The 71,857-nt window shown below is 42.2% G+C and overlaps 3 protein-coding genes across 3 annotated transcripts; all 3 read right to left on the bottom strand.

Moving 5' to 3' along the window:
- Window positions 1–26,442: 26,442 nt before the first annotated feature.
- RRAGC (Ras related GTP binding C) lies at window positions 26,443–40,694 on the bottom strand. The gene is made up of 7 exons (XM_052810395.1): window positions 40,350–40,694; window positions 34,637–34,840; window positions 33,707–33,906; window positions 32,716–32,830; window positions 31,036–31,178; window positions 29,496–29,644; window positions 26,443–28,501 (listed from the first exon to the last, which is right to left on the bottom strand). The coding sequence occupies exons 1-7, from the start codon at window positions 40,614–40,616 to the stop codon at window positions 28,350–28,352; spliced, it is 1,230 nt and encodes a 409-aa protein (XP_052666355.1). The 5' UTR covers window positions 40,617–40,694; the 3' UTR covers window positions 26,443–28,349.
- A 1,989-nt stretch (window positions 40,695–42,683) lies between these two features.
- MYCBP (MYC binding protein) lies at window positions 42,684–48,213 on the bottom strand. The gene is made up of 5 exons (XM_052810396.1): window positions 48,073–48,213; window positions 47,800–47,872; window positions 45,996–46,044; window positions 45,117–45,246; window positions 42,684–42,776 (listed from the first exon to the last, which is right to left on the bottom strand). The coding sequence occupies exons 1-5, from the start codon at window positions 48,085–48,087 to the stop codon at window positions 42,732–42,734; spliced, it is 312 nt and encodes a 103-aa protein (XP_052666356.1). The 5' UTR covers window positions 48,088–48,213; the 3' UTR covers window positions 42,684–42,731.
- A 3,354-nt stretch (window positions 48,214–51,567) lies between these two features.
- GJA9 (gap junction protein alpha 9) lies at window positions 51,568–53,210 on the bottom strand. Its single transcript, XM_052810394.1, has one exon. It carries the CDS (start codon window positions 53,208–53,210, stop codon window positions 51,660–51,662), a length of 1,551 nt encoding a protein of 516 aa, XP_052666354.1. The 3' UTR covers window positions 51,568–51,659.
- Between the last annotated feature and the right edge of the window lie 18,647 nt (window positions 53,211–71,857).

The raw sequence follows: 71,857 nt of genomic DNA, 5'->3' as shown, positions 1-71,857 counted from the left end.
GTCACAACACTGTGCTGCCCCAGCCCCACTAGTAGTTAAACAACATAAGAGGTTGGTAAAGGTAGAGGAATGAAGAGCTTAGGGCATGTGAGAAGAACTGGTTATCACCAAGTTTATGTACTGAGGTTACGGTACATAAACACATAAGAAGTGAGAACTATTTACTCACATACTGACTTGCTAGGAGCGTATTTTAACCTTAGTTACTCTTGGGTGTGAGTCCTTTCCTACAGGATTCAAATTAAAAACAAACAAAAAAGAACATACATACACACACACTGCCGAGTCAGGCTTCTTAAAATTAAGGATTCTGTAAAACAGCATGGTAGCCCCTGGGTTCTTGCATACAAATGATAAAAACCTGCTGATTTAAAAGCTTATACAAATCTTCTTTTAGACTTATTATAAGCACACCATAAAAAACGCAACTGAAAGCAGCAAAGAACAAGACAAAAGCAATAAATGATGATCTCTAGGTTTTCATAAAAATGTCTTTTTTTTTTTTTAAACATTCACAGACAGATGGGGTTTCTTTCATTTTTTCCATTCTCTGGCAAACTGATTGGCCTGCTTTTCTTTGGCATATCATTAGGAAATGTGGCATGTTTACTGATTGAGGTATTAGGAGACTAATACAAATAAAGAAAACAGAAATAAAGCTGAGTCTTTTTTTCCATTTGCTGTCGAGAATACTTGGCTTGCTAGAACGCTGCCATTAGGCTTAAATTCAATACTGAAAATGAAGTAAGTTATTTTACAGTCCCAGTTAGAGTCCATTCGTTCTTTGACATTCTGCTTATGAGCTTCCTAAGAACAGAATTTTTTATAAAAGAAATCTAAGTCAGAATTTTTTATTTTTTAGCAACACAAATTGTAGAATTACCACCTGATGGTAACACACAAAAAAATTACATAAACAAAGGATGGTTCTTACTAGAGAACTGACTTCCTCTTTTACAGCCCTGTATCAGTTCACAGTTCTAATCTATGCATTTCTTGAGAGGTGTTGGTACCATTCTTCACCACCATTTTTCAGGCTGACAAAGTCTATACTTGGAAGAAAACAAGCATTTCATGTCTCAGAAAAAGTAGAGCAGTTGCTGTGTTCTCTAGGAGTTCAGGAAACACTGTCGCTCCACAGAGCAAAAAATCTCCTAGGATATTGAAAGGAATGGATAGAATAGTGCTGACTGCAGCGTAATCGCTTTCCTTAGAGGCAAGATAGAGCTAATATACAAAATACATAAAGATTCTACAGATTTGTGATTGCTCTAATTAATAAAATCTAATCTAATAATTACAAATTATAACTTACTCTACAAGATACCTTGGGTTAGATTTAGAAGACACTATAAATCTCCTTGTTGTGCCTATTGACAATTGTATTGTATCACAACTGTCAAATTCCTGAATTCTTCATGCAGATTTGTTTTAAATGTCTTAAGTGACAGGATTTCACCTATTTACTTAACATATCATGCTATCTATAGTCATAGTCATGTACAGCTGTGGGTTAAAAAGTTTTTGCCATTCTCCAGCTCAGTCCACCTTCTAACTATATCTCTTCTTCTGGCAGAAAGCCAGAGAATACTAGACCCTCCTGCAACAAGACAGGAAGGCAACAATACCCTTTCTCATAATCAAATTTTTCTAAGGTTTACAGGCCCCCAAATCTGAAGACCAAGCTGCAGTTTCAAACAAACTGAGGAAAGTTTATATCCTCATATAAGCAGGTACCTTTTCCAGACTGTTGTTACACTTCAGAGTTTGAAATTCGGCCTGTTCCTGTGTTCTGGTGCTACTAACAAAAAGGTAACAATTCAGATTGCCCTCTATTTTTCCTTACTTGAGGCTGGTCTAGAGCAAATGTTTGACACCAAGAGACTGTTGTTATTTGGGAAGTCTGAAATTGAGACATTTTAGTTTATATAGACACCTTATTTGATAATTTTGTTATATTTTTTGTTTTGTTTCTTCTATCTAAATATCAGTTGGAATCTTCCCTTATAATGCAGTATCATCACGCCCATATGTATTTCAGATGCAAATGCCTGCTAAGCAAAGAAAGTCCAACAATGACAATGTTTAGTCCTAGGCAATAAAATGAAACAGGTCATTTAATCTTAAAATGAAAATTTAAGCCAAACATCTAGACTAAGGAAGGAAAAAATGATCAAGTCAATTATAAACAAACCCAACTTGTTAACTATTTACCTGTTGAAGATGTGCCTGCTTAACATTCTGAAGACTTCATGTTACTGCATTACTCTAAAAACAAAAGCATTTGACTCTATCAGACATACCCAACAGGTTTAGATTTAGGTTGGAGCAGAGAAACAGCAAAGCAGCAAATCTCTTTGGGCTACAGACATAGTGCAAGAGTAAACACTTACGTGTCCTATAATTCTATATATTCCCAGCAAGCACCAAGATGAACATTTTGGACAATTTTACTCCAAATGATAGCTAACTTACAAAATGGAAAGTATTGCTTCCCTATTGCAACAGGTTAGAAAATGAAAAACCTAAATGATACTATTTTCAAAGATGGTGATAAATCTCACACAGTTGTTAAAGTTAGTAAGAGAAAAAGATGAACAAAATTTTTGAAAATAAATAAAAAATCAGATAAGAGGTAAACCAGAAGATTTTATAAAAAAAAATTATAGAAGTTAGGCAAGTTATTTAGTTTGGCCTTTAATTCACTTGTATTTTAACTACAAAAGTGGCTTTGTTAGCCTTCTGTTGCTACAAACATAGCCCAAATAAGTATCATTGTATAACAGATCACTTCCATAACTATGCACAAATGTCAAAGTTCGATTCTATCAAACCCTTTAATTTAAGCACATGGAACAATTCAAAAGTCATTTTCACTTGGCTTCTTTGAAAAATATACTTCGAAACCGTGTCAAGCGAAGCTGCAACTTGACTGACTAACATTTGAACCCTCAAAAGCCTAACCTTACTTTTGAAGTGACAGAGTGCATGTCAAACATGAATTTCCTAAGCTTTAGCTTTAAAGAACCACTCAGTAAAAAGGTCAGTCCAGACTACAGTTCATTTTGTGAAGAAAAATCAGAACCGGAGAAACCAGTGATAGAAAACACTTTTTAGAGGGAAGTTGCAACCAATAAAATCAGGTATAAGCAAAATGCCTTTTCTTGTTATAACTGGCATTTGACAATACAGTAACCATATTCAAACACATTAGTATCTCCGCATGTATTTTGTTAGAAACTATTCTAAAATACAATTTGAAGATGCTTACATCTAGAGCAATCTAATACTCACCAATGGGGAGCACAGTGATCTTGGAACCCTTTACCTTGAATTTTGCTGCATGGGGGCTCTTCTATATGGAACTGCTCCACCGAACCTTGTATGTATTTTTAGCATACGATGTACTTCCGTCCTGGCCTGACAGGAGCAGCAGCAGAGATTTTAGCACCACAATATAGCAAGAGAAGGGTAACAGAAAGATGGAAGCTAACCAGGCCTCTCTACAGACAAGCTTTCTATTATGACTGAATCCATTTAGATTTCTTCAGCTATCACAACACACAACCTGTGCATGAAGATTAGCTGATTGCTTAAAAACATCACACATTTATTAAATGAAAAAAAAAAGCAAACTCAAAATTTAAGCATTGTATCTACCACTACCGACCATAGTAAGGGTTATTATGAAAAGAAGCAAACAGGAAGCCTCTTCCAGTATTTTGTGTTTTCTACATTTGATAGCTTTCTAGCTAACCAGGCAAACCAAAATGTATAGCTACAGAAAATTGTGAAGAGGGATTCAAAACGAGAAAGGAAACTGGAACAAAATTCAACATAGATGTCCTCTACTTAGTATATAATATTTGATTAACATGACAAGACCACACCTTAGAGCTTCACAAACCAGTGCAAAAATAACATCCTCAGCATAAGAGAAACATACACCATAAAGAACTATTGGAGCATCTGTGGGAATTTGTTGAGCAGGAACTCTATTCTTTTGTGGTCTCATATGCTAGAAGGAAGAAAGTAGGCAATTATGAATGGATCACAGAATTTATTTTTATATGCGTAGTAGGGTAAGACCAACTTCCTGCTAAATGGAAACAGTTTGGTATCTAATGTTCAACTGCAATTTTATATAGGTTTTGGCTAAACATATTCTGGATATACTAATGTAACTTAAAGGAAAACAAAACAAAAAAACCCTAAAAAGAATTATTATACTCTTAAATCTTCCCAAATATTGAAGGCTGCTAGTATTATGCTAAGAAATGAGACCCACAAAAGTTTAATGCTGTTTGCATGTATTTCAACAGAACAAATAATCTATAATTAAAGTGATGAAATACATGTTAAGCATGCTACAATACATTTTCTTACATGTTTCTACCTTACAGAATTCAGAATAAATTTGGTTTGACTTTATTGTTTAAGTATGTTTTTACATTACAAATCATAGTTATCAGTCTGCTGCGCACGTTAGTAAAATCTAGGAACTACAGATTATGATCTCTGTCAAAAACAACCTATATTTCTACTATAATACTGCAAATCTGAAGGGATAATACCACATGACTTAAGTTTAATTACAAAGTCTTTCCGAATATTTTTTCTGCATTTGGAAATACTAAAAATGTAACATTTTTTTACGTGAACATTCAAAATATCAATATACAGAGAAAGTAATGCAAGATCTCTTCTTTCCCAACAGACAGAAAGACAGATTAATTAGATACAGCTATGTCAGTATGCTGGTGTACAGTATTTCATTCAGCCAAAGATAGGTGAAGTCATCTCACTGTATATGGATCTCTACACTACGACTGGAAAAAAAACCTGCAGTTAAGAAAACGGCTGGCTAGTAATATATTTAAAACCCCACCTGACATGATAAATGAAAGAGAATAAATGTATACAGCTAGTGAAACTTCCAGGGAACAGGGGGAGACTTCAACACTTTTGCTGACAGTGACTTTACTGTCAGTGGCCTGTCTCTCTCGGAGGCAGCTGTCAATCACAGACCATCTTTTTCTCCCAGAGGAGTTCATTGTGCCTGCAGACAGTTGTGGAATAACTGCTCCTAGGCGTCAGAGCGGCAGATGGAGTGTATCTGTCAATCATTGTCACTAATTATTAACTTCTGTCACTCAGAGCAAGGCAACATATCTCCGCCTGATCCTCTGTGATTTGATCTGCTACGCCACCTCAGAGACAGACAGTTCAACCTTTCATTATGTGTCACATACACAGCGCTCTGCTGGGTCAGCCCTCGTGACTCAGTGTTCCAGCAGAATTCTATTTTAGCCACTGAGCATTACAGGGAGAAGCTGGCACGAAGGACACGCTCTGCGTTCAAATGCAGCGGTCACTCATTTTCTGTAAACATTTTGAAGCTAGAGAAGCATGGAAATACCATTCTCCTAAGTTTTAAACAAGGGGGGGGGCGGCGGGGGAGAATCTAAATAAGCCAAGTAACTCAAATTTTCACACGATAAGATACCTCTTGTAATTTACTAAGATGTTAATTATCTTATCTCAAAAGACTTACTCTGAAAAGAGGCAACTTCTAATGGCAATTATTTACAACAGTTAGTAAGGTTAAGGGGCACAGACCAGATAAGAAGGATCACCCCTTCCTTTTCCATTGGCCAGAAAAATGACTAGAAATTACCATCGGTGATTTCTGATTGATCTTATGTTTGCCTGCATTTTCTATCTTGGAATTATCGGTACTTCTATTAAAATTCCATGCAAAAACATTGGCCATGCTCACTAAAGGAAAAGGATCAATAACTGAAACATATTGCTGCAGGAAAAGCATATTCTCTCTCTCTTTTATTTTCAAGTATACACTTGATATCCCTCTAGAAATTCCACTTAGCCAAACCCAATGCAGTATCCCAAGGTTGATCATTTATTATACACAGTTTATGATATAAAAGAAATCATAATGCCTTCAGCACTTAAAATTCTATAAATCCAAGAGACTCCAGACACTTTTTATAAAACCAGAAAATGTCACAATTTTTCTTCAAGCATCTGTGCTTTGCGAAAAGTCTTATGCACAGACCTATTTAAACAAAAACACCCTTCTGCAGGCTTAAGTCCCCTCTCCCCTTCGTTTTTAGTATTGGCAAATTCATTAACAATGATGAAGTTTGTTCAGGCATAAAAAGCCGTGTGGATTTTTAACAAACTACTACCGCTATATTCTAATATATTGTATTCTACCATATTCTAATACAAGAAAATGCAAAAATGTAGATATCAAAAAGGGATTCAAGCCACAGGTACAGATTAGGGAACAAGATCTTGGGAGAAGAAAGCTTCCGAGAAGGACTTAGGGAAGCACTCCAGTTTAAGCTTCCACTGTGGTGGTATGGAAAAATGGATTAAAGCAGTAACTGGGTCCATGTAAGATTAGAGAAGACAAGGGGAAATTATTCCATTATTGCAGTATGCATCAATTAATCAAAGCAAGTGTAACGCAAGTTCTTCTGGTGTTCCTATTTAAAAGGGATAACAAAGACTTATGGAAAGAACCTCATCATTACGAGTGACCTGCAGAACTCAGTATTTTTTGTTTAAGAAAAGACTCTGAGAACTAACTTCATCATCATGTATAAGGATCATCACGGAAAGAAAATTATGAATATTCTGCAGGCTTTAGAATACTGGTCTGAAAAGAAAGAAAACAGAGCTAAACACATACAAATTAGACATTGGGGGAAAAAACCTTAACACCCCACATCACTTCTTAATAGTGGAGGTGATCCAGTTTAAATAGCGGATTGTCCACACTCTCTTGGTATTTTTGAACATTTTCCTCTCCAGACAACCCAATTTAGCTGAGTACAGTGCATTTTTAGAAAAGTTAATGGGTTCAGGAAGGCATTAATGGTTGAAATACAGTATTAGCCTGCCCCATTTCCATTGTTCTCCATCTTTAAGTTTCCTAAAAAGTTACTAAATTTCAAGTTTTTAAAATTTAAGCAGTTAAGAATTGCTAAGACATTGTATTCATGTTACATTCTATTAACTCCGTTATCCAATACCACTTAGCCCGACTACAACATCTCAAGAGCAAGCTACGCCACTTACTTTATTTCCTTTGCTTCAATTAAAAAAACAAACCAATAAAGTTCAAATCATAAAGACTCATGCTAGACTTGAAAATTCTTATGAGTGCACTCATAAGTCTAAACAGCAGACTCTTCATTCATTATCTTCCCCTTTGAATGCTAGATGACTTTTCCATACCAAAGCATACAGATCCCAACCAGCCCCAGGTTCAGTACTTCCCTCCCCCCAACAAAACAACAACTGGCAAGCAACAAAAAATGAGATTTATTTAGGTATTTGTTTTTTAAAAGCTCCTGACAATTTTGATAGGTCTATTCAAGATCCTTACCCACTTCTCTCTTTGAATACTTCCGACTCAAACACAAATCAAATTTCAAATTGATAAACAAAAGAAATAAAAGGAAGACATAGCCAAAAAGAGGAAGCATCATTGGAAATTGCATAGCAAACTGATACTCCAAATCTTGGAAAATTTTCATTTATTTCCTCACACATGCTTATTTAAAAGAAGATACATTTCAGTGCCTCTAATTATAAGGACTTTTGTTAATGTACAGTTGTCATTGGAAAACAGGAACAAAAAAAAGACCACGAGATTATTTCTATTTCCTCTGGTTTAGACCCTGACCATCTGCCATCATTACAGCTCAAAGTACATTTAATTTTCTTTCATAACCTTTGACAACAAGAATCACTAACAGTATTTTAGTTGAAGAAACTTTTATAAAATATTACAATCAAATCAATTGCATTAACACATTTGAACCTCTAAGTTCACCACAGTGGAAAACACAATACTTCTTTATTATATCAGCTGTCTGGTCATATATAAATCATCTATAACTAAAACCAAAAGTATTGAGAGTACTATTTATCCAGAGTTAGCAAAAGGAATTATCTGACAGCTGAAAATGAAAAACCACTAATAAGCATTACAGTGTATTGAAAAGTTTAAACAATGTGATTAAGGAAACTTTTGCAATCATAAGGAGTGTATATGATTCTATTTTCCCTTGCTAACAAAATTCCTCTGGGATTTCTTATTCTGTTATACAATAACTAAACTGGAATATTATGTTAAACAAGTCTCACATTCTACCTGTATTCAGCATATATTTAAAATTAAGAGATAATGTTCTTTTCAGTGTATTGCACTTCACTAAAGCATTCGTATTTTCACTCCAATTATTTGCCCAAAGCAATAAACAAAACAGAAGGAAAGTCAAAAACCCTAACTAATGCCTTGGCCATTTAGAGGCTTAAAGAGATGCACTGTTTTTAAGAGATGAAACAAGGAATTCTTTAGAAAGACTGAGTAGAAAACTCTGTGAAGGAGTACAGTGAAGAGATGGCAGAAAATAGTGCATTTACTGTATCTCCTGCTGTAAGAAGCCAGTAACAAAGAAAAGCATGCAGTGTAATCCTTCAGGAAACAAACAACATTGAAAAGGAAAACTGCAGCACAGATAATAATTACGTTGCCTATACTGTTCACTTAGTGATTACAGAATTAAAACCAAAACAAACAAACAAACAAAATCAATCAAGATGTGTCTGGGAATAACGCGCAGATAAGAGCGAGCAGAATTTGTCACTTATTTGCTGTGGTCAGCAGTGATTAGACCCTACCAAGTAACCAAAATATTATCAAGATACAAAAATTAGACCAGATGATTGTCACTGCAATGCAAGGTCTGACAGCAGCCCCACATATTTACCTAGAAAACACCACACTTGATAAATATCGTATTCCCAAGTCATACAGAATTACAGTTTCTTTATATTTGCATTAAGCCTAGGTTTTAAACTGTATTTATGTTCCTTGTTTAATTTTATTTAGGGCACTATTTGCAAGTATTCAGTGATGAACAAAACGTTCCAATAACTGCTTTTGCCTGGTACTGCCAACACGCCTTTTGCACCGTACCAACCAGCAGCTTCACTACATCTGAAGAAGAGACAATTACTTAATGTACTTAAAGCCAAAATCCTTGAATTTGAAGTTTTCCATAAATTTCTTCAGTATGTGTACAGCAATCTGCAAATCGTTGGCAAGTATGCTGGCCATACAGCTTGCAATTTACTATTTATCAGTCAATAAGCCCAGACATGCAAATACTTTCTAGCCAAGTATAATGCCCTGGTAAGCTACCATTCCAAAGCATGATGAAATTTTCAAACAAAACAAAGTATACACAGACAGAAACAGTACTTTCCAATCTCCAAACCATTAAAATTATTACCCAATACTACTTTAAATACTTAAGGTTCAGACTTGTATGCATCTGAATTGGCATATGCAGTCCATTTGCTTCCATAGAGTTATAATGCAATGACGCAAATATATAAAAATGCATCCAAATCTAGGTCTTCATTTTGCTCAGATTTTAAACTGCATTTAGACCCAGCCACAAGGAGGTCAAATTCATAGTTCTGTATTAACTGCTGTTGATGTCAAGTAGGTTGTCACAGGAATGTATGAGGGTGTAAGTTTATCCTACATTTCAAATTCATTTCAGCTAGACAAGGCAAACTAAAGTCTCAGACACTCCCCCCTTTACACGATTTCTGGTTTAATCACATCTCAACCTACAGTGCTTTTCTTCAAACCATTCCTGGATTCAATGCATTTCAAGTATAATCAATGGAGGAAATGAGATGACAAAAGCATGTGTTGTGACCACTTGGTTTAGAAAACAATTTTCTGAATCTTGACAGTTCATGTTTCCAAGCAAGACAATTAAAAATCTCAAGAAGCCATAACTGTTGTTCCTAACATCATTGTGAGCACAACTAAGTTTTACTGGTTTGGTCACGTACATAGGCATAGAGAACCACACGTTCTCCACTTAGATGTTCAAAAAAAAGGAACTATAAAACTCAAAAGAACCATTTGGCAATAAATTTACAAGTGGGACCTATGAGCTTAATTCCCAGATGCTCTACTTAGTTGCCAGTCAGCTCTGAAGGGTACCTGAATTCCCTGTGTATCTAAGCTTCCACAGGGCAAATTCCTAAGGCACTTGAATTCTGGCCTATCAATACTGCGTATAAGTGGACCTTCTCCTTGCTGTATTCTGTATGAAAAAAGACTAACCTGCCTTGGTTGTTTAATGAAGTCAGGCATCTGAATCCTTAACAAAGTGGAATCTTAAGCCCATTGTTTTCTTCGGCACTTTCTATTTGCTGGTTAAAGCAATTCGGTAAGCAGGCTATTGCGGATCCCAGTTTAGGGCACTGGGTATTCTTTCTATATGGTACAACGAAAATTGAGATGCTTAAGATTAGACTCCCCATGTCAAAATAAAGAAATGTGAGGTGACTGTTTCCAGCATCATCACTGGAAAAAGGACAGCATATTATGTTGTGCTTTAAGAAGTAAGCGATGGGAACTATGATGCTGAAAGAACAGCCTACTGTGTAACCTAGCTTTTTTGGCATTCTCAGGCTTTGGTCTTCCCTTCCCTGTAGGCCTCCCATGCTTCTGTTTAACATCAAATTTTGCTCTCCTTACGAACAGTTATAAATACAGGTATATAGCTAAGAACCCAAAACACGGTTAAGAACATAAAGAAACTTGAATGCTATTCAAACTTCAACAGGCTTTTAGATATTCTGATAAAAGAATCTGCAATGTTATGAGGTGACCAAGGATGAATAACTTTATCATTACAAAAGAGGAGTTGTGTGGCAGTCACATTACGCAAAGACATTGAACCAATCAGGAATAGAAAATGAGCACAAGGTAGAAAAGTTTTAGAATTAGGCCAATATTATAATTCCCGTGCTGTCACTATAATGATGGAGAGCAGCACCAGAAGAATATTCATTCTAGTAATGCCTTTCCTAGACTAATAGGAAAAAAAGTATTCTAATGTTGAAAATTAACATCCTGCCCTACTGCAGTCAGAGAAATATTTTGCAAAACAAAATGTCAGAGTTGCAGCAGTTCCAGAGGGACATTTTCTTATTCCCCAGAGAACTGAGGCTGGTAATAATGATAATAATTTTTATTATCGTAACAACAACAACATTTCATACCAAATAAGCTGGGATGCTTTGTGCCCTCACAGAAACGCACGAAACCCCATAGTCTTAATGTTTGATTCTGAATATGTCTGTCAGGAAACAAGCGCAAGCCTTCAGCAGCCGCGGCTGCCTGATTAGTCTCACAGTCACTCCAAGGAGCTATCAGCTTCTCAGCGTGAAGTTCTCCTGCATCACTGCTCCAAGCCTTTAGGCAAAGGATTCTAATAATGAGTCACAGTGCCGTGACTGAGGCCACACTTCTGCTCTGGTGAGCTGCTTGCTGAGAGGGACTGCATGCTCCCTCATTATCATTTTACAGCTTTTTTTCTTTTTTTATTTGTTCTTTTGTATTCCTTTTCCTTCCTCCAAACGCTTGGTGCATTTCAGTGAGAGTACTTAGTGCTACCACCAGGACAGAAGCCATATGCTCATGTTTAATAACCTTCTGGTGTGAGGTAGTCATAAAACTTAAGATAAGGCAGAGTATTATGCAGAAGAGTAAGATAAGATACAGTCTTCTATCACATCCTAATAAATAGATGTAGACATCCTCTTTGCAACCAACAGAGGTTACAAAGGTAAAATATTTTACATATTTCTCTTTTATTAATGCTATTATGCAGAATTAAAAATAAACAAACAAAAAAGGTGACTCACTTATTTAGCTCCACCCTAGCAGCTAGGATAAAAAAAAGATTTTTTTTATCCCCCTACCTGTATTCTTATGCACCATTGGGAAGGCCAATTCCTTTAGAATTTGATGAATGTTACTTAAGCCAAAATGTAGTTACATCAGTTACATCTTACACACACACAAAGCGGTACTAATTTGCCACTTACTAATTGTCTGGCAACATCCAATTCAACAAACATACTGGACGAACTTGCCACCGGACTTAAAATTTTTCATGCTATTATGCCACTCCAATAAAATGCCCCACCGTTTTGGGACATACGTAGATTACATGCAGTGCCACGTGGTGTTGCTACAACTCTTTCTTGTTCATTCTTCGTGCAGCTACAAACTTTTTGTTATTTCAATGTTCTTTACATAAGGTCTAGATCTACTTGAGTGCTAGCAAACTTTATCATTACTTCTCTAGAGAGGAAGCATGATAGTAAAAAAAATGAAAGATTTCAAATATGCACATACAGTTCTGCTCAACTGAATCCCCAAAAGACACAGGGAAATGTAGAAGTGACTCCAGAGCATATATAAAACAGACAGCATGACTACTCTGTCATGTCAGGAACGCTGAAGTTGCCTTACAGATACTCTATCTATACGTTTAAAACTAAATGGAGAGAGGAGCTACAAACAACCCTCTACAGAGCTATGTACTTATATAAACACACAACTTATTATTACATTATGAGATACTAAAAAAGAAATCCAGTGAGAGTAAAAGATGGGAACTTCAATAAAATTGCGGTAACCATTTCCTATTCTATCAAGAGTTACATGGAGTAGCTTTTGTACAGGATTAGAATAACCTGAAAACCAAACTGACCAACTGACCGTATGCTCCGATCCACTGCAGAGTCAAACATCCATGCAAAGTACACCACTAATCTGAAAAAAGGCCAGTGAAGCTCTCCAAGTTCACCTCCAGCTTTTACCTTACGACAAAAATTTCTGAAAACAAATTTTTTTCGGAACTATACGTGTGGAACCTTCACATACACGGTCTGTCTTTGATCATTCTTCTCTCTTTTTTGCGTTTGCATTTTTTGATGTCCTGGCAATTAGGCAAGAATAAGGCAAAAAACACTCAACTCCCTTACAATAATGGCAAAGGCTGCAAGTCTTTTCCTTGATTTGCTAGCTAAGCAGAAAAAAAAAAAAAATTAAAAGAAGGGCACACATTAGGATTTGCATATTTTCTCTTACACAGACCCTATCAGCACTGTTACTGGAAAGAATAAAAAAAAAAAAAACATGAGAGGAGAGTGTTAAAATAAAAAAAGCTTAAGTTAGCGATGATCTCAAATGAGCAGTATTTTTGTGTAATCAAAGAACAGCAGCACTACAGAAACACTGAATATGACAGCACAACCTCACATCTCCCCTAATTTTACATGATTGGAAACCTCAGGTGTTTCAATCGTGCATCTTTCCTTGGGACATAGATACCTTCAAATCAATCAAGCTTACTTAAGCTGACTTTTAACTACATAGTTCGGACGGATCTTAGCATGTTCCAAATACATTAATATTTTCTCCACTTTTAACATACACTGTGACTCCACTCTGCTGTCACAATATTAGCAGCATCCCAGTGAACTAGTTTAAAGATAGCGCAGGTGTACCTACGTAAGCTGCAGTCACAGAAGCCATTAAACTGTAAATATGCTTGTACCCATGACATTTCCCTTTTTTCTTCACTTGGATATCAAGCATACTTTCAAACTAGCAGCACACGGCAGCGGGCTAAAGGGAGTAAGCTTCACAGAGAGAATACGTAAGAAAGCAAAATCAAATATGTGTGGGGAAAAAGCCTTGAAACAATGAGGCTGTGAAAAAGTCAGTCAATGCCGAGTGCGCCTGTGCTACACTGACAGTGCTACAACATTGGTATTTTCAGTATGACTTTTCTCACGTTATCTATATAGCATTAAAAGGAAGAAATATGGGAAAAATGTTAGCTGAAAAAGACGTGATGAGCTTGGTAAGTCTTCCACCCCACATCTGTGAGAACATGTAGGTCTGCAAGGAGCACAGCTGGACCATGAAATTCAGAGCTTCATTTAAATTCACACTCTCTTTATGGTATTTTCAATTAAGTTTGAGAAAAGGATATGCTCTTATGTGGCATTTTGACATTTCAAACAAGTATTATTTGAAAAAGGCACTATCAGAAAAATAGAAAGAATGCAACACAGAAGAAAAAAAGATTATCCAACTTTTGACTGAAGGACTCTGCTGCAGACATTGAAGTGAAAACATCACCTTTCTGTTGTCTTGAAAACAGGTTTTCCAAAGATGAGAACTTCCCCAACCACTCTTCCATTCATTTACTTTTGACAGATTTCAGGGATCCTCATCTCTCTTCAAACATGACTGCTTTCACTGTCACTACTCCTGGTGATGCATCATTCTCATATAAACATAGCTACACAATAAACAAAGCTTAATCTTTCTCCTGCTCCTTGAGTTTTCAGATTTTTTTTTTCTTGTTAATAAATAGTTCAGGTGATGATGCATTTCTGAAAGTCAAAACAAATGCAGGTTTTGAAGCTTTTTAAGAATGTTACCAAGCCATCTACTTGGTTGGAAATATATTTAAATTAGGTAGCATTGAAAATTCTATAAAAACAAGTAACTTAATAAAGTCAAATGTAAACACTCATGATGGGTTTTTCTTAACCTCAAAAGACTCTTACTTGGCTTTTGATTTTTTTTTAAGTGAACTGACCATTTATCCTCATCCTGAGAAGCTGTGTGACTTAATTGCAGTGGATTTCCTCTAAATTTAACTTTATGTCCCTAAGAGAATTATGTGGTACAATTCTGTGTATAATTACAGTTAACTTATTCACTAAAGGATCCTTGTATTCTTTAAGACTGATGTGCTGTGAGACATTACAGGCTAAACTAAGTTGACAGACTCTATTAAAGCGCAGTACTGCCATGGAAATTGTGATCTTAACACAAGTGCATGTGACGGATACCAATTACTTTGCTCTTTTTCATAAAAAGTCTGCATGACATAGGAGTTATTATGAATGACTGATAAGATCACTGAATGCTTTACATCATGATTTTCAAACGTGATTCATCCTTCATCACAGAGTAAGCACAACTGCTTATCTATCACATTACGACCTGTTTTATGCAGGAGAGGCAGATTAAGCCAGTCACCTCCTAACCAAAGTTACTATGAGATTGTGCTAATTGTCACTTATGGAAACTGGCATCTTTCTTCATGACAGTAGAAGTATGCTTAATAATCTTAACATCTCCCGTTCAGAAGCATTAATTTATTAGATGAGAGTCTTTTCCAGAAAGCAATTATTTTAATCAATGCTAAATCATATAAGTTATCATCCCTTAATAATTGTCTTTAAAAGCAATTAACTAGACAGTTGTTTCTAAACACCCTAAGATCAGTGCTGCACTGAAAAGGAGGGTAGTACTTGTTCAGTGTGCCACTTATTGAGAAAACTCCATTTTCAGTAGTTCAGAAGCAAGAAAAAATATATATGTAAACGCATTTAGAAACAAAGGAAACACTGTAAAAATTAAATGCCTTCATCACAATTCAGAAAACTGTAGAAGAGATTCTTCTGCTTCTCTGTACTTAAAACACAGCAAATACCAAGGTCATGTTCTAGGTTGATTTACTTACGAGTAAAGATAAATGCCAACTGAATAGCAAACATTGGACTCGCTCCTTCCTGAGTTAAGCAGCTGTTTAACTGTTGGCTGTTATCTAACAAAATAAATGAAGGACTTCAAGAAACAAAAATTTTAGTTTTATTACCAATGAAAAACTGAAAACCTCAGGAAGTTTTCACTCCACGCTGCTGATGGGTGATTCCTGAAGATTTGGCTTCATTAAGCTCTTTGGCAATTATTATCTGATTCACAAGAAGTTGTAAAGCCCAAAACATAGTTAAGTCTCTGACTTGTAAGGAATAACTTGGGTGTTCAGAAAAATGTATTGGAGTAAGTTAAGAATGCATAAGCTTGGTCATCCTACACACCCCACAGTTAGATTTGGGAGTCACTATTTAGAATCTCGGCCATAAGGTACATCTGTAATGGCAAGAGGGCCCCAGCACATACTTCAAAACGCATATGTGAAAAACCAAACAAATCGCAATTCTACCAAGTTACATAAATTTACAATTATCCAATAAATCAAAGGTTTGAGCAATGAGTGTGGCATGGCACTCAACTATACGTATTGTCCTCCTATAAACGCATATAAACCAAATGCTGACTTGAGTCATGAACATTCATTAATATCCATAAAGCACTTCTTATGTTTTAGAAATGATTAAACTAGCCAAAATGGACGTATGACATACAATCAGTGTTCATTTGAGGATTTTCAGGGGTTTCCTCTGGTGGGTTGTTTTTGGGGGTTCAGTTTAGGGCTTTTTGGTTTTTTTAAATGCTTACAAAATAAACAGATTTTTACATTGCTGGCTTTCCTTCACATATTACGAAACACTTATTAATCTTAAAAATGAATTCACAATAGTCCATTTAAAGATAATCCTCTACACAAGCTTCTTCTGAAGACTAAGTTCATCTAAATACAAATTTGCAAGATGAAGCCAGAAATATTTTGAAAAAAAAAGAAAGAAAAAAAACCCAGAAAAACAACCCCACTCAGAAAACCTTCTTGTATGTCCTGTGCTCCAACGCATTAGAAATACTGCAAAAACATTCCCTCAGTATCTTTACTGTGCTCCCCACACACTTGTGGCTATAGTCAAAAGACTTAAAGAAGTTTTTAAGAAAAACGAATTAACCAAATTTCCTATAGTATTAAGTAGATGGAAAAATAATACTGCAGCTGTGCCTGTTAGAACCACAAGAGAATTTTTCTTCCCACGATAAATTAGCAGGTTTTTGATATAATGAAAAATGTATTAGGAAATATTTTCAATTCTCTGAAACAAGTTAGTACTTACTCTCCTCCTGCCCAGTAGCAGAAAACGTAACAGCTCACAGTTGTTCACAGCAGGTTTTCAGTGGCACAGTCACATATCAACATTTTGCTCATAAACACTTAAGTACATTGCAAATATGCAAACATGTAAAAACTGTGACTATTTAAATAAACTTTCTCCCTTACAGCTCTACTAGACTCTCTGCGTGTAACAGATTCTTTAAAAGAGAACAAGACAGCCATCTAGAGGGCAAGAAGAATAAAATATCTTTAGATCACAAGGGAACACTGAATGACCAATTCACTCACTATAAGCCAGAAAAAAACCCGGCCAAATTGATGTGAATCTAAGTAAAAAGGATCCACATTACTGTTACCCACCAGGGAGTTTATTTTTACTTGGTATTTCAACATAACTCACTTAATCAATAACCCTGAACTGCAACAGTGACAGTTTTCTCCTTTTAGGATGATAACATATACAGAAAGTATGTATTTTTATAAAAGCAAAATGTTTTTCACTGTATGGCACAGAAGTCTAAAAAATTAAAAGCACTGATCCATAATTAGGGGTAAGAATGTCAGTTCTGTCTAGCTTCTTAACTACATTACTGTACTCATCATTTCCTTCTCCCATACTGACTGGCTCTGGTGTACAGAAACACACAGCACAAAAAGGCAGCTAAACTAGCAGCGAGCCTCCTCACTACAGCATCATAAACCAGCATTTATGGCCATAACGCCCATAGCAGTTCATAACTGATAAGCTGTAAACCTTCACAGTAAGGCATAGAAGTGGGAGCTCCAAATGGAGCATCTTTAGAAGTAGCTATTTCTTAGTACATCAGAGAATTGGTTATATTTTGGGATTACAGCCCAGTAGGAAAGGATTCTGGCTAATTCTTACTGTTTACTCAGATCAATTCCTGGCAATGGGAAAGCTTAATGCAGTTCTATTAGTGTAGGTGTTTCAGAACAGATGTTACAGATGAAGAAAAATGTGCAGAAGAACTGAAGTATCATTTGAAGAAAGTACAGAGAAAAATCTAGTTGCTAGAGTTTTGATTCAGATTGGGCAGAAGGAAGATTGTGGGACGAAACAAATAATTAATCAGCAATGCTTTTTTCTCTCTCTGGACCGATCGATTTCCTTTTGGTAGTCTCATTTTCTACCCTACCAGAGATCTAACTGTTCTTAACGTAGCAAGTCCACTGTGACCACTGCAGGCCGTCTCTTAAAACCTACTGTGGCTACCTGGCATATTTTTCATCGTATAGGGACAAATGCATACAAAATTCTCTCACATCTCTCGCCATTTCCACAATATGGAGTAAAGGTCTTGAGTTGTCAGTCAGGAATTGGGGGGTGCATGCGGTGTGGAGGAACATTTAATTCTACTGTATACTGATTTACGAAAAAAGTCTACAGAATACTGGTCACACTGAAGTACCTCATACCCTAGATTTCTGTATGACCCTGAGACATTTCACACCTTCCCTTTGTTTCATATCCGACATGAAGTGCAGATGGCCCGCTTACTGACACCAGCAAGATACAAACTTTTAACTAAATCCAAAAGTGTTCTTTAAAAGATTCTTTACACTGGTCTTCTAATGATGACCTCTTCCCTAGTTTTGCAATGGTTTCAACAGGCTTTTCGATCACTGGTGTAGCTATAAAAAGCAAAACACCTCCTCCTAACCCCATTACGATGAAAGCTTTAAATTTTATTATTCATTTTTAATGGGAAGAAGTTAAACTCCCTCAGGAATCATAAAAGGTAGGTTTTTGATCTATCAGCTAATGGAAGGTTGCTACAGAGTCATGCATTCAGCAGACAGTCTGAGGAAGGGTATACCTTGTACTTGGATGACAAGAGAAAGACAGATGTTACCCATTATTATTTTGAAAAAAATAAATTATTTCATTTTAAACAAGACTATTTTAGGGGTTCCTCTGTTGTTTGGTTTTTGGTGTTGATTTTTTGGATTTTTCTCTTAATCTCTTATCAGTCTTTGAATAGTATTTAAAAAATCATGTACCATCAACCAAAATTACAAGCTCAGACCAAGACACTGTCTTAAGATAATTGTCTGTTTAACATTTAGATCATCCCACACAAAGGTAACATTTCTGTTCATCACTCTGTAGTTAAAAATTGTAATATAACCCCTGCTCTACACAGTGTCATTTTCGAAAAGCCGTTAACATCAGTATTTGCATCAAATACCATAAAGGTTATATATATATTAAAAAAAAGGGGGAGGGAAGACTGCAAATCAGAGCACCTTCCAGGTCAAAAAACTGTCTGGCCTAGCACCTGGTTGATCTTCAAATGAGATTTCAAAACCTGATGAGTGACTGCAACAGCTCAGAAGATGGCTCTGAACTATGAGTACCATCAGCCTAGGAGCATGTTTTTATCCCAGTGAGTTCCAGCTAACAGGTATGTGTTGACGTGTGACAAAAGCTAGCCTTGAGACACTGGGGATTGGAAGTGTGACACATGGAGGCTCACAGAATTTTTGAAAAGTGAATGTACTTACAGGGAAGTAAGAATTTTTTCCTTGCTTTCAATGGTAATCAAAATTATCAGTCTCCCAAAACACAATTATATAGGCTTATAAATGCAAATATTTCCTTTTTGCTTTACTGTTACAGATTTCAGATAAAGAATAAGCAGCTGGCAGCCTGCAAGACATGGGGGGGGGGGGGTGGTGGACACAACATCAACAATAAAAACTCTATTGCAAAAATCAAAGTGAGAAGCAAGATGTGGACAGACTGGAATAGTTTCACCTCTCAAGGCAGGAAAATAAATGGAACCTTAAAGAATCAACAGCTGCCTAATTTACAAATTTGCCACTTTTTAATCAAAGAAAGTCCTACCTTAGGATTGTAACAGACTTCAGAAAAAGAGTTAATTCACCTCCAGACAATTCCATTATGAAAGTGAAGTGTGTAACTTCAGGTATTTGTACTTGCTAGAAATAAATACGAAAACCCTATTAAAAAGGCTGCATGAGTTGTAGGTCTACGTAAAAAAAAAGTTTATCTCCTGAAGCTGAGCTCTGTTCCTGAACTTGGAATAGTGTTTATTTTGCCATGAAAAGAAAACAGCTTCCAGAAAAGTCACAATTCAGATTCTTTAGTCTGGACCTTGCAAATACTTCACTCTTCAAAGGCCTCCACTGTGCCTCCGGCATTTTCCTAACCTGCTGTTTAAACACAGATTTATTTTAATTGGTCCTTTACCTCCTGAATGGTCCCAGCTGCTTTTCTTCACTTGGCCTCACCAGGTGTCTGAGAGGTAAATCAGGGTAATTAGTTCTGAATTACCTAGCTGATTGCTGAAAAAAGTGACATTATCTAAGGTAAAAAAGGAGGAAGGGAAGTTAGAATCTTCTAACATAACACACAAATAAAGGACAGAAAGGAAGAGGGCAGCCAGGACAGTCTTTTGTCCTCCATCAAGTCCACGAGGCTAGCAAATGTGGTCGTACCCCCTGCTACCAAGGACAAATTAGTTGCTCACAAACCTAATTAGCAAGCCTAATTTTGTAACAATTAACTATCCAGTAGCACTCACTGACTGCAGCCTCAGTAATCTGAAGAACATGACCACCAGCAAAACAGAGAAAGCAGCAAACCAGCTTTTAGGAGGTTTCATCAGCTCTGAACCTATTTTCTCTGTAACAAACTACAAAAACCTTTACAGATTTCGTCTGGCTTAGCTTGGACTGATTTATTAATGCTAGCTGTGAATGTACTTCTAAAGAATTCTGTGTTTATGTTGTAAAAGTGTCTTAGCTAAGTAAATGGCAACAAAAAAAGACAGAAAATGTATCTGCATACAGTAGGTACTGTTATAATCCAAGCTATAACTTTTGAAGACCCAGTGTCACATTTTGTATTTTATTGTATTTTGGTGGGTTTTGTTGTTGCTGTATGTATGTGTTGTATTTTCACCTACAACCCAGAACAAAGGTCTGTTTTAAAGTGTCTGCTTATTTACTCAAATCAGATTTGTCATCCCAGAGCCCACATGAACGCATTTTCAGGACACCTCTTAGACTGGATGAAGAAATTATATACAATTAGTAGCTGTAAGGCAGTAACCAGGTTCTGAGGCTGCTTAGCAAATTGTTTTAAAGCCAAGTCTTTCTATACTTGCACCAACCGTGATTACAGAGAAAGGCTGCTGTGGCACAAGCCTAGTGACTATGCTACTTTTCCTAGTTGACATGAAGTATCCTACTCAGTAATCGCTTTTGATTGCATAGTATGTTACTCAATCATTCTGTGTATGTACAGACTGGGAATAATGAGCAATCTCTTTGTCACCTGGGACGATACTGGGAAACTGTCAGCATTAATTACATTATCAAATTTAAAATGGTCTATTGTTTCAGTCACAAGTTCTATAAATAGAAATAGCATTTGTTTAAAGGGTATGGCTAGCAGCGTCAAACAGCAAGCACTCAATACTTTCTGTGTAGTTCAGTTCTGAAGAAACATACACCAGATAGACTATATTTCAGATTCTTTTCCTCCTCATCTGTTTTTTCCTCCATTCCATAGAACTTTTACAGTGGGAGTGGGGAGGAGGGACAAGTTAAGATCCTCAGCTGTGCTCAGTTAACATTGAAGACAAGTGAAAAATAACTACGAAAGGCTACACAAGTAATTCAATAACTGCAGAAGTAATCCCAGTCCAGGCACACACAGTTTGGAATGCTGTCATGACACATGGAAGTCCTCCCCTAATACTTGGACCTAGGAACCATTCATGATGGCATGTGTTCAAGAGTACCCAGAGGGAAATGCTTTCTAAATGATGCACAGAAATCTTTAGCCCAGTAAACAGTCAATATTCATGCCATGCAAAGGACTGAGGTGTTGTGGATATTTGTTCATTAAAGTGAAGGAAGTGCTTTGCAATTTGTATTGTCACTAAATATTTAGGGTTTTGGTTGGGGGGTTTTGGGTGTTTGGGCTTTTTTCATTTGATACAGCTCAGATCTTCTTTCTGGGATCAATGCTGTCCCAGCAACAATGAAAAATAAAACAGTAGTACCTTTATTTACATTTCTCAAATACCATGAAAACCGTTCCCAGGCAGGACCCAATCAATGTTAAAGACTCAAACTATGCCACTCTGCTTGAAGCTACAAATGATTTTTTTTTTAAGAAACCAAGAAATTAGTAGCGTAACAAAGTAGCTAAAAATGATGTTGCACTTTTTGATATATATGAATCGCATAGCTGTGGATGTACAGTAAGTGCCTAACATAATGACATAATGAGTCATGACTGGAGCTGGAAGGCTTATTTGCCCTTAAGTGACACAAAACCAGGGAGTTAACATCAAAGTAGCTTACATCCAATATAAGATATCTTGCTTCACTTCACAGCAGGTTTTTAAACTCAACTGTTAAATGATGGAATATTGATCTATTCCTCTGTGAAATAATGAAACTTTAATTTTTCAAAACCACATCTTATTTGCTGTTTCAGTGACATTTCTTTTCATGCTGAATATATTATATTGTTATAAATTCTTTAACTAATATTTCACCCCAAACACAACCATCTGGAAGGTGAATCACAGAAACAAAACATTAGCTGCTTATGCCCAGAAAAATTACAGTTTTCAAAACAAATATCAGAGCTGAGTGCAAAGGTGGAAAATATCCAAATTGCAAAGTAGCAACTTTGACTTCTATTTAGAACCACAAAAATGCTTGTATTTAAAAAAAACTCTTATACTCAAAAAAACAATCTACCTCCCAACTAAAATTGGAAAGAACTTACAAATTTAAACAAAATCATACTGAGACTATGCAATCTTCTCTGTGATATGGCTCGCCTTCCTAGTTTTACAAGGTCTGCATTTTTATAATGGTGCTGTTAATAAAGCTGTGCACCTGGAGATACACAGACACCTACTAGCACCGTCTGTACATGGATTTCAGACCATACCCAGAAAACAAGCTCGCGTTAATTAAAAACAAAGAAATTGACATTTCTTTCCTTCTCGTGCTTAAGGGATACCTGTTTACACATTAAGACCAAACTGGGCAGCAACATAGAGCTTTGAAGCTCAGGAGCTGTGAAGAATGGCAAGTAATTCTTAGATCCAGGCAAAAATGGAGCTAGTATAGCCATATGTTAAGATAAGCTTGGCAGATTTGCTTGGTTCCCAGTAAAATTAGGCAATCTAACCTTTAAAACTACAAAGTTAGTTAAAACAGAGATATACACCTTATTTTGCCTTCAATTTAAAAACATTATATACACATGTTTACATGAATATGAAGCTTTATTCTTAATGGTAATCAGGCATTTTGCTTACATACCTCACATTCCCTCAGGGAATAATACCAAACCGCTTACAGAGAGAGAAAAAAGCATTTTTCTCACTATTTTTAAACACATTTCACGCTACAGACCGCACATCTATGCCTGGTGGTCCTACCACCGATCTCTCTTCACTGATATTGTATTTTGAACCTCATATATACTGCAAATTAGAAAATGTTTCATCTGTTGCTTATGCTCTTCAGCTAGCAGTTAGAAATATTGTGCAGCATCACAGAGCTGTTGGATGTACGGAGCCCCCGAATGTCATCATGTCCAATATTTTGCAGCATCACAGAGCTGGTGGATGTACAGAGCCCCTGAACGTCATCATGTCCAACCGCCCCCTCAAAGCTATCGCCAGCGCTAGATCAGGTCAGCCCTAGCTTTTTCTAGCTGAAGGTTGAAAACATCAGAGGATGGAGACCCGTAACTCTCTGGGTAACCTGTTCCAAGTACTTGCATCACCTTCTCAGCAAAGACTTTTTTCCTTAGTATCTAATCTGATACTGCAACTTGATGTCACGCTGCAACTTGATGTCACTCCCCCTTATCATACCATCAGCCACTATCAAGAGTGGCTTGGCTCTGTCATCTCTGCACCTCCTCTTTGATGGTCCATTTACACACACGTGGTGAGAACAAATGTTGAAGTTAAAAAGGATATCGCATAGTTGCAAAAACGAGGTGAACAGTAATATTGGAAATAAGGAAACATAGTAATAGTTCTAGACATGAAAAAATACTCTGTTCACAACACAAAGGAAAAAATCTAACGTGATGGATCTTGGGCAAAAAACATTTACTCTGCACTTGAACGAACCAACAGGAGGACAAAATCCTATTTAACCAGACAACATAAGAGAATTTTACCAAATGTAAGTTGACTCAAAAACCACTCCAGCATTCAGAAAAGGCACCTCTAGAACTCCTTTTTAAAGGATACTTCTCTCCTGCTACCCGTTTCCAACTCTCCAGGTAGAAACCAGTGCTGGGAAGGCAAAGCATAGTGGGAAAAGGAAAGGAAGGGAGAAGATGGCCACATACACAGTAGCAGGAGCCAGTGGAAACGTCAAGCAAGAAAAAAATAAAGGAAAACGCTTTACCTGGGATCCAGCAACAGCGTTTGACAAAACAGAAAAGTTTAAAGACAGTTTTCCTCAGCCGCTCTTTTCTAAAAGTTAAGTCAGCCTTCAAGGAAAAACTACAAACACCTCTGAACTCGTCCTGGTGTGCAGCAGCACGCGGATGTATGTCCGTCCCAAGTAAGACCTACTTGAGACATGAAGTGAAGAAGATGGCTTTGGAAAAGGCAACATTTTTTTTTTAAATCTCGCAGACACGTTACAAGACTGCCATCTACCGCGAGTTGGTACTCAAAGCGAAAAAAAACCCGGTCTTCCGCACGAAAGGGAGCACAGAATCTTTCGTCAATGAGAAAAGAACCACACACGCACGCAGGTGTCAGGCGGTACGTACTCAGAACGACCGGCCGCTCCAAAGCCTGTCAGTCACCTCCCGTATTCCTGTCACCTCCCGTACTGCGAGGGCCGGACGGAACGCTGCCCGCCTTCGGCCACTCGGCGCGCGCTGATCCGCGCCAGGCGTCGACACGCAGCGATCCGGCGGACGCCCGCTGCGGCAGCGAGGCTCCCGTCAGGCGAGGAAGGGCCCGCCAGGGCGCCCGCCCGCCGCGGAAAACAACGGAAGCGGGCGGGAAAGCGCCCGCTCCGCCCGGAAGCTGAGCGACAGTTGCCTTCGCGCCATTTGGGCGCCCCCTGCTGCCTGGGGCAGCCACCGCGACCCCGGCCCGGCTCGGCTCCCGCGCGGGGCCTCTGGCAGCACCCGCCGTCGGTGCCGCAGCGACTCTTCTCTCAGCGCGGGGACGAGGTGCCTCGGAGGGAGGAGGGCCGCTCGCCGCAGGCCGCCAGGCGACGGGAGCTCTCCCGCGCTTCCCTTCCCACTGCCTGAAGGTAAGACCCCGTTCCGTGTAGCCCCACGCTTACAGCTGCTGTCCGTTAGATACGGAGTGGGTGATTCAGTCACGCGTGACTTTCGGGGAGGTCTGAGAGGAAGGGAGGGAAGACTGCTCGCTCCTCCAGCCGAACGATAGGCAGATTTAAACCTTCAGGACCGCAGATAGACACCACCTTTTATTACCCTGCCCCCTCTTCCCAGGCCGGGCCTTTCCTTCCTTCCTTCCTTCCCTCTCCTGTACTACAGCTGGCGCGATTGTCAACTGGAAACCTAGCCAGTGATGAGCAACCATTAGTCTGGTGCCAGACGCCTCGAAGCTCTGACACGTATTTTGCGAGGGATGGCCTTAGTCTTCAACAGAAAGAGATTTTATTCCTTCTCCCTGCGGGCTAGTCACCTTTTCCCCCCATACCCTCCTGCATCTGCACCTTTTTTCTCCCTCCTCAGTTGTTTGCGAAAAAGACTGCAGAGCAGCTGTACCACTACAGGTTCAGAGAGGGAAAAAAAGGCAGAAAGGTGAAGCACTAGTTGATGGTCGTCTACAGTTTCAGTCCTTTTATTGGAGAGACTGTGATACTGCCTTCCCTTATCTCTAGTACGATCTCTCCCTGCAGCAGGTCAGTACAGGAAGGGGAGGTAGGTCCCTACACAAGGGAGAAAAAGCGTAATTCCCATCCTTTCCCCTCCCTCCCTCCCTCCCTCCCTGGCAGCATACAGATTTCAGCAGAAACCAAAAGCTGCCTTGCTAAAGCAGCAACAGGTTAAGGAACATGCTACTTGAATAGCAGCATCTGACTTAACAGCCTTCCTAAATTGATTAATGTTAAGACAGTAAACTGAAGAAATATCATGCTCCTTACTAGACACAAATTTAACTTTTAAAGCTAATATTGTGCAGGTAGTAGTGAAAATAATCAGTATTCTGTTTTGAGATGCTACCATTAACCTTTAGTAAATGCAATCATTCAAGAGTAAGGTAATGCTGACAAAAAAACCAAACCAAACCAAAACAAAAAACCACCAACAAAAAACCACCACAACATGCACACCAGAAGGCAGAATTTCAGAATGCAGCCTAAGGCTCACCATTAATCAAAAGAAAATAACAAGTCACTTCATCATTTATATGCCTTTAAAGTCTAGAGTCACCTTCTGAAAACTGAGTATTCAGTTTGGAGTCAGCTTTTAACGGAGCGGAAAGCTAAGGCCGACTGAAATTTTTAAAATTTCACATGGGAAGGTGGTATTTAACTTCTTTAAAAAATACTGTGAAGATAACATGGCTTTTTAAAATTTGCTTAACCATATAGGCCTTTATAGACTTTTGTTGAAGTGTCTCACCCTCTCACAGAAACAATAGTGTTACAGTTTGACCATTTTTCATTTTATTACATCATGTAGAGAGCAAAGACAAAGAGAGGAACATACATGTGTACTTAGAACATGGAAAACTCACTGCACAAATGGGAATTTCTTCCTTCCTGTGATCTTGCCAATTATTCTTCCTCTCACCTTGAGTACTAGAACACTGTGATAGAGCTTGCAAGCTACAAAACCCAATCTTACAAGCTTGCAGCACTTCCTTAAAAAAAACCCTGCAGTTCCATTACCAAAAAGGGGCTCAGCCTAGGTTCAGAACTACAACTGCTATTAAGAGAACCGAACTAGAGCACTTGAATTCCCAAGTCTCGTGCTGACCGTGGTAACTTTTGGAGCAGATACTTTATGTATTTAGTATCATACAACATCTTTAGAACAAAAGAAAAACATTTACACAGTATGTGCATACACCCTAATGTTAATGCATGAATATTCATTTTTACATAGTTCAATGAAAATTCATTCTATAAGCACAGAAGCAATCCCGTGGTTATTTCTGACCACATAAATACATCAGTTGCAGAGATCGCTTACAGTTCCAGATCTTCTTGCAGAAACTTTTATAGTGGCACTTGTGTAGTCGGTTGGTCCAGTGGCTTCGCAACACCTATACGCACATAGGGACAGGTAAAAAGAGGCAAGATCTTTACGGGCCAGCAGCTGAGCTTACTGCATAGCAAGGCTGATGTACAGTATGACATCTGCAGTAATAATACCAATACCAATAAATTAGATTAAAACAATTCAGATATACTTCCCATAGTATGAAAGCCAGCATTCACAAAATCAGAAAAAACCCACTATTCTATTCAGATTGCATGGCAACAAACAAGAAGGTGTTTGCCACAGTACAGAATCAACGCACTTTCAATGTCCGGTATTATTAGTAGGTTGTAGCACACTGATATATAATTGCCATGCAAGGATAACACCCTAACACATTTTTCTAGGAATTGGCTTGATTATCAGTCAGAGGGTAGAGACAGATTCACCATCAAAAGCCAGTAACTTTGTCATTTCTTCGCTTGGGAATAGCTGAAAGTGGTTGCTTTATTCCAACAGGTGGCAGACATTTCAGTTTAGTTAGCCATGCAGTTGTTTTGTGAATAGGATTAATCACACAGATTTATGACATCCATGTTTTTGCAAAAGAGAGCAGGTAGTTTATTTCTGGTTTTAATACTTGCCTTCCATCAAAGGGGGCATACCAAGAAGCGTGGTCTGAAAGCAAAGTATCATGATCTCTTAAAATGAAGCTCCAGGTCAGCTCTCCAAACATAGAATCACTAGAACAGAGCTCTACCTTGCATCCACTTAACAAGTACAGAATTCACGAGAATACTCTGAGAACACCGACGAGAGCAAGAACTACTTTATGGAATGATTTGCGAGACCAGCCTCACCAAACAAAAAGCCTGAGTTTCACAAGCCTAAATAATAACACCACCTTTTTTTTGCGTGTGACAAAAGGATAAACTTAAGCAAAAGAGGATATTCTACAGATTAATGAAAAAAAAAAAGAAAGAAAGAAAAAAAAAAAAAGTTGAGCAAGTGACTATTCAAGTGTTTCACACAAAACTCAACTCAATCATTTGTAAGCTTTGACCGGGCAATCAGTCAGAGACAGACTGTTAAAATAGGATTCCAAACTGAAAAACCACTGCACTTGCAATAAACCTGGTTTCAAACCAGCATTTCTAACTCCACTGGCCTCAAAGTATTTTTACAGTAGTTTCAGTTGTCCAACATGAGTTACAAGCTGCTGTTCCACAGTTAGTGCCACTCTTCTCCTGTGAAACATACTTCAGGCTTTCAGACTACTCTTCTCTTGTTCCACAAAACTTTGGAGTGAAGAGCTGACAAGTCTATCCAACATCTTTAGTTTTCCTCTAGACTGCATTCCTAGGTGTGCCATTGTGAGTCACTGCTTTCATATTTGAGGTGCTTGATTGATGGTTGCAGATTCTGTGGGAGGCAACACCTACTTCAAAGACTTCATGAATGGCTTTGCGGAAGCAATGAAAATTGTAGTCTATCAGACCTGCCAAGAAGGAGAGGGAGGGGAGAGGAAAAGCTGTGCTCAGCTTGGCACATTTATGTAATCAACAGAGCTTCTCAATCAATATACAGTGTTTCATTTGCCCAACAGCTATTTTGCTACTTATTTTAGTATGAATTTGGATTCAGAAGACTTAACAAAGTTTTATTGATGCCAGTATTTATTTAGACTGTCTCAGTTTTTAGAAAAAAAGGTACTCATTTGGAATGCAAGGTGTGTATTTGTAATTAAACAGCAGGTGAGGGGACAACACAAGACTCTACCCCCCAAAAACATGCTCGTACAGCACAACCATCACTTGAATGTTATCTTGCCCTTTATGTCATTGATATATATCCTAACTGTGGTGAGAAAAACTTTGAGATCAAATACAGTACAGTTATTAAAAGAACACATCTGCTTTTTCTCTTTTTAAAATGCCAAGGTAGGTACTGTCACCATTTAAGTCAAATACTTTGAAATTAGGGCCTACGCTGTCAATTCTACCCCGTAACACACGCAAGACCATTCATACCATCATCTCCTACAGGTCCAAGCAACTATATAGCTGGTTAGACCTGCAACGTATTAAATACTTCGTTCGAAGTTCCCACCACATGCTGTACTAGCCTACCACTGTTGATTTCTTCAGTCATATGTTAAAAAAAATTTTCATCAGTTCAACACGTGATAGAGGATACGGCTATTCACAATACAGGAGCTGTCAAGCAGAACATAATAAGCATTACTCCATTCTACTGATTCCACTATAGCAGATGGTAGTGACACAGGCCACAACTACACAAGTCATTTCAGCAGGAGGACAGCAATTAAAGCGATGATTCACAAGAATAAAAATAAGACCTCTTTATACCTATCTCTGGGAAAGGAGAAAATTCCTCCCAGAAGAAATTAAACAAATTTAATTACACAAAAATATAGTTGATAAAAAACATTAGATAAAAGCTGTTCATTGGGGGTGGAGGGAAGTCCTTACCTTTGCGCTCAAAACTCTCTTCTCTAAGAATGCAAACTAATGCCAAAAACTTTGTTACTTCCTTTAAGTACAGGACCGTTGTGTTATTGAGCTTGATAATTGCCATTGACTCTTTATCATAAGCACTTCCAGTGCCATCTTCCTTTAACCTAAGAAAGAAGGAGTTAGCCCAAGACATAATCTAGTAGGCATGCATATGTAACTTCAAGACAAATACCTGTTAAATGCAGTTAGAAGAGTATCACTCATACTGAACAGTGAGCAAGCAAAGAACCTGCAATGCAGGTCTTAATACTATTGTAAGACCGTTCTCACACCCTTAAGTTTCTCAGGAAAGCTAGACCTAAACAGAGCAGAGGCCTTCACAAGATACTGTCTATCTTAGATGAGCAGTTAAGAGCAAGCTGTCAAGCATGCATTCTTTTGATATCAAACTAAGAGCTATAGCTGTTCAGTCAATACTGTTTTCAGCTTACATCTGAGCATTCTTAATGGAGGTATTGTAGTACATTAGTTACAGCATAGTTTACCTTCAAACCAAAGAGTCACTGCTACTCACTGTCTAACTGAGTTTACAGTGCCACAGTAAGGTATCTGGTGATTGGTTTGAAGATTCTAATGCAGGACTTCTATGCAGAAACATCAATGGAGTGACACCTCAGCAAAACTACTTTTGGTAAATTAATACAAAGGCTTCCTTAGTGAGGCCAGGGTGTGAGAGTGCAACAGGGAGCAGGACACTTTTTGGTCTTAAGCTAAACCAGCCTGCATTTACAAGAAAAGATTAGGATGCTGCTTTCTATCTGCAAGTTTTTAGTGTTAGTTAAATTACTGTAGAAGCAAAAGATGTATCGCAAGCTACTTCTAAGCACTCACTCCTGAAAAAAAAAACCAAAAAAACCCAAAACGGTTACACAACCCTGGGTTGACCCGTCAGCAGAGAGACCATTAAACGTTGCAGTATTTCTTGGCAGCACTGTATTGTCCAGGCTACAACCACAGTTCTAAAATAAGTTACCACTCCTCCAGAGCTGCTTCAAAAATCCATTGTGAAGTATAATTCAGCCGTAAATTGTGAGACACAAGCAGTATATGCATCCCTCAGAGGAAGTCAGCAAGAGCCGAGTTGACCTCGCAAAAGCTATTCTGCTCAGATAGCAGCAAGTCTCAAAGCAATGTGACTGCAAGTTACACTTATGAGCTATGGCATGCTACGGACCCCAATTATTTGCAGGTATTAACATACTTGCACCCACCATGCCAAAAGAGACACAGCAGTATTCATATTTTACAGGAAACACCTGACTTTTACAAATGTCAGATGGCTGTCTAAGGCCACGAGTGGAGGGAAACAGAGTACAAATGCTCAATCCAGCTGCCAAATCATTTGGCTTTATATTCTAATTACTTACAGAACCAATGTGCTCTACAGACCAATCGATAGCATCTGGCTGGATGACAAAGCCAGCACCACTTGCACAGTTTGCAACCTATTCTACAACTTTTAAGGACTTTTTTCCTAAAAGCATTCATCACTTACCCATATATACAGGAAACATCTATCACTACATCAATCATGTCACAGCACAACTCATATGACTGCATGTCCACAGGGGAACTGTCTGTTGCGATGTAGATTTTGCTGACTACATCGAAGAGAAAAGCTTTTTCAATGCCTGAATTCTTCAGAAAGAGAAAGAATTTGGATTAATTTTTAAAAGAACTGCATTTTTAAAAGTTCAAGTAGAATTCATACACTTTCACATTCTTAATAGCAGGAAATGGTTTAAACATAACCAATTTAGAGGCTTAAGACAGAATCAAGATTTAGAGCATATAGTTTATAAACACAATACCCTTGTTGCCATAGTACATATCAACATCACCTTCTAGTTGACAAAAATAAAGCTGAGGACTCAGTTAGAATTCTTTTCAGTTTATTATTTACCAGATCATAATTAAGGTTACATTTTACTATGCTTCCAGAACCCAAATTCAGCAGTTTTCCTCTTCTGTGGTACTATTAACTCCAGAAGAGCCACACATTCACATTCACCTGATGGACCAGGCTCAGAGACAAGTTACTTCATACTAGTATGCCGACACTTATATTTTATGCTTGTGTAGTATCTTGGCAGTTCAGTTTCTGTGTGTGGCAGTTGCCGTGTAGTTTAACATGCAGAGCAAATAAAGTCAGCTTCTAAACTTATGACTCCCTGAAGGCTATCACATTATGGCAGTTATGGGTATGGAAAAGCACCAAGCCAATTGTACCATCCCATTTGTAACAGAGCACTTTGACAAAGTGCATGTGCTCATACTAAGTTCAGAAGCCTTCTGCTGTTAAGCAAGTTACCACATATACACTATGGATTTCTGGCAAAGCTAAATTTCTATTTAGGCACCAGAAGCATTCCTTATCGCTTTTTCCTAGCTAGTCTGAATACCCAAGGCAGTGTCCTGAGGACATCCAGATGATCCTTTTGGCATCAGGGCCACGTTCCATACCCTCATGGCACTAAGCAGGGTGACCATTAACATGCCCTTCATCCACTGAGTCAGGTTATTACAGACAGTCCTCTACTAACACAGGAAACAAGCTTTATACAGTAGCATGGGGCGACACATCTGACCCGCACAGCTCCTCTCAATCGCAACTGGCTTTTTTCATGTTGTCCACATGCCTGCAACAGCCTCACAGACATAACTTTAATGAGACAGGCTACTTCAGCCTTGTCTCTAGGGTGACATTTTATCTGATTTCAAGTACATAGCAGCAAATTTCTATGTCACAAATTCTGTAAGAAACGCAAACACTAGAAGAGTAAGGGCAAAAGTCTCACAGGCCACATGAAATAGACAGTTTAGTTCAAGGCCAAGTTCGTATTATGAAAAAAGTCTCTTGCCAGTACAGCTACATTAGACTAAGTGCCTTAGCAGACTAATCAGTATATTGTGCTGGCAGAAAACTTCCGTATCAACAGTTATAACCAGCCAAACTATGCTTTGTCAGTATTTAGAGAAACCCACACAAAGCACACACCAGTACAATTTAGCTGTGGTAAAAAGCTTCTAATGCAGACAACCGGGCTGGCAGAATACACCAACAGAAGTGCCACCTGAATCTCCCAAGGGCAGATCTAGCCAGCCTTCCTTAGCAGAAGGACTTGCTTTACCATTCCGCGTATTTCACTCAAAGTTCTGTTAGATTAACACTTACTGATATAAAGATATTTAGTAGATTTTCCAGCGTTGGCAGTTGCGGAATGAGCTTCTGTACCACTTTACTGAAGGCTTCAAATATTGAATGGTCATAGATACTGGTCAAATAAAAGCTGAGATGAGGAGGGAGGGAAAAGGAATAAAAAAAGAACAAAGATTCAAGAGTATTTCAGAATTGCAATAGAAATAGTAAAGCTATGTTTTCTAACATTCAGGCCTGATGATTTAGCTGGGATGCCTTTATCACAATTATACCTGGCCACTACACCAAGAACCTAATTTCTGAGTGTCTGGAATAAACACAAAACAGACCTCCTCCATCCAGAGAGGTGGGAGAACAGAGAGGAAAATTTGAACATGCTTTCACAACACACTTAGCCTACAGAATGCTGATCACAAAGGCATTAAATACTTGACCAGATTTCTTCAAGTCTCATTCCTGGCGTTCCACTTTGTTCACACTAACACCGAGAGACACTGGCAATACTTAAAGGCTCCACAAGAATCAAAATAGCAGTAAAAACAGAGAAAAGATAGCTCATTTTAAAGGTGTCAGTAGAAGACACCTTAAAAGCAAGCCAAATACCAAGTAAGAGACTAAGCTTTTAAAACAATCACACTGAAAAGTCAGTGCTAGCCAGGACTAGAAGGCAGGCAGCTTCCCCTCTCCTTACCCTGTCCCTCCAGGCCACGTGTACAAATTCGGCCTGCTATGCTGGATGAAAAGTATGCAAAAGGATCTTGAATTATCAGCAAGTTTATGAATAAATCTGTTGACTGAAATCCAGTACAGTAGCCTGCCTTATTTTACTCAGCCTAACAGCTGAGGCTTGGCCATAAATTCAGCGGTGTGTTTTATAACAAGAGTTTGTGCAGTATTAAGAAACTCAAGGCCTTGCTCCGGTCTGTCCACTATTACATCTAAAAGCCATTAGTCTGTATGCATATCAGCAACACTAGAATCACATATGCCAGAATCTTTAACTCACCTAAGGTGAAGTTTTTCAAGACCAGCATCCGTAAGGTCATCATTAGCCCTCTGATGAATATCCCTCTGAGTTTCTATTTTATGGTCATCCGATAAACCATCAACTTTATGAATAAAAACTTCAAAGTTCATTTCTGGGTTGACCTTGTAGGCTTTTGAAACTGTAATGTGGAGTCTTGTTAAAGCTTCCATGTAGTCATCCTGTAAATCAGTTTTGGCAGGAATGAATGACAATGCTTTATCTCTGATAACTATTCTGTTCTGCACAAGGACAAAATATTTCAGTGCAAGAACTTCACTTCACTTCTGTAACTAAACAGAAGTATGGGAGAATAGAATACCTTGGAGTGTCAGAAATCCAAGTAGCTTAGATTCTGTTATGTAAATTAAGTTGCATTAGCCATACAAGGCTCAGCTACACAAAACTAGGCTTCAGAGCAAAAGGCAGGTTACACTTCAACTCCAGCAAAAGGTGGCAGCGATCTCCAAGACAGTCCTAATGACCAGGTAATCTCCCATGGTGCAATTCCTAAATTTATTAGAAGCTACCAGATACCCAGTAGTACCAGTACTTGAAACTGAGGTCAGAAGCGTGCTGTTATTAAATTAATTCCATAGCAGTCAACAGCAGAGGGAAGGAATAATTTAGACCATCTAAGCACAGCAGATTCTCACTATTATTGTAGAAAAGGTAAGTTCTCAGGTAAGGGTACTCGCCCCTTTCCATTCTCTCCACTGGGAGCATATGTTCCAGTCAATTCACAAAACTAAAAACCATACACCAAAAGTTAGATTGCCAACGTGTCCTTTCATACGTAACAGATGTTTTACAAACTTATCTAAAAATATAAATTATTAGCTTCTTGATCATTCCTCTCACACACAAAGCAAAAAGAAAACTTCCTTGTGATTCTTAGTGATTTGTATTTACCTGGGCATCAATAACATATATTAGAGCACCTGTTCCTCTGAAGATCATCTCATAATCAAATGTTGGATCAAAAAAGTCCATCTGTCCAGGAAAATCCCATATCTGGAAATTCACAAATGAACTGTTGGAAATATCGTCTTTGTAGATCTTGTTGGTACTTTCCAAGAATAGAGTCTCATTGGGAGACATTTTGTGAAACACCACCTGTTAAAAGAACACAAATAATAGTCTCGACTTTATCTTATTAGAAGAGATTAGTAAACGTTCTGCCACTTGAATCTTACAAATAGGTTTATCCATTCTAAAGTGTACAGTTTCCTTCTGGTAAATAGACAGCTTCCTGCATCAGCTAAGGAAATAACCTACCCTCAACCAGAACCAAGGAACTGAATACAGTTAAACATTTTAACAAGTCTAAATAATACTACTGCGTAAAGACAAAGACATCCCAGTTACTCTTTCTTCGTTGCAAATCTGACAGTATTTTCAAATTCTGCTATATTAGCCAATTCAGATCTGGTATAAAGCCACCGTGTTAATGAAGCAACTGCAAGCTTTTAAGAGCTGTTCCCTTCCACTCTCAGAAATTCCTAAAGGAAACTTTGCTTTTAGTCTGGTGCCAAGCATTACAACACAATATAATCAGACTGTTCCTAAACTTCAATAAAACTGTACAAAAATAACATCTCAGTTTTAGACACCCAGATAGCTAGGTAGTTTGCCATCTATTAACAACTGAATTATGTTTGCTGACCCTCTCAAGTACCCTAAGGAAACGATGAAAGCTTCTATGCCAGTTGGTAAACTGTTTAGCTGCAGTGATGAAAAACATACTCATTGCTAGTACTCAAAAAGCCCCACTGGGATTTTAACCCTTCCCTGAACAAATAGAACTAGCACGTAACCCCACAGCAAAGCAGCCTGTAGCAAAAGCAGTCAGTTTCAACAGTGAAGGTTGCACTAAAGCAACTCAACCGTATATTGCAAAAGTTACTACAAACATGAGGTGGTCAAATGCTAGAACTGCAAAAAGAAAGATGTTTCCTATATAGCACTTGGTAATTTTTTTTTTTTTTTTTAATGTTTCACACACTTACAGAAGTCATCCATTAAAGAGACCTACTGCAACAATCTCTGTCAGAAAAACTGCAAGACGAACAACTCCACACCCAGTATAGTTAATGGATTCTTTACTGAGGTTCAAAGTAGTATGTCAGCCTAGATTTTTAAGACCAAGGGAAAAAAATTGTTCCTCAAGGCAAACGTTTGAGGAAGCCACGATCTAAACGAGGTTTTAAACAGCAGGACATTTGTATGGAAAAGTAAAAACAGTTCTATATATGTAGCAGCTGTATTGCAAGGACTAAAAATTCCTCAGGGTTTGCAGCACAGTTTTAAAGCAGTCTGAAATCAATGTTCCTTCTGTGGAACTCAGCGTCTCCCACAGGGAGCAGGATAGAATTAGTGAATCCAGTTTAAAGCAGATGAGTCTCTGAGAAGCAATGCCATTATCCCCCTTTCCCCTCCTTCCCAAAGCAGTGTGTTACATCAGATTGATGTTCCCAGTCTGTTTTTTACACTAATAAGGGAACCAAGACACAGTTGTAATCAAATTCCATTTCTATCACCTAGCATCTACCCCTACTCTTACTTGCTTTACAGAGCTTTGATAAAGCAAATAAAAAGGCTGTGGGAGCATCCGATTGGAAGCATGCAGCTCACACTGATGCCAAGCAATTTTGACTAGGCATGTGCAGGCAGAGCAGACAAAGCTAGTAAAATTCCAAGAATCTGCTGAGTTTCCTTGCTATGGCTTTTATCATTCCCAAGTGTTCCTTTTACACCTTCAACATCCAACGGTCTCATCAACTTCCTGGCAGACTTCCTGCTTTTACTGTATTTTAAGAACTTTTCACTGTCAGCTTGAGCACTCTTAGCAGTACACTCTTTCAGTTTGGTTTTTTTTTATCCCTCCGAACATCCCATTCACATCTGACCTGCCACAATCTCAGTTTTCAGGTTTTTTTTATTTCCTGACATGTCAATCTTATCTCTACAATAACTTCTTTACAGTGGCACTTGGTTTTATTTTTGAACTGCAGCAGTTAAGCTGCACTCCTGATGCAGTATTTCTGAACCACCCCCGTGTTTTTGGACTGCCCTTGTATTTTTTTTTTTTAAACTCACAATTTCTGTCTCAATTTTCCCCTCCTTGGATCTGTGAGCTGAATTTGTCTGACACGTTCATTCCCACTACCTTAAACTTTGAATGGACTCCCCAGGGAAGCATGTGCTTGGTTTTTGGTGTTTTTTTTATTTTACAAATCAGAGAACAGCCATATTTGGAATTTCACTACCAGCTGAAATGTTGGCCTGATCCATGCAAACAAAAACATCCCAGACCACCAAACAATAATCCTATACGTCAAGTGACAAACATGACTTCCACAACACCCCTACTAAGAGAGCTTATGATCAATATAACCTGTCACCACAAGACACTTTATCGAGTACATTGTAGCAACACCTGTAAACTGCAAGAAGAATATCTAATGCAGGAATTGCAAGTTGCTGAGAAAGTAACAAATCTACTTTAGTTTCCCCCCCCTTTTTTTTTTTTTGACACTTTGTCTGGAAACTTGAATAACTGGTTTATATCTGAGAAATCTACATCCTTTTCCTCAAAAGGGAAATAACAACCAGAGCCAGAACTTTTCTAAGAATCTTCACAGTGCAAGTAACCCAAACGGAAGAAGCCTGCACTGGGAGTTGTCCCAAGCCACCACGAAAAGCATGCCTCAATGAAGTCTGTACAGCCGAAGTGGGCAATTTGCCCCTTATAAACAACCAGTCTCCCCACTGCAGCACAGGATCATTCTGCACATAAAAATAGGCACCTTTACCTATAAGTCCAAATGCAGAATGGGTTTTCAAACTCCTTTTTTTTTTTTTCCAGTCATAGTAAACCCCTTTTTTTCTTGAGGTAATATTAGACTATTTCTATTGCCCTGATGTCCAGAAAGGAATTTGCACGGGTAGATGGAAGGAGGTCCCTGAAAAGAGAGAGAAAAGGTATGGTATTGCAAGATGGTGTTGAGAATCTACTAACTGGAAGCAAACAGCTGCTTCACAGGTAACAATGAGAAGCAATTTCCAAAGGACTCCCTAACAGCATAAGACATACAACCATTTTGTCAATTTCATGCTTTCCAGAATCTTTGCTTTAATTTTATGGATTTCTTAAGCTGCTATAATGAATGAGACGGTCTCAGAAGTAGCAGCCGTCTTTTTTTCCAGAGGAGAGATTTGGGTAGTGTGGGGTAACAAAGGAAGAGGGTAAGTACAGCGAAAGGAAGACAAAACGGACGAAGTTTTTAAAGAAATTCACTAGTTATTAGGAGCGCTACATTACATCTTGCTGTAAGATTTTTTAAGTGTTAGAGCTTGCTACAGAAACATGACAGACAGCTGGTTCTGACTTCCTACTCCCCCAATTCAGTTCATTGAACACCTTTAAAAAAAAAATGGGAGTAAATGAAAGGTTTACAGCAGCTCCAAACAAGCTGCTGCTTTAGGTTCTACCACACGCACAAATTCCTCCCCCAGTAATACATTTATGGTAATCTTGTGAAGGCAGAGCAGCAAGTGTGGTGACCACAACAAAAAACACCCAAAACAAAACAAAAACCACACACACACACAACCCCCCCCCCCCCCCCCCCAAATCAGGTACTCTGAATTCTTTTCAGGTTCCTATTACATAAGGACAGTGCAGTAAGTCCAGTTACGCAAATCATAAGTGTGCACAAAAATTTGCACAGGTTATACCAGTATGGAAAATCCAATTGTCCAAAGGAAAAAAAAAAAGAGTTCCTCCTCAGCACCATCGCTTTTTTTCTTTTGTGAGAGGCCTCCTGTTAATATTGCTCTCAGTAGAGGGCTCAAATGGTTTAATAATTCATGTTTTTCACACAAATTTCTAGATTCGCACAAAGCCAATACTTTTCCCAATACAGTGTTCATCGTGCATACCCCCACTCTTTGGCAAGGTGATCAACAACTAGTGCCCAGACAGAAGGGTCAGGTCTGGTTATGACCATTTTTGGACTAGACAGGTCTAAGAGCAGGGACGCTGTTGAAACTTCTTGATACTCAAAGAGTATCTCAAATTATTGCCACAGTTTGTTCACTCAGGCAGCAGCACAATCAGCTCCTAGGTAACAGAACCACAGCTTCTAATTCCCAAGCCAGATTGGCAACGGATCGGCAAAAGATAAATTCTATGTCCTCTTATTGCATACTCAACATCACACTGTTCCTTTCCTGTACAACTACTTGAACGGGTCCTCAGAGAACTGATGCTACCAACCTTGGTCATCACAAAAAAAAAAAAGAAAAAAAAAAGTCCAAAACCTACATCTATAAAGTGACTTGTAAAGTCTTAAAATCTAGCTGCAATTTGGAGTTACTGCTTCCCTCTAGCTTTTAGGGTTCACTTTTTTCAGCTGTGGATAATAAAATAAGATCTCTAATGAGAGTCTACAAGGAGTGCCATTCACATGACTAAAGACAGAAAAAGACTTTCAGTACAATCACTGCATTTGCACATACAGAGGGGGCATTAGGCCTAAATAATGGGGAATAACTGGAAAGACTGAAAAGCAATGACAGCCCAGTCTGCCACTGTATTTCAGAATAGCACAATGGAAAAAAATTCTCACTAACAGGTATGGTAACTTTTGCAAACCTTGTGTAAAGAAAGGCAAGCCTACAGCAAAAGATAGGAGTCTTCAGACTACGGTTTAGAACCCATCGGTCTAGTACAGCCTATGGATTGCCAAGTAGTCTGCATAAGTTGGCTAAAAGAAGCAGATTCATACCTGCTATAGCGCAATGTCCAAAAAAGGCTTCTCTGCATAAAACCGTTACAGAAATATCCGAAGGATTCCACGCTTGCATTTGAAGTAAGTTTGAAGCCCCTAAGTCTATAGAGGTTGAGAACCACGGCATTTGACTAGTAACGCCTTCCCATAAAAGTATCACCTAAAAACTTCATAATAGGGACTGCAAATGCAAAACTTGCACTGAGGAACAAGGATCGTTCTTAGCGCTACACTTCTCTTAAGCAACGTGGCAAACAAAAATAGTCGGTTTTGTCTTATTTTTATTAAGAAACGCTAGCAACTTCACGAAGCTACCAACAAACCTAAGGCACCAAAACTTTTATTTCCTCTTCGACCAACAACTTGTTTGCTTGGTCTAGCGTACTAAAAGAAACCAGAGGCTGTCTTTCTCCTCATACAGAAGCAGAAGTCTCTTTCAAAGGATCAAAAGGCAGAACAAGAGCTCAAGTCCTCTTCTGACCGGAAGCGCTAGCTAAACACCACACCTGTACTGCTCCCAGTGCTTTCACATCCGTAAGAAAGCACTTCACGGTAAATTTTACACCAGTATCTTCACTTTTCATTTCTGAAGCATTCAAGCAAAGAACTACAAAGGCTACAACCTATGCTACACAACCTTCCTCTCTCAGGGAGTCCGTTCTGCAAAGTAAGTGTCCTTAAGCAGGAGCCTCCCTTCGCTTCAACTTCGCCACACGCGCCCGCATTAAAAAGCAGAAATTGCCGAAAGAGCACCACAGAAAGGAGAAAGAGCTCGGCGCCGGAGAGGCAGCGCGGCAGGCGTGGGCGTCGAGCCGCCGGCTGCCCCTCACCTTCTGGATGGAGGACTTCCCGCTGCGCCGCAGCCCCATAAGCAGGATCCGCGGCTTGGAGTCCGCCCCGCCCGCGCCGCCGCCGGGCCCGCCCGCGCCGCCGCCGGGCCCGCCGGGCCCCGGGCCTCCCTCCAGCTCCGCCTCCTCCTCCTCCTCCCCGTAGCCGAAGTCCTTGGGGAACGAGTCCGCAGCCCCGAAGCTACCCCCCACCAACGCCGGCTCCTCAGCCGTGCCCGCCGCGCCCGCCCCGCCGAACTGCAGCGCCATGTCCGCCCAAGCCCGCCGCCCTCCAGCCACCAGCGCCCGTCCCAGGGCCTCCTTCTGCTCGTCCAACCCAACCGGACACCCCACAGCCTGCCGCGGATTGGCTGGCGTCAAGCTCCCCGGCGCCGATTGGCTCGGGACAGCAGCGAGGTAGGATGGCTCCGGTCAGACGACCCGAGTCACCTGACGGCGCTACCGCACGTGAGCTGCAGGGGCGGGGCGAGTAGCGGCCCGGGCGGCCCCGGGCGCCGCCGGCGGGGAGGGGCCCGCCGCCCTCCCGCGGGAGCCAGCGCGCGGCACCCCCGGCCCCGCGGGGCGCCCCGCGTCCGCGCCCCTGCTGCGGAGACCGGCCGCAGGCACCGGCCCCTCGGGCGCGAAAAGAAACGGCAGCCGAGGCGGGGGAGCTGTCACTGAAGAGGCCGTCCCCCTTCCTTTCCCAGCCAACGTTATCTGCGAAGGGAGGTTCCTCGCGTTTGTCAAATAGTCAGGAATTTTCTGCTGGCATCGCTCATGCAGGCAGGCAGCTCGATTGAGGTTTTAACCAGTAGTGGTTATTTCCTTACAATCCTCATTTAAGGCTCACAAGACCGATCTGTTTTTTAGAGGGAAGCAAATACAGTTACAAAAAGCATAAGCCTGGACCACTGCCTTCACAGCCGATGTCTCGGCCAAGGAGTCCTTCATGGCCCGTGACGACCTCAACAAAACACCTTACCTGCCTGCCGCTTCTTTGGCAAGATGTGCCTCAAACAGCATTTATTTCTGTCTTCCTCCAGTCACATTACTCGCAGCGCATGTTCAGCTGTATGATGCATTTTCTACAGCATTATCCTCTCCCCATTTCCACCTGCTGCAAATTGGTGCTAAGTGTATGTTCTAACTCACGAGTGAGCTTTCTTCTCTCCCTTGTTGCAGAAGGTGGGGCATTTTTTCTGTTTGGGTTTTTTTCAGCGTTTTGTCTGTTTGTTCAGGGTGGGGTTTTTTGTTGTTGTTTTACTGATTTAACACAGTATTTTCCCTGCATTTACCTCTCTTCTGGTCTCTTTAGATCAATAATAGGTACAGTAGTAAGGTAAGCAACTATTACATTCATTAGCCCTTGATTTCACTTTGTACATTGCCTTTAGCAAAAGTTGCGATCCATCCTACCACACCCATAAGACAAGCTGCAAAACCCATCCTAGAAACAGAGAAGTTAAACTAATAGCCAGTAGATCAAATACATAAGACAGCTACTGCACTTTTTCCCTCCCCTTCCTTTGTTTTTCCTGCCATCAGTTGCCTTTAAACTACCTGGTTTCAGGATAGGAGACAGATGCAGCTCTTTAAAACTTTTTTTTTTTTTTTTTTTTTAAAAAAGGCCAATTCTGCATTCCAGAAGAATTGTGAAGCCAACTCAGGGAAACAGGGGCAATAGAACATAGAGGTGAAATTAGAAATTTGTACTCTGTTCAGAACTGCCCAGGCAGTATCTGGATCAACTCTCCAAGGCCCGGTTTCTGAAACAGGATCAGAGACATGAACTGCATGGAAATAGGTACACCTCATGCAAATTAGAAAGTGTAAGTTCACTTTGCATCTCCAGCATTGTGCTATGTCCATCACTTAACATAACTATACTCACCCCTTTTGTGTCCCTCTGAGTAGACAGTTACCCTATCAGCTTCAGTAGAAGCCTAACCTCAGTGCTGAGCACCAACTTAGAACATACCTTGGAGGTCCTGCTTTAGTTTACAGTGGTCCATCTGTGTCATGTCACCCCCACCAGTTAAAAGAAAACCAAGAGAGAGATAAGCAGCTTAACAGGACCATTGACCACAATATGAAATTTACACAGAGTTGGCAGGCACAGTTATTTACAAGTTAATCATAACTATCAGCTTTTCTTAAATACAGAAACCAAGGAAGTTGGTCAGTATGCTTAAACTCTTCAGCTGCTGCTGCTGCAGCTGCACAAGAATAGCTGTACACTCATACTGCATTTTTTTCTTTCTTTAAAATCATAAGGTAACAAAGTAGACATGCAGAGTTCACACACACACACACAAAAAAAAAAAAAAGGACTACAGCTCTCAGGAAGCCCTTTATTAAGTCAAGGCATTAAAGGAGAAACTACTGTTATTCACCATGCTTCTCGTCTTGAGGTGGTTCATACTGAGCCAGCTGTGGATTTAAAGAGAGGAATTTAGTTAGCTGCAACATTCAGAGACACTTTCTACATTAAGAAATGTAGGAAAACATTTGGTCTTGAAGGGTTCCATTTACTTTGTGCATTTTAATCCATCACTGATATTTATGCAAGTCCATTTTCGAGTCAGGCAACAAAGTAACCCTTCCCTCAAAACATCAATTTGTCACATTGTATAATCATGCAGCTATGACAAGGGAGCTTTTTAAACACACTTTCAAGCATATAGGTCTTGCCCTTAATTTTTGCCTGTTTCTTGTTCTAGGTCTCATTAAGTACTTTTCATCTCAAATAGCAGCTGATAATGATCAGTGCCTTATAAGCTTTGATTTCACTGAAATATGATTAAATGAAACAGTCATTCTCATAGCAACAGTACCCAAACTAACGTTCCCTGTAATCATTCTAGCTTTCATTATTCTTTGTGGAGAGTATGGCCTAGGCAACTATGCGCTAAAGTACGACCTTTACGTGTAAAGTTATTTCCAAAGAAACATATGAAGGTGTTTATTTGACCTCAGTTACATTAAAGGTAAGCTCAAGCTTCAAAACAGTTCAAGCATTAGGACTGAGTCTCTGAAATACGCCAGTTTAGTTTCCTCAGTTAAGATTCTTCCCCTCTCCCGCAAATTGTGGAGTAGGTTGAAAATAAGCAAAGTACATAAAGTTAATACCCATGTGTTCCTCGCAGCAACACTAAGTTACAGCAATCACTATGCCACTGACAAGAACCACTGTTCTTGTAGATTTTACCACAGACGATGGCCAGTATACAATCCAAAGTCAGGGTTTTTTTTCCACAAAGGGCCTAACTATTGACTTCCTGTCCCCCGCCCCACCCAAATACCTGACATTCTGACCAATAAAAGTAAGGAAAAGAACATATCTTCACAGATGAATGCAAGGGAAGACCACCACCTATTTGGACATGATTCAAGTTACCAATAAATGCACAGTTAAAGGCATGTATTTTATGCTACAGGACTGAAAAAAAAAAAAAGCGCTGAACAGTAGTGTTCTCCCTGCATTCTGTCTGTGTGAACTTCTACAGTGTCAGAATGACAGGCAGAAGATGGTAGGGAAAAGAAAGGGAAAAAGCAAAAACATTAATACTGGAAAACACGCAAAGTAAGAGTTATCATTTGAAGGCTGAAGAAGGTGAAAGCACAAATAAACCCATGGTTATGGAAAGGCTTACTTTCCTGGAACAAGTTTTGACTTCTTTAAAAGATTTCTTTAAACAAAGACCCAGGTTACTCTGCTTTCATGTGTCTACTTACTATCAGTTGCATTTTTAAGTCGGCTACACCAAGTGAACTGCTGGTCTATTGCTACTCCCCCTAAAATTCTGCTCTTTGCCATATTTCCTAGTAAGAAATAACAAATGTAGCTGTAAGGACTCACAGTGGCTAACAGAGGAGGAGGACAATTACTAGGACAGCAAGAGGGCACTCCAGACAAGAAATACAAAGGCGTAACACCCAAGAATCCCTTCTCCCAGAACTAAGGTGGCGTGGTTGTCTCCCAGTAAAAAAAAACACACAGGGATGTTCACATATAACAACAGCCATCCTCTTCCACCAAACGCATGGAAACCTGTAGCAGCACATAAGCTACTAGCTTATTAAGGTTTCCTTCAGTGTTGTTAGGTTTACAGTCAGTGCTCTCTCATAAGGGGAAGTTGTTCACATCTCAGAGCTGTTTCAGACAGTCTGCAGACCCCTTAAAGAATGGCTCTGCCTTAGCTAGCACGTCAGATCCACTGTTGTTGCAGATAGAGGAATACCAGGGTTGTTTTTGCCCAAAAGTGCAAATTACTGTTCCACATAGACACGAGTGCCTCCATTGGTAACATCCTGCCACGTGCAAGTCTGTGCCAGGTCACACAAACTAATATATAATATTCCTCCTTCAGTTTGCCTTTTGAAAGCCTTTATAATAGATACATGAGCTTTTTTCTTTTTCAAAACTGTTGTGGAAGCATGAGCTACATAATATCAGACAACTTAAACACATCCAGACAGGACTGAATGAAGACATGGGATTAGCCTCAATAACATACACGTTCACTAAATAAATAAATAAAATCCCTAGTTTAGCAACACTATTCTATGTTACAGAACACAATAAGTGTCCCATCAAAAAAAAAAATCTTTACTATGATGAATTCCATTAGCATTCCTCAGCCACGAGGCTAAACAATGCAACAACATTTATCAGTTACTCTAATGGAAGAAAGTTAGCTGTATTCTAAGTATTAAAGTATTCTTCTTGTGTAATATGGAACTACTGAGGAACACTAAGTAGACTTTTACCTTGGTTTTCAGTTTTTTATTTTCTTCCAACACAGCTTCGTATTTTTCTTTCATCTCTGCCACTTCCAAGCGAAGTGCCTCTATTTCTGGATTCTCAGGAGCTGATGCTCCCAGATGATGCTTCAGAAAGCTGATATTTAGATGTTAAGTATTTCTTCAGTTAGACAGCATAACCACACTTTAGTTTTAACACTATGATGAAGTTAGTGCTGCAATACACGTGACCAAAATTGCATTAAACCACTTAAGATTACTAGAGTGTTTTCCATCCTACAGCATGAAGATACAAAAATAAGAAAGCTTTTCAAGTTCATTGGTATATTAAAAAAAAACAAAAAACCCCAAAACAAGACATCAGTACACACAGGACTAATTCACATGTTTTACTACACCCTCCTCTTCTTTTCCTCTCTTAAATGCAGAAGTTTTGAAGAGTTAAAAGGAATAACCAAAAAAATAGAAGCAATGGCCAAAAAGAGAGGGTACTTAAAAACAGCAAGAAACAAAAGACGTTAATTTTCTTCACCCTCTCATATTATTGGAGGGGGGGGGTGGGGTGGGGGGTGGAAGCATGAAGAAGCTGACTTCAGAAGCCACAGATATTATAAGTGCTCAAATCTAATGCTGCAGGTCTACGACATTCTGTAATGGCCTATAACTTAACTTCAGAATTGCTGGCATACTGGTACGCACAGTTCTCTTTCATCCTGCCAGACTTTGTTAGTTTGTAAGAATGCAATTATGACCTAAATTGCATCCTTAAAAGTCATGTTCTCAATGTAAGTCTTCTAAATGAGCCTCTCCACCTACAAGTCAGAAGCACTACTGCTGTTTCACGTGAAGTCTCTGCAAACAATTCACAGAAGAGAAAAAGGATACTCCAGTGCACTATTTGGTTTCTCTGGCTCTTCATATAAGGCTACCAACACTGCAAATAGAAAATATTCAACAATTGCAAGAAGTTCATGCAACTCATGTACCAACAGTCAGAAGGCATACAAGTTGCATGCTGCATTTATAGCGCATTTTTCTGCTTAACAAGATTTTCACCTATATACTTTGGTGTAAAGAATAGGTCTGCTGTACAGGCGGGAACAGAGCATCCCACCCAGTTACAGCTAGACAGAAGTTTTGTTTATCCCCTAACCATAGTCTTTGGCTATTCTAGCACAGAACACAAAACAGCCTAGACAATTTTTACATATTCCACAATCCTAATATTGGCTTTCATCAGCAAAATTGAAATTCTAACTATTTTGAGACTCTCCCTTCATAAATCATTACTTCCACTTAAGCTACATCTTTGAACCACAGGACACCATCAGCACTTCCATAACTTTCAATACAAAAGCAAGCCTCCATTAAACACCTACAGTTGCAAAAATAAATGGCTACCGTCGGAGTAGGTGACACTGATAATCTTTACAGATGAGGCCTCTAGCAGCCAACTGAGTGCCAGGGAGGTCAGGCACAAGCAGCAGTACCCCGACAGCTTAAATAAAACTAGCCATACACATACCAACTCCATATCTGGAGAACTCAGTCGCATAGATACTCGGGAAGTTCCCAAACATAACCACTCGCCCCTCACCCCAGGGGCACATACATGGCTATAGCAGATGTCTGCTTTCATAAATACTTTGAAGCCCTTCTCCCAGTTTCAGATGTCCAAACTGTACAGCCAAATTGGTTTTAAACTAAGCACCTAAGTTAAAAACAAAATTAGGATGCCACACTGCTTGGAAGACTTGTTTTGCCATCTGATAGGACGCTTCATATTACAATACAAAGAATACACACACCAGGCCAAGAGTCTTAGTGCAGCACCTATTCACTTGACATCCTAGATCTGCTGCTCCCTCTTCAAACAGCATGTTTTAAAAGCAGTAATATTAACAGGCTTTCTCCACATACTATTGGAAGGCTCTCAAAAAGACTTCAGAAGGATTTAAAAGACGCTAAGCCATACAGAAAGCCAAAGTACGCATCAAGTTCAGCATCATCATCTTCCCCATTCTGATACGGATAGTCACTCTCCCAAAACTTGCAGGTTCATTAGTTTGAGAAGCACCAAGCTCTACTCAAGAAAGGGTCTTTTTAAATAGAGTGTTTTTAAAAGCACATTTACTGTTATTTTGTCTTAAGTATTTTCTTTCTCTGGACAGCTCTGGCAGAATAACAGCCCCCAAGAAGTTCAGCTGTTTCCAAAAGCAAGCATAGAGAAAAGCACTTTGGCCGAGTCAGAGAGGTTTCACACACCACGGAAGGGGAAAGGAACTGCCTTCCTGTCCCTTACGTGTCTCTACCACTCCTGTTCCACACACGTCTCTAGCAATCGACCCACACGCAATGAACGCGCGAACTGCCAGCAAGGAGTGAACGCACGGTGGTTCACAGGCCACGTTTCCAGAGAGGCCCCCTGCCCGCCCCCCCCCCCCCCCCCCCCCAGCGCGCACCGCCGGCCGCCACGCAGACTGAGGAGAAAGAGCGACCGGCTCGCCGAGGCGCGGAGCCGGCGCAGAGCGCCGAGGCAGCCCGAGGGGCGGCCGCACCACAGCCGTGCCAGGGCGGCAGCTGCGCCGCGGGAGCGGGACGCCCCGAGGCGAACGGCCCCCGCCCGCAGAAGCGCCCGAAGAGCCGCCCGCGGGGCCCGCGGGCGGCACGACGCGGGCCGGAGACTTACCCTTGGTGAGCGTGTCCAGCACCCCCGACTTCTCCAGGTACCGGCGGAACTGCTCCCGCTTGGAGTCCGCGGCCTGAGGGAGGACGCCCACACGGTCAGATCGGCGGCGACCCGCCCCAGCTACGGCGGCGGCTCGTGGGGGCAGGCCGGCCCCCCTCTCCGCCGCGGAGGCGGCACGAAGGGCCAAGCCGGCACCAGTCCACGGCCTGCCCCTCCGCGCAGACGGCACGGTAAGCCGCACCAACCCCGCGCCGCCGGCTCGCTCCCTCCTACCTTGTAATGCGCCATCTAACCGTCAGCGCGCCTGCACCCGGCCTCGCGCCTGCGCCCTACTCTTTTACGGCGCGAGGGCTTCCCAGCGGTTACCACAGCGACGGGACAGCAGCAACGCCCTCGGCCTCGCCCCGCGCGGGCGGGCGCCTGCCGCCGTCGGAGCAGCATCTCGCCGCGATCGTTCTCTTGCGGGGGTCCGCGCCGCCCAAAGAAAGGCCGAAGCCGGCGCTGCGGCCCTGCCCCAGCAGCTCTGGCCGTGTCCCGCTCCGCCCTGCGCTCTTCACCAGGTACGGAAGTGCGTTCCGGACTCGGCGGTTCCGGGGCTCGCCGCCGCCGGCCCGGCCGGGCCGGGCCGGGCCGCGCCGGGGGGCGGCCGTGCCGGTCGGCCCCTGGGTCCCCCCCGGTGAGAGAGCACGCTGCCGCGGGGAGAGCGGGAGTCACCCGGAGGGCGGGGCGGTGGCCCGCGTCTGTCGTGAGGGACGTCTGGCATTCACTGTGCCTGCGGGCGGCGAGGTGCTGCTGTGCCTGGCAGCGCGGCTTTCCGTCAGATCGGGTAACTGTGGTGCTGGTGGCTTGAGCGGGAACGGGACCTGACTGAAAAATCGCGGGAGGAGAAAGTTACAGCAAGCTGCAGCTGCAAAGCTACCTACCCAAGGGGCTCCGAGGGGTTACATGCGGTGAAACCTTCGCGTCGAAAAGAAAGTCTTTTGCCTTAGCCTGGTTTAAAAACCGGAAGCGGTTATACCGGCTTATTTTTGTGAAACGCTGCGATACCTGCTGACTGATAAAATCTGTTGATTATAAAAATAAATAAAAGAAACAACCGAATAATCTTGCACCGGCAATGTTAGGGTCTTTCCACGCTTTTTCTGCACGCTCTTCCGCAGCGTCTTCAGTTTTCACTGGAATTAAGTTACGCTTTTCTGTTGGCAAGGTGCTGTGATGAAATAGAATGCTTGACCCATGTCCACACAACAAAAGTTAATAAAAATCCTCTGTCAGCAGCAGAAAAACAAATTATCCTGTGTTTTGTGGAAAATCAGCTGTGATTTTATGTTATCTTGTCTTGAACCAACAGAAGTGCAAATGTCATATCCCATATGTGAGCATCTAAATGCTAATTTTCTATTATGTAGACAGTGGGAGCGGAGTGCATTAAATACTAGGCTTTCTATTACAGAGACATTAAATGTAAAGCATGCATTAGCACAGTTATCACCCACAGAAACTTACGCATCAAGAAATGCAAGAATTAAAGCCACAGTAGTAGCATTAACTCAGCTAAATCACACTATACATTTATATACATTCCTGTATATTACACAGTGTTAAATTTTACAGTGTAAGCAGAATTACATAGGGCTGTATTTATGTATACACGTAGAGCGATACTAGACATGAGAAGAATAGCTGCTGGAGAGAAATCTACAGTGAACAGTTTTAATAGTATTAATGTGTATTTCTTATGTGGACAAATTAATGCTGCTGCTGCAAGCAGAAGAGCCTTTAAGGTTTTCTGGCTCCTTTTTTTCCTAATATTGTACAGCCTTCAGCCAATCTGAAACATGGCTGGCTCGTAAGCATAATGATAATGCCCATTAAGAATTTAATGATGCCGTAACATTGTGACGCTACATCTCACAGATTGTTTTCCAGTACGCGTACAGTAAGTCAAATCCACTAGTAAAAAATATACGTGTATACACTAATGCATCCCAGATGTGACCACCTCACTAAGTATTTACAGCCTGTCAGTGCTGTGCAACTCAAGTGAAAGTATTTCATTCATAGAAGTCTCGATTACAAAGGTAACATAGTATTTTGTTCATCTTTCCTTCCTTCATTACTTCAAGATGTTTCATGGAACTCGCCTTACACTATATGGACTGGAGCAGCAAGTGGATGAATGTCCTTTATTTATTACCCCCATAAAAAGCATAAATGGAAATGCTCCTTCTAAACAATTATAAGCATTCTATGATTTAAAAGTCTGTCAGAATTCGGGGGACAGGTGGACCCCGTAGCATCCAGAAAAGGAGTAGTTTTACAGTTTGATAAACCTTTTACATATTTTTGACATTGTAACTGAAAGTAGGAAGGTACTACCATTTTTTTCTTTTTTTTTTACCATAGTAAGCCTTCTGGTTTGTGAAATCCAAAATTTCTGATTAATAAATTTCAGTAATTTGTTTTCTGATTAAAAAAAAAAAAAAAGCTAGTTTATTAGTGTTACGAGGTTGTGGTTTAACCCCAGCCAGCAACTAAGCACCACACAGCTGCTCACTCACTTCCCCCCCCCCCCCAGCGGGATGGGGGAGAGAATCGGGGGGCGGGGGGGGGAAGTAAAACTGGTGGGTTGAGGTAAGAACAGTTTAATAGTACAGAAAGGAAGAAAATAGTAACGATAATAACAATAATAAAATGACAATAATAATAATAAAAGGATTGGAATACACAAAACAAGTGATGCACAATGCAATTGCTCACCACTCGCTGACTGATACCCAGTTAGCTCCCCAGCAGCAATCCACTCCCCAGGCCAACTCCCCCCAGTTTATATACTGGGCATGACATCATATGGTATGGAATATTCCTTTGGCCAGTTTGGGTCAGCTGTGCTGGCTGTGTCCCCTCCCAACTTCTTGTGCCCCTCCAGCCTTCTTGCTGGCTGGGCATGAGAAGCTGAAAAATCCTTGACTTGGTCTAAACACTACTTAGCAACAACTGAAAACATCAGTGCATTATCAACATTCTTCTCATACTGAATCCAAGACATAACACTGTACCAGCTACTAGAAAGAAAATGAACTTTATCCCAGGCGAAACCAGGACATGTGCAAAATCTCAAAATTAAAGCTCACAACTCATTTGTAATTCATGATGCTTTAAAAATGTAATAGTGTATTTAATGGTAATAGTATATGATAAGAGATTCACTCTGATTGCTCTGCTGAGGAAGTCAGTGGTGATACACTGAAAAAAAAAAGCAGAAGGTGGAGTCAAAGAATTAGTGATACATGCATCAAATGTTTTGTTCTTTTTGTATTTAACACAGTTCAAACAGCAGAATATGTTTGACATTCTGCTTTCAGACAGCTATCAAATGTCTGTTTGAATTCTCAGAGAGATTAAGCAGAAACATATTTACCGATAATTAATTTCTCCTGAGAGTGCCAGTGCCATCTTTAGCCTAATGTCATTTACTGTTCTTCGTAAAATAGAATTAGACTCTAAATTTTGTCTTCTACCTTTATTCAGTTTAAATAGTACCAGCTGTGATTTTATGCCTGACTTTTCGTAATATGTGGACTTACACGATGTATGTTTTCCTTCTTAGCTGGAAGGGTAGTGTAGAAGTTTATATGCTGAGGTCTAAGCCATCCTTTCGTTACAAAGGAAGTAACGAGACTGTTTAAAAGTTACTTAGCTAATATTCAAAGGGCTTTGAATATTTCAATTTTCTATCTACATGAAACAGCTGGTTAAAGTTGAACGATTTAGCTACTATTATAGATAGGTCTTACTTATGTCGCAATGTCCAATAATTATCCCAGCATTGACTAGTGCGATTGACAGATTAACTCACACTATATTTGAAGATCAGTGGGGGCACGCCTGCTGCTGGCATTACTTGACAGCGACAGTCGCCTAGACAGAGAGAAAGGCTTAGGACTATCGCAGTTTCTACTTTGCTTAGATTCTGAGCTCACCTCCTCTGTAGAGTCAGGAGTGTCTGCTCGGCTAGAATTTTCGTAAGGAAGTTGGACTTTGTTTGCACTGAAACTGCTTTGTCTTCTGTTGCTGTTCTTTGGAAGAGAATTTGTTGAAGCTCCTGCACTCTCAACCATTGCTGAGCAGTTCCAAGATGAACCAATTCCATGTTGTCTTCTGAAACCAGTAATAGGAAAAGTGGTATTGGGTTGCAGTGAAGTTTGAGATGGCATTTCAGCAAAGCTTCTCAAGCACGTGCTCAAAGCTATATCTGCATTCTGAGTAACAACAGGGAAATGTTTCTTTTCAGCTTCTTTTTGCACATCATGCGCTTCAGTCCCAAGCTCGCCAAGCAAGCCTTCATTATTATTTGTGCTAGTATTTCGAGTCTGATTGTCTGAAGCATTTGTAGCTGGCCTCCTCTTTGGCGATTTATTTTCCTGATTGCGATGGGTGTAATTGCTGCTGCTTTCTGTACAGTTATTTTGCACAGACTGAAACATGGGAGGAGAATTTAGAACTGGGTAGACAGCAGTGTCAGTTTGCTTTTCCATTAAAAAGGTATAACCGCTAAGTGCAGAAGGAAGAGTTTTTTGAGGGGTGGTGGATACTCCCAAAGAAGAGTGCGGTATCACAGAGTATTTCTTAGATTTGTTTACATAGAAATTGTCAGGGTCGTCCTTGTTTTTATTCTGCCCACAGAGTCCCATTTTAATTTTTCGGAATCCTAGGTGGATAATTTCTAGGATATTTAAGAGCAATGATACAGTCGCTATTGATTGCATGAATAATATGAACACTGTCTTTTCTGTTGGTCTAGATACAAAGCAGTCGACTGTGTTTGGACATGGATCTCTCTGACATTTATAAAGGGGATCTAGATGAAAGCCATAAAGAAGATACTGCCCAATCATAAAACCGACTTCCACTGCAGATCTTGTGAAAATATGTATCACATAAGTGCAGAGCAAAGAGCCTCTCAGAGGTGCTTTGTTTAGCTTTCTTTGATCCAATTGCCGGAGTTCTCTCTCCAGTCTTTTCCGATTTTCAGTCATTTCTAATTCAGTGCTTTCAAGTTCCACTCTTACCTGAGCTTTCTTTTTTTGCCTCTCTTTTTCCAAGGCTCTTAGTCTGTATAAGGCATGACCCATATACACCAAGGAAGGGGAAGACACAAATATAACTTGCAAGACCCAGTATCTTATGAGAGAGATGGGAAAGGCCTCATCATAGCACACGTTTCTGCAACCAGGTTGCTCGGTATTGCATATAAATTCTGATTGTTCATCGTTCCAAACATCCTCAGTTGCCACTCCGAGGACAAGCATTCGAAATATGAAGAGGATTGTTAGCCAAATCTTTCCAATAATAGTGGAATGAATGTGGACTTCCTCTAAAATGCCTCCAAGGAAATTCCAGTCTCCCATGGTTATTCTGCCATCTTAACACTAAAATGTATGGGAGAAAAAAGGTATCAAACATTGTAAAAGCTGCAGTCCTTCCTTAATGCATTACAAAAAAAATGACACTGGGAAAAACCATTGTATCTCACATTGTAACCATGGCAACATGACCCACTGCTCATTGATAATCTGGGTATTACTCTCTCTCATCTGCAAGATGGAGAAGTGCATCATCCGCCCATGTCTAATTTATCAGTAAAAGACATCCTGATAAGCGTATCACTATGAGGTACTAAGCACCCTCAGGTGGCATCAAATCAGTGGAAACTAAGGTGCCTGACTTGTAGGATTTTAAGAGCATTATGCAGTTTGGTTTAACCATCATCTGACAGCAGTGTGAGAGCAGTACATTTATATTTAGGACACTTATGAAGATAGAAGAATATTTCCCTGTCCTCCTTTTCAGATGTTCCGAGCCCCATGTCACAGCGGAAGTTATGGTAATGTCCGGTTACTGTTTTGCAGCAAAAATTCGTTATACAAAGGAACTCGAGAGGGAATAAGACATCTTGCCAAAATTGCATTGTTAAATTAAAAAATATGTTTAAGCATATAATTTGGAGCAGGCAATTGCTTTTTGTTTGCAGATGTCAATGATAAACAAATCAAATCACCATAATCGGTCCAGTTTCCACTGATCAATGATACCTGCTTTTGAAATACAGAACAGAGTGCCAAAGTGTCAAGCGTTGCTATCTTTGGCCCTGACTCTGTGAAAAATAAATGATTTATGCAAAAATTCTCTACCAGCATTTTCCTAAATGATTATCATCTGAGTACAGATAAACTGGTAATACATGTGTGTAATTGCATATCTCGCCTTTCTTTCCTATGTTGTTTCTTTCTCCGTTACAGGATACTACATTGTGGACAAGATTTTAATTCCTTTTCAGTGTTTATATTATTGTATAAGCTAACAAAAATCTTTTTCTTTTTTATGCACGAGGATAACCAGTATGTCTGTAGATTTACCTTTTCATTGTATGTACAGTACCATTCAATAGAATTTAGTTATATTAAAACCAGAATAATCTGGGGTTTTTTAGGATAAAGGTGGTTTATCGCAGTGTTTTCTGTTCAAATGGGATTCATTTTCACCCTGTAAAACAGGAGCGTTAAGAAATCAAATGGAAGTTGCAGTCTTATAGCCGCAATACCGACGACTATAGAGGAAACTTTATGTTAAGGTAGCCTACTAAACATGAAAATACTCTTGCAAATCAGTGTACAACAGGCAAGTTAGACATTTTTTAAAGATAAAAAAATTAAAAATAAACAGCAAATTAAAAATAAAACATACCTTTCTTTACAAAAATGTGTAAAATTAAAGATCTGCAGCGTCCGATAAAAAGTTACAACCCCTGCCATCTTCTGTCCGTGTGAGTAAATTTCACATTTTAAGCAGATTATTTCACGACAGGAGCAAGTAATGGAGTGCAAGCTTTGCACATTGAATTTATATTTGCTAGGGATGGAGGGAGGAGAAAATCAATCTGTTGTTCAGTCTGCTACCGCTCCGAGGATAGTTTAGCTATGACTGGTGAAAGAATCTCATTAAAAAATCTAGAAATGAAAAATCTGCAGCTCTAACTTCCTTCAGATTATCTTCCCCTTCGCCTCCCCAGCACCTTCCAAGTTTTAGGAACGATCTCAGCCTCAGACAAACAGGATAAAAGAAAACTTTCAGATCAAGTTTTAGTTTACATATCTCAGTAGCAGCAAACACTCAGCTTGCCTGTGCAAAAGTGAAGAAGGTAAATCCTCCTGAATTCTGTAATTGTAGATTTCTGCAGTCTGTTCTCCTGGAACAGTTTAGCAGCACACTCCTGATGTAAAAACTCAATGGTAGTACTTTTGCCCCCTGCAGACTCACTCCCTTTTCATAGACATTGTCTGTCTTTATATTCTACGATTCTGCACCTCTTATTTATTCTCCTTATGCCATTTTACTTGTCATACTGACTTCTTTAAAACAGCCCAGAATGTGGCAACTGTTTTACACCATTTTCCCCATTCATATAATTCAGTATTTCTTTTTAGGAGCAAGTCATTAGCATTCCAGTCTAAGTGTCGGACGTACTAAAGGTGTCAGTCATTCTTGCTAGTGATACTTATGTATAGCCTGTAGAAACAGACCAGGTGACACAAAGTCCCCTTTTTATCCCAGGCCTTCAGCTACCCCTCCGCATTACCTCAGCAGGAAGAACACTGAGAACAGGCTGAAATATTTTCCAGTATAAAAGAGCGCACAAACTGCCTAGTCTCAAAGAACAGGGATTTTCTAGGTGTTTAGGAAGGCAAGGGCCACATATATTAATTGATATAATTGTTCATGGGTTACAACCTACTGTTGTTAACTTTTTCTTTTAAATTCCTCCCATTCCTATTCCTTTCTTTGCATCAGATGGATCATTGCAGCAGTCGCCCTGCGACTTGGGTGAATAAGTGGGTTTCTTCTACTGAAGAACCCGCTTACTTATGGTAAAAGATTCGGTGAAGCTATACACTATACATCCTCCCCATGTCAGCGTGTGGCAGAATTAGAAACGGAACCCACAGTTACACCTTTACTCCACAAACTTACCATTCTTTGTGTCTCCCTAGAGGAGAAAAAAGGTGGAGGCACTGGAACAGAATGAATACTCCCTAGCCTAAATTACCCTTCACTGAGTTTAGAAAAGAAAAGATTAATGTGAAGAAGGAGAAAGTGGAAGAATGGCAGCGAAAGTTCTACAGGCTAAAGGTACATAGAATCATACAATGGTTTGGGTTGGAAGGGACCGTAAAATACCGCCTAGTCCAAACCCCCTGCCATGGGCAGGGACATCTTTCGCTAGATTGGGTTGCTGAAAGCCCCATCCAACCTGTGTTTGAACACTTCCACTGATGGGGCATTCACAGCTGCTCTGGTTACTTGTTCCAGAGTCTCACCACCCTCATCACAAATAATTTCTTCCTTTGCTTACATAAAAATTCTAAGAGTAAATGCTATCTTTAAAAAGTCCGCCGGCACTGAGGGATAGATGGCAGCTTGTAAGCTGAGCTGACACACAAAAATTATTTAAGAGACCTTAAAATCTACCTGAATTTTTTTTTTTTTTGAGCCAATCAGACGGCTACAGTGTATTTTGGGGACTGATGGTAGGCTGGAGAGCAGCACCCTTTCAAACACTCTAAACTTCAGGAAATGTCAGCAAAAGACACTGGGGAGAGGAGAGGGAGAGAGACCTCATTTTAGAAAAGGGAAGACTGGCAAAGAAATATGCTTGTTTTGTGTACAAAGATTGTCCTGGAGCTAGCATTATCAGCACAATGGCCAAGGATATGGCCTTGTTAGGCATGCCTGGTATTAATGTGTAACTCCACTGCCAAGATCAATATGACTTTAGAAGTATATCTAGCACCATAATGCTCTTTTAGATGACTCTCCTCAGCACCCTGCAGAAGTGTATCGCTGATCCAGGTGTCCTGTATAGGATAAATAAACTTCCTCTGCTGAGAACTCTAAAAAGCTAATCGTTATCTTTTAATTTTGGTGCTGAGGATCAGTCAATAGGTCACGTCCGATTTCATAGTTAAATGACAGCTTGCCTGGAAGTATTCGATCATTTTGGCAAGCTATAAGTCTACAGCCAGCCATTTCTATTAAGTACTTAAAGCAGGTTTCTAAACACGTCTCTTCTATCAAAGTAGGTTTCTAAACGTTTTTCTGCTATTGGTGAAAAAAATTCGAAGTCCATTGAAGTGGTCCACAGACCCCTCCAACCCACCTCCTGCAAAGATGTTGAAGCTTTGTTTGAAAATCCTAAGTGTTTGGTAAGACTGAACTACGGTGGCTGGGGATCTACTTGTTCTGTAAAAGATAAATGTTAAGATGAACATTTAATGATCTGCACATAATGTTCTGGGATGCATTATCTCATTTAAAATGGTATTTCAGTCAAATGACAATTTGACAAGGCGGGAGAGAAAATGAATTCAAGCACCAATGACAATTTTATAGCGCCAGTGCTGCTCTTTACCTTAGTCCAGACTTTTTGCAGATGTGACTATTTACACAAACTGTCATACCAACGTTCAGTGTTTAGTAACAAAATATTTATGTAAGGAGAGAATAGTAATTTTTTTTCCAGGTCTAGAAGCTACCTCACTGGCTTTTCGTCGGTGGTGGGTTTCCTGCAAAACATCGCCCAAACTTTAACCACTGTATTATATTTTCTTAGCTTGGGGTCAAACACCACAGAAATCATTCAATTGTGGAAATATTCTCTGAAGATCAAGACCTTTTCATTCCTACTCATCAATAATGTGCACTTTATGTGTACAATTGATTTTTATTTTCTGCTGTATTTGTCTGACCCACGATGGCCAGCTAGATAACTAGAGGCACAAAAATCAGTGATGTGTCCTACAGGCTTTCTGGGTAATGTGGACTCACTCCCATAGTTTTCTTACAGAGTGAAGTTAGGATCACAAATGATAAACTGCAACAATGAGAAATCTGGACAACTGTACTACTCAGTATTGTCTTTAGGACCACCAAATCCAGCGGTACTGTGTTTGAAGGCAGACCAGAGAATACCATATAAATACTGAGGCACACGCTCTTCACCTTTGTCCGTTTTCTGTGCTGGCTTGTAGATTCACTTTGGACTGCTAAGATATACGTGCAAATCAGTAGGTGCAGATTTGTGTTTTTGCTTTCACAAGCAAAATTTCTGAGGATGCCCTGGCATTTGTCCAAAAGGTCTAAGGTGTTTTTTTGGTCTTTAAGCTTAGATGGCGTGCTGTGTTTCCACTTGGGACTTTCCTTTTCCCGCACAAGTTCTTCACTATGTTGAAAAGAGCCTCTTGTAAAGTAAGCAGGATGCTTGTACTCCCCAAATTCTCCATTCCACGATGTTTACAGAACACTCAGAAAACAGTTTCTTGTTCTGTAAGACCTGACTGTGTAGAAATTTTGTAGATCTGAGGTGGACACTTTTAAATTGCATCCTTACAGCCGAGAAACATCCAACTGGATGAGCCTCAGCATATTCAAAAAAAAGGTAGTTGCTTTTTCTTGAAGAGAATTTGAGCGATATGCCAGTTGGTTAGGTAGCTTGGACTGCCCATGTTCATTATGTGGGTAATAGGCTAAAAATCATAAAAACTACTTCCTCAGCTGAAATGTTTTACCCTTTTCCTGGCCACTCAGTGAGGAATTTTCTGGTTAGTCTTTAGGGTGAGATTTACCGACCTGAGGAAACAGGTTTTGAGGTGCTGTTAGTGACCACAGGAGGAGCGTTCCCATTTGTCACAAATGCTTTTCTCTCTCTTCAGCAGGTACTGGTTTCCTTAAGAAAAGGATGGTTGGTTGTAATAGGTGTCACCGGCTCTGGATGTTTGCCTGTCGATCTGCAAGGACTAAAAATATCAAGTTATTGTCCCTAATGCGGATGAACTGGTTCTTGCGGGGTTGCGGGTAGATTGGGTGGAAGTGCATTTTAGTTCAATAATTGGGATTGATTCATGCTTACGGTCATGTTAGTACGGTGGCTAAAACCAAGCTTATAAAAAGCAACTGTAATGTGTTCCTGGTGTCTGTCTGCATGTTCTGCTGAGATTCCTATCGAGCGGCAAAACATTTTGGGCTGCGAGCAAAAATTCCACAGCTTATCTGTTTCCTGCTTATATGCGCTTGGGCGTTTATTGTTTAAAACGGAGGGTTCAGAGTTTTTAATTTACCTTTTTTTTTTTTTCAGAGGTTGCTGTTGAGGGTTTCTTACTGAGGGCCTTATGGTTCATTATTTTGTGGGGCTTGGTATTTATCAATCAGTGTTTCCAGTTCAGTCATCTACCGATCATGGCACAGGATTTAAAAATCTAACCTTATCCAAAATTTTTAAATCCCCAACAACGATTTGTGTTCCAAGATTTGCAGTTTATCACTTCTGGATTCAGCATTTAGAGCTTAAGGATTTTGACCTTTCTACTGAACAGGTGACCATAAGCTGTAAGCCCTGAATCCCACACAGTAGGCTGCGAACCCTTCTTTGCAGTTTCTAACTGTAATGCACTGGGGCTAGTATTTGTTACAATCCCAGTACGAAAGGCACTCGGACTCCATATTGGTTAAATTTCCATTTATTGACATTAACTGTTGTGGTTTAAGCCGAGACGGCAACAAATCACCGTGAGGCCGTTCACTCACTCCTCCCTCCTGGTGGCCTGGGGAGGAGAAAATATAATTAAAAGCTCATGGGTCAACACAAGGACGGAGGGATCACTCACCAGTTATGGTCACAGGCGAAAAACAGGCTAAACTTGGGGGGAAAAAAAATCAACTTAATTTGTTCCCAATCAAATCAAAATAAGGATAATGACAAGTAAAACCAAACCTCAAAACACCTTCCCCCTGCCCCTCCCTCCTTCCTGGGCTCAAGTCCTCTCCCGATTTTCTCTCCCTCCTCCACCTCAGTGGCACAGGGTGACGGGGAATGGGGGTTGGGGTCCGTTCATCCCACCTTGTCTCCGCCGCTCCTTCCTCCTCAGGGGGAGGACTTCTCGCTCTTCCCCTGCTCCACCATGGGGTCCCTCCCATGGGAGACAGTCCTCCACGAACTTCTCCAACGTCAGTCCTTCCCACAGGCTGCAGTTCTTCACGAACTGCTCTAGCGTGGGTCCCTTCCATGGGCTGCAGTCCTTCAGTCACAGACTGCTCCAGCACAGGCTTTCCCACGGAGTCACGGCCATCTTTGGGTGCAGCCAGCTGCTCTGGCGTGGGCTCTTCCACGGGCTGCAGGTGGGCATCTGCTCCCCCACTCCCCTCCATGGGCTGCAGGGGGACAGCCTGCCGTCTTGTCTCACCATGGGCTGTAGGGGCATCCCCTCCTCCGGTGCACCTCCCTCCCCCTCCTTCCTCACTGACCTCAGTATGTGCATAGGTGTTTCTGTCACATTCGACTCCCCTCTCCGCTGCAGGTTTTCCCTTCTTTAATATGTTATCACAGAGGTGCTACCACCATTGCTGATGGGCTCAGCCTGGGCCAGAGCTGGGTCCGACTTGGAGCCAGAGAAGCTTCTAGCAGCTTCTCACAGGAGCCACCCCTGCAGACCAGCTGCCGCTACCAAACCCCCGCCACACAAACCCAATACACTAATGCTAGAAGGAAAAAGAGCATAGTGTGGATAATCATACATCCCCTCAGATGCTGGGAACCTGGATGTGCAGAATCGGAGGAACCTCTTATTAGGACACAGCATGCAGTCCAGATCCTGTCCCTGGGGAGGTTCCACTGACATCTCAGTCTTCAGAGCTCTTACGGTGCTTTTCTAAAAAGAAAATAGTTCTATTAGTCATTTCTACCATCAATCACACAGATGTTTGCATGAGACTCTCCCACTTCACTTGAAGTCAAGGACACGTGGCTGGTGTTAATTGCCAGTGCCAAGTGGGAGCTACCTGCAGGCTCTTTCGTTACCATTAGCCAGCTAAGTTTATGCTGAGACCTAGGGATACGTGCGACACAAAGGAGGCCTGACAGCTAAGCCATACAGGCAGCATAGCACAGGCCTGCACCTTCCTACATTAACTGTTACATGGATCACTAACTCCTCGAAGTACAATACTCTTCCAGTTAGGATCACTACAGTAACCTTTCCTTGTGCTGCCCAGCATTCAGCTCTGATCTGAATCCGCGGTTTGATACGGTGCAGGCATGACACGGTCAGGCTGCCAAGGCCGCAGTCGAGCGGAAAGTGGTGAAAGTTTCATGCAGGGCTCTAGTCTAGGGCTAGGGCAGAAGTGCAGACAGATGAGATCACGGGTTTTCCTGCCAGATATTGGAACTGAATTCTACCTCTCAAGGAAAAAGCAGGGAGAAGGCTAACAGCTACTCCCTGACTTGACATATCGAGGGCAGCAGCAGGAGCTGACCTTCCTCACTGGCCTGCCAAACGCCCGGCCAGTAATGACTTTTGAGGTGTCACAGAGGAACGGGACATGTACTAGCTCTGAGCCCCTCAGCAGACTCGGGCCAGGTGTTGTTTACATGGATTAATTACTAAACTGCACTCTGTAATTGTCTGTGACAGTGCCCAAGGGAAGGAGGTCATTCTTTGTGCCTGAGGGAGCAGGGGTTGGTCCCAAGGTTTCTCAGACCCCCTTTTCATCCCTGGGCGTTCCTGGAGAACCTCTGTGCTGTCAGCAGGGCTTCAGGGGATTTCCCTTCCATTGTCATGGACATTCAGGGTGGCATTTCCTATTATCCCAGGGACAGCCAGGGCCCATCCAGGCTGTACAAGCATACCAGGCTGCTCCTGCGTTTGCTTGCAGCACACTGAAATGGGTCTACTGTGGCTGGGGCAGCAGGTCCGGGTCTCTGTGGCTGGTGCTGAGGGAGTTTTTACAGAGAGGGTGGATGCCTGCAGGTGGTCTTCTTAGGGTGGCTTAAGTACATAATTTCTTAAGTACATCAGCACTACACTGCAGGACACCCATTTTGTTCTATGTGTTACCGAAATCCGGAATAAAACTCCTTAACAGCAATGAGAAGTTAAGAAGCAGGCACTCCTTTATTGCGGTGCCGGGCACACGGGGGATTGCTCCACCTATCGTGTGCACCTGTCTAGTCTAACTGTGCAGGTTAAATACACACCTGTTATACATATTCACTAAATTTCTAGAAAATGTTATACATAATCATTAACTTTCCGATAAATCATTAGCATATGTAAATGTCTCTTCACGCAGGCACAGTAAAGGTCTCTGGTGGTCTTCAGAAGCCCTCTGGTGGTCTTCCATAGTCTTCCTCACTTGTCCGCTTCTTGACCTCTCTTAGGTGATTCTGCGCAGTACGATTCTCACCATCATCTATATTAATTTACATAAAAATGCATACTATGTCTATTCTTAAATGTAACCTTTCTAATAATTGGTCCTTCAGTCACACCATCTTATTAATATTCTTATGTTAAAACAATCATTGGTTAATCTCACTTAACTCTACTGATTAGAATCCTCGATAATTAGATCGAGGTGGGAAGGGTAAGGGGTTTCCAAACAGCAAACTGGTGTCCATAACGGTTTCCTTAGTTTCCTGAAACAAAACACCACAAATCAACAAATCTTTGTCAAAGTTTCTGTGGTTAACTGGTTTTAGACAATACTTGAATTCTTATGGTTACACGTAGTACATTTTCTAAAGTTCCTAAGCTCCTATGACTACATTTCAAACTTAACACTCCCATACCTATGCTTCACAATTTTCTACTTCTTAATCAAACCAAACTCTTTTATGTGATTAAATTTTTATTTCTTTACCAGAATATTTGCAACATATACACCATGCAAGGAGATGTAGTCTTCCATCTCTATACTTCAAGGGTGCCATAGAACTTTGCACCTCATGCTGGGAAGAGCAGCTTTTGGTATAGCCCCCTTTAAACTGTTCTTGTTGTCTCAGATCCACTCCTGAGGCCCTTCTGTTTTCTCTGAGCCTTCTTTTGTTCCTCTGCCCTGCTCAGGATCTCCCTCGTCCTGTTGATACCGAAAAGCCGGTCGAAGAAACTCGCTAAGACTCATTTTGGAGTTTTAGAAAGCAGGCATTCTTTGTTGCGGCGCTGGATGCACGGGGGATAGTTCCACCTAGCATGCATGCCACAGCTTTAGCACTAACAGGTTATATAGAATAACTAATCGCATATTAATCAGATTAGTATACATATACATAAAAATGATTGCAACTGATTATCATAGTACTGCCTACATCTGATCATGCGCAATGAAGGATCCATTTGAGTCGAAGGGCTGCTTTTGCAACCACCAACCCATTTGAAGTTCTTGTTGGCTGTCCTTGCAGTCTTTATTCTTGTCCTTGTTCTTTGATCTTGAAACTTAACGCAGTTTCAATCACATGTGGTCAGTTTCAGCATTGTTCTCATCTAGCGTACAGGAACATCTAGTCATAAGACCAAAGAACTGCAAAACTTATGAATAATTACTAGTTAATCACTTGACTACACTTTTGTAATTATCTCCCTGGCTACCCTTTGTCTATTGTTTCAACCATAATGTTAATATATGATCATTTATCAAATCTCACTTACACCGTTATCTAGCAGCAAACCAGTTTTCACAGAAGGTACAAAATATTAAAACCATAAAAATTTGAACAAACCACTTGAAGTGTATGGACATATGCTATCAGTTCCCCCCTTTCTGTTTGAGGCTACTAATTCTTTTAGTAGTCTCACCTGAATACAGATCGTGTCACAGCTCGTTTAAGACAGCTAAAAGCAACACAGATTATAACAATGATGATAACAATCACAATTACATTTTGCAAAAGCCCAGCTAACCATCCAGTCAGAGAAAATCCAAAGTTTTGAAATATTTTGTTTAGCCAAAAACTTTCTATGTTTGATCTCAATTCTCTACTACTTTGAGCTACATGTCTTATTCTGTCTATCTGATGGTTTAAATCATCTGTCACATTTGGTATGTGGATACAACACAAATCATTTGAAAATCCAATGTATCCACATACTCCATGTTCTTTTACTAGTAGTAAGTCTAAAGCTAACCGATTTTGCAATGCCATTTTACTAGTAGCCTGTACTTGTACATTGAGTTCATTTAGCCCACTTTGAGTAGCATTAGCTAATGTTTCTACTTGGAGTGAGAGATTGTGGAGAGTAATTTTATTTTGAAGAGTTAACTGTGGTAAGAATATAGATTCCAATACCCATCCTATTTTGGTTCCAGTACTTGGTGGTTGCCAGGAATCATCTTCTTGTTTTACCCGATTCCACCATCGAGGCCGCAAGGGAGATTTCTTCCAGAGAGGGCATAAATTTAATAAGCCTATAAGTCCATTGTCTACTTTTGTCCTTCATGGGAAGGTGAGTGGACCACGTACCATCACTACTCACCCAGACAATTAATCCTAAACTTTCAACCCGTCCTTTGATACAGTCAATTCCAGGCCAAACTTTTCTTCCATTATTAAGAGGGGACCAAGTATCATTTAAAACATTACTATAATTTCTAAAGGACATCCCCATCTTAGAGCTTTAGCTACTGGATAAAGTCTTTGAACTTCTGGGTCAGAGGAATTACAAGTATAGACTTTCATACAGTTCCATTTCGGATGTGTGATTTTCTCTGTTTGTCTAGTCCAATCTAAATTTCCATAGATAGTTCTGGCTCTGGGTGGATCTAACAAGGGCCCTGTAACTCCAGTAAATTCCAAACGCCATTCTATATTTTGAATATGATCCCAAGTTCCTCTCTGCACTTGTCTCCATGGTTTTGGCAATTGGCAGCCCCAAGGGGCTGTGTGGATTTTTCCGTGGTCTCTCTCCCTGCTGCTATTTTTTATTTCCTCCCTACCTGTCTTGTAGCCCCTTAGTGGTTTTTTCCCCCTTCTTTCTCCATGTTTCTCTGTCGGGATCCCAGTCTCTGTTCTTTAATTCCTCCCTCTTCTCTGTAGCCCACCACTATTTTTTTCCATTCTCCGTCGCTTTCTGTCTGGTCTCATGTTCCTACTTACCAATTCCTCCCTCTCTGCCCTGTGGCCTGTTGCTTCTCCCCATTTTACTTCTGCCTCTCTCTCTGTCCGGATCCCTGCCCCTGGTTTTTGAGTTCCCCCCTCTCTGTCCTGTTGCCTGGGCAATCTTTTGCCTTTCTCCATCTCTCTCTAGCCAGCTCTCTGTCCCTGTTTGTTAATTCCTCCCTCTCGCCCTGTGGCCTGTCGCATGTGTCCTTTCTCCATCTCACTGTCTCTGGTTCCCCGGTGACCCCATTTTAGAATTCCTCCACGCTTCTTTCTGTACGCATTGCTATTTGTCCTGGTTTCAGCTGGGATAGACTTAGTTTTCTTTCTCATAGCCAGTATAGTGTTATGTTTTGGATTTAGTACGAGAAGAATGTTGGTAACACACTGATGTTTTCCGTTGTTGCCAAGTATTTAGACTAAGTCAAGGATTTCTCAGCTTCTCATGCCCAGCCAGCAAGAAGGCTGGAGTGGCACAAGAAGTTGCGAGGGGACGCAGCCAGGAAAGCTGACCCAAACTGGCATTCCATACCATGTGATGTCATGCCCGGTATATAAACTGGGGGGAGTTGGCCTGCGGGGCGGGGGGGGGGGGGGGATATCGCTGCTTGGGAATTGAATGGGCATCAGTCAGCGAGTGGTGAGCAATTGCATTGTGCATCACTTGCTTTGTACATTCCAATTCTTTTATTATTATTGTCATTTTATTATTGTTACTATTATCATTATTATTTTCTTCCTTTCTGTCCTGTTAAACTGTTCTTATCTCAACCCATGAGTTTTACTTCCCCTCCCCCGCCCCCCGATTCTCTCCCCCCTTCCCCCTGGGTGGGGAGGAAGTAGGTGAGTGGCTGCATGGTACTTAGTTGCTGGCTGGGGTTAAACCACAATGCTATTCTTTTTGCTCTCCAGCTCTCTTTTTTTTCTGGCTCCGTGTCCCTATTTCTTAATTTTTCCCTCTCTGCCCTGTTTGGTTTGTGTTGTTCCACCCTGCTGCCACTCCCCCTGCCCCAGCCCTTCCTTCCACCATTTGCTGTCCAGGCTCCCTGACCCTGTTGTTTCATTCTTCCCTCTCTGCCCTGTTCTTTGACACTTTTTGTCTTTCTCCATCTCTCTCAGTCCAACTCCCTGCCCCTGTTCTGCTTTCCTCCCTCTCTGTCATGCTGCCCGTCCCAGGTTTTTCCTGCATCTCCATCCTGCTCCCCAGCCGCCCTTGTTTGTCGGTCTCCGTGCCGCTCCCCCTCCCTCTTCGTGCTGCCTCTCTTCCTCTCTCTCTGCTGCTTCTTTCTCCATCCCTGTTGGGCCGCCTGTCCCCGTCCTTCCCTCTGGGACCCGCTCCCTGCTTTCTCGCACTTTCTCGCTACACCCTCGCTGTCCAGCCAGCTGCCGCTTTTCTCCTCTCTTCTAGTGTCCTGCTCCTTGTTTTTGGCAGCCTTCACCTCTGCCCAGCAGACCATCGCTCCAGGAGTCAGCTGACCGACCGTGTGTTCCCTGACGGACGGACTGCCAAGGTGTCCCAGGGGCAGGGCGAGTGTCGGGGGGACCCCGAGCTCCAGAGCAGACTCGCTTGCAGGACTCGTTAGGCGCGCGACTGAATAAACACTGGCTGTCCATCCCCTTTGCCCTCCAGGCTGCGTTTGCGCTCCCTTTGCATGGGGCAAGGGATAGCATATGTCCACACATTTCATGTGGTTTGCTCAAACTTTAACTAGTCATTTTTCATAAGTTTTGCAGTTCTTTGGTCTTATGACTAGATGTTCCTGTACGCTAGATGAGAACAATGCTGAAACTGACCACACGTGATTGAAACTGCGTTAAGCTTCAAGATCAAAGAACAAGGACAAGAATAAAGACTTCAAGGACAGCCAACAAGAACTTCAAATGGGTTGGTGGTCGTAAAAGCAGCCCTTTGACTCAAATGGATCCCCCATTGCGCATGATCAGATGTAGGCAGTACTATGATAATCAGTTGCAATCATTTTTATGTATATGTATACTAATCTGATTAATATGCGATTATTCTATATAACCTGTTAGTGCTAAAGCTGTGGCATGCATGCTAGGTGCAACTATCCCCCGTGCATCCAGCGCCGCAACAAAGAATGCCTGCTTTCTAAAACTCCAAAATGAGTCTTAAGAGAGTTTCTTCGACTGGCTCTTCAGTATCACGAGGGGTCGTGAGGGAGCCCGGGGGAGGAGGAGGTGAGGCGCTGGGGGGGGTCGGGCCACGCCCCCTTTCCTGCTGGGCCCCAGGTGCGGGCAGTGAGGCTGATGGCGACGGCCCCTCCCTGTAAAGGAGGGGCTGCCGGTGGGAGCCCAGGCAGGAGCAGAGCGGTGGCCGGGCTGTGGCTGCCCCGAGGGAGAAGGTGAGCGGGGCCGGGCGCCCCTCGGACCGCGAACGTCCCAGGCGGGGGTGGCTCGGGGGAGGTGGGGGCCGCCTGTGCCGAGGCGGGGGGGGGGCCCTCGGGGCTCACAGGGGGGCTGGGAGCACTGGGCCCCGTGGCGGGGCTACGCAATCGCCCGGCGCGTCCCGGGGAAAGTCCCGAGGAGGACGTGCGGGGTCCGTGTCGGACGCACGGAGCGGTAGCGGGGCCGCGCCGTGCCGGAGCGGCGGCGGCGGGGGCTGCCCGGAGCCGGGCGGGGGGTGCCGCGCCGTGCCGGAGCGGCGGCGGGGACTGTCCGGAGCCGGGCGGGGGGTGCCGCGCCGTGCCGGAGCCGGCGGCGGGGACTGTCCGGAGCCGGGCGGGGGGTGCCGCGCCGTGCCGGAGCCAGCGGCGGGGACTGTCCGGAGCCGGGCGGCGGGAGCGCGCCCGAGGTGCCGGGAGCAGCGCTGGGGGCTCGGCGGGGATTGCTGCTGCGCCGGCGTGGGGGTGGGTGGAAACGGAAGCTGCGTCTCGTCGGGTCAGGCAGCAGGGCAGGCTGCCTCCCGGGGCATGCCGGGAGCTGTAGTTTTCGCGGACTCGGCGGCCGGGCAGCAGCGTGGCTCTCGGGGGCGTGCGGCGCGGCCTAGTCCTCGCTGCTGCCGCCGCCGCCGCGGCCCCCGGAGTCCGACCAGGTCAGACTCAGGAGCGTTGCCGGTTTCGCGTGGTTTTCCGCGGGCTTCCCGCTGCGCTCGCTCCCCGACGAGCCGTGCGGACGCGCCTCCCGGGCGCATGCGCCGTCCTGCGCGTGGGGCAGACGGCGTTCGGGCGCCGACTCCGGCTCCTCCGGCGCATGCGCGGTCCCCGGGAGCAGCGTGGCGGCGCGCGGGGCGCGGGTCTCGGCGGCAGCGGGCGAGCGCCGGGACCGCGGGTGAGGCGAGCGATCCCCTCCGGCGAGGGCGAGGGGTGCCTCCTGCCCGCTGGCCGCCCAGGGCTGGCGGGACGGGAAGCTGCGAAGCGGCCGCCGCGGCAGGCTCCCGGTCTGGCGGAGGCGAGCTGGGCCAGGGCAGCGCCGGGGAGTTCCCCGAGAGCCGATAGAAGAGAAGAGGGGACGGAGGCGGGCACCCCCCAGGCCCGGCCAGCGGGCGCCTCCCTCAGTCGCCAGAGCTCCCCCGGCCCCGCTCGGCCCGCGCGGCTGCCCCCAGCTCCAGCCCCTCCCCTGAAGCCTGCGCTGTAGCCGCAGGCAGCCCCCGAGCCCTGTCGCGAGGGCAGCAAGCTGGCCCTCCGGTGTTCTCGAGTCTTCCTTAACGTGGGTGCCGTTAGCAGCGGTACGGGGAAAGAGCGGCGTCTGTGGAAGGAAGGGCTCCGGCCAGGGTCAAGCTACGGTAATAACGGTCACTGCTGCCTCTTTCCCTCTCCCAGAGGCCACGCTGTGGATGCGGTTGTCTGTTTGTCCCCTGGGGATGCCGTTGACTGCAGCAGCCTCAGGCTCGCGTGGGCTGTCTCTGCCTGGCCTCCCTCTCCTTGCGGCGCGGGAGCACAGAGGGACAGCTGGAGCGCTTACTGGCTGTGGACAGGAGCTGCTGAAGCTGGAGAGGCCACAGAATGTTAAAGAAGAAATGGAAGGCCATCCGGCTGGCAGCTGCCTCCCGCTGCAGGCAAGAGAGACCCTGCCTCTCTGCGTGCGGAAGGATCCCTCTTCATAGTGCGCAGCAGGTCAGACCGCCAATGTGCACCACAGGGTCTGTATGCATCACCAACAGCACGGTACAGCCGCGTAGTGTGCGAGTGAGCGAGGCTACATGTCTAGGAAGCCTCGTCTTATGAGAGCTGTGAGACATCCATGTATTCTTTTAGGTGGAGGATGGTCAAGCGACAGGAGTTACAGAAGAGGAAGGGAGGAGAGAAGGAGAAAGAAACGTCTGAACTGGCAAAGGCTTCTGGCAGTGCCGAGAGCAAGAGCTGTGGTAAGTCCCAGTCCCTCCCTGCCTCTCTCCTGGCCCCTTTTTTTTCCCCAAGTTGCTGTGATTTTTTTTTTTTCTTCCCTGTACCTCTCCTCTTCTGCCTATTCTCTTGTCCTGCTTCTTCTTCCTCTCTCCCTTTCTCTCTTGTTTGACTGCTCCCTTTTTTTTCCTCTCTGAGTTCTTGTCCTGCTCCCTCTCCCTCCTTTTTTTCATTCTCTCTCCTGCAGCCCATAGGTGTTTTTTTTCCTTTTCCATCTGTCCTGGTTTCAGCTGGGATATTTAATTGTCTTCTCTCTGTCAGTCTTTCCACTTCCCTGTACGTCTCTCTGCAATCTTGTGTCTGGCTCCTTGTCCCTCTCTGTGTATATATTCCCCGCTGTCCTGGTCCCTGTCCCTCTCTTTGCCTCTCTCTCCCTGTCCCTGTTTGTTCTTTCTTTCCCTCTCTGTTCCCTTGTTTTATTTTTTGCTTCCCAGCCCTCCGTCCTGCTCCCCGTCGCTGTATTGAACACAGGCGGGGGCGGGGGGGGCAGGGGGGTTGGCGGCGGGGCCAGCAGAACGGCGGCGGCGGCGGCTGCCCCGGCTGCTGGGTTCCGCTCTGCTCCGGGCCGTGAGGGAGCGGGAGCCGCCTCGGGGCAGGGGAGGCGCGGCGGGTCGCGGAGGTGGGATCCCCCGGCCGGAGCCTCTGCGGGCGGGTCCGGGCTCTGCTCTCCCGGGGTCGTTGTGGGGGGGGGGGGGTTCAGGGCCGAGCCCGTGTCCGGCCGGGGGGGAGCAGGGGCAAGGGCAGCCCCATCCTGTCCCCGGCTGCTCCTCGCTGGGGCCGGGCGGCCTCTACTGCTCCTGGGCGCGGGTCGGGTAGCGGCGGCCCGGGGGGGGCTCCTGCGGCGGCGGGTGGGTCCTGGTGCCTGCAGGGGCGGGGAGGGGCCTCGGCTGCTGCCGGCGGGGGGTCCTGGAGCAGGTCCAGGCTGGGGGTGGCTGGGCCCGGCTCCCCGCGGGGGTGCTTCGGCTGGGGTGTTTGGGGTGCGCGCCTGGTGCTGCCAGTGATGCCGCAGAAAGAAAGCTTGAAATGGCAATAATGAAGCGACGCCCTGCCTGTGCTGGGGCTGCTCTGCAGAGGCGTGGGGCCAGGCCTTCCGCAGGTCTCGAGCACTCCCCAAAACTGTGTGTGGGGCCCCGGGGGTGCAGGGCTGTGGGGTGGCTATGCTCCCCCCAGCCCTCAGCATCACCCACGGGGACTGCAAAGGGGGTCAGCTGGTTTGGGGGCCAGAAATGGAGACCAAGTTTTCTGTTCCTGGGGCTTGAAAACAGGCTCATGTGGCTGATTTTGGGGCTCAGAAACAGATGGAGTTGCATGGCTTTGGGCTCAGAAACAGAGGTCCAGCCCTGTGTTTTTGGGCCTTGAGAACAGGCTCAGCAGCTGGTTTTTTTGGCTCATAAATGGGCACTGAGTCAGCTGTTTTGGGGGCCAAAAGCAGAAGCTGGTGTCGCTGGTTTTGCAGGTGGGTGGGAGGGTGTTGGGGGCTGCGGGGGAAAGCAGAGGGTGGGCAGGGTGCGTGGACCCTCCCTGGAGGTGGCGGTCTGGTTGTGTCGGACGCCGAAGTTCGGGAGGCCAGCACGCAGCAGGCCGAACTCAACATCTGTGATGGTCTATGGGGGGAAAGGCGCTTTTCAGACCCCACGTGCCCTCTTTGAGTCCAGCTCTTCTTTCTACACTGCTCGGAATAGTTTTTAAGTAATTAATCACACAAACTAACGAATATTTATACAGCGTGTAACTCTGATGTTTAATCCTAATGCTCCAGTTTTGACAGCAGTTGATACACAACCTTATCGAAAGCCCAGACCGTTGCACATAGCTGGAGCGTGTAAGGAGAAGCAGCTGAAATCAGCTGGAGCTTCAGTGCCAAGCTAGGGCTTCAATTAGCCAGAACTGTAGCAAGCGGGAGCTGGAACGAGGCGGGGTGTCTGCTGTTTGGAGTGTTCATTAGCCAGAGGCAAAATTACCTGCGGCTGTAAGGAGCAGGAGCCAGTCTGCCTGTCCTCTCCTTCTCTTTCATGGCTGTAATTGTCATTTGGATAATTGTAGAAGAGCAATTAAGTTACTTGCCTTTGTGAATGTGCTGGTAATACCAGGAAGGCAAATGCTTGAACCAGTAGGGAATAACTTGGCTACAAGTAGAATTTCTGAAGGAAGAACAACAGCAGCAACAGGAAGCAAATAGCAAAGTTACCAAATATTTGTGTGTGTCAAACGCATCAAAGCTTTATTGCCAAAGGTTGTTTGGCAATATGTTCCAAATGGCTTTTTTTGGTAAACATAAATTTTCAGGAAGTTCAGGGTTGTGTGTGGCAAAACACGTCCCTCTGCGTATGTGTCCTGCTACATAAATAGCATGGGGCAATGGCAAGTCCAGTGGCAGGGCTGTTGTTCTGTACTCTCGACGTTGCCATAGTAGTGTTGTGGTATTTAGACCTTAACGGACGGGCTGAGGAATGGAAGGAGAATGCCCGTTTTCCGTAAGGGCTCGGAATGCCGACCCTTTTCTCTGCCTGCTGCTCCCCTGTGTGTGAGATGAAGCTGTTTTATTTTTCTCCCTTGTTCCTGGTCTAAATATTTCTGAAGCTGTTGCTGCTGTGGGTTTGCAATTTGTGTTACTGCATTTTTGTAGCGTTCTAGTGATGGGTCGTTTCTACTGTGGCGAAACATCGAGATACGGTTTTCGGTTTTAAGCGTCAGAAACTACGTTCACTGA

This window comes from Harpia harpyja, chromosome 16, assembly GCF_026419915.1.
Source record: "Harpia harpyja isolate bHarHar1 chromosome 16, bHarHar1 primary haplotype, whole genome shotgun sequence".
Classification (NCBI taxonomy): Eukaryota; Metazoa; Chordata; class Aves; order Accipitriformes; family Accipitridae; genus Harpia; species Harpia harpyja.
The sequence above is the reverse complement of the archived record's forward strand: the minus strand, read 5'-3'. Positions and strand labels throughout refer to the sequence as shown.

Excerpts from the sequence above, each read along its gene's own strand:
- RRAGC (XM_052810395.1), bottom strand. The coding sequence starts at position 40,616 with ATGGCGCTGCAGTTCGGCGGGGCGGGCGCGGCGGGCACGGCTGAGGAG. Across the intron at positions 33,907-34,636 it reads TATATGTTATTGATGCCCAG|GATGACTACATGGAAGCTTT; the intron begins GTAAATACAAAT and ends ACTGATTTACAG. Across the intron at positions 28,502-29,495 it reads AGAGAGTTTTGAGCGCAAAG|GTCTGATAGACTACAATTTT; the intron begins GTAAGGACTTCC and ends CCTTCTTGGCAG.
- MYCBP (XM_052810396.1), bottom strand. Across the intron at positions 46,045-47,799 it reads GCTGGACACGCTCACCAAGG|TGTTGGTAGCCTTATATGAA; the intron begins GTAAGTCTCCGG and ends TTCTATTTGCAG. Across the intron at positions 42,777-45,116 it reads ATAAAAAACTGAAAACCAAG|CTGGCTCAGTATGAACCACC; the intron begins GTAAAAGTCTAC and ends TTAAATCCACAG.
- GJA9 (XM_052810394.1), bottom strand. The coding sequence starts at position 53,210 with ATGGGAGACTGGAATTTCCTTGGAGGCATTTTAGAGGAAGTCCACATT.